Here is a 71,537-nt window from a genome sequence, read left to right on the forward strand (position 1 = left end):
ATTAACTGTTTTTTCCTTTTGGTGTTTTAATATTACTAATTACTAACGATCAAACAACTGACACTTACGTTTGTTAGTATTGTTTTTGAGATCTTTTAGACAACAAGTTACAAAAAACCAAGTAAATACCAAAAGTAATAACGTAATTTTATATTTTCATTGTTCCATATTATAATTACTGGTAAATATATATTGGGGATTACAAAAAATCCCATCATCTCTATTTTATCGTACCTATGAGTTTTGGAAAGAAAAAAGTATATTCTTTTTGAAGGTTTTTGGGAATCAAATAAAATGCTTTTTAAAATATGACAATTCTTTATTTAACAAAGATGCCTATTATTAATGACTAGACAGTTAAATATTAATTGATACAAAATAAATATTTACAGAACACTTTTAAGTACATTCTCTGACGTGATATTTTATTTATTTAATAAAACATCAATTTATTTTAAGTACGTATTTTTTAAAGTACCACAAGAACGTTTTCAACATTATATGGACATGAATGAAAACTATGGACACTTATTATAAAAAAAACACCTTCAGTTAATCGATGTAATTACCCTGTACAATGAAGCATTTTAATACATTTGTTTATTTACATGTTAATAATTACAAATACCAAATTTAACATAGCTTATTAAAGATAGTGGAGAGATAGAAACAATGTCAAGTGAATTCATTTTCTCTCACCTCTATTCAAATTATTCCACCCTCCAATATTTTTTTACCAGTATTTGAACCCATACGCGCATGTCCAGGAAAAAACATGGCCGCTAGAGAAGGCCATGAAAATCAGTGCTTTTGATGCAAAATGTTGGATAGCATAATAATCGATACTCTTCAATCAGAAATAATATTTTTTAAAAACTATTATTCCTCTTAGAGCCAGTTGCACCAAAAATACTGAATTTGAATATTTGTTGCATTTTCGTCAACATTTACAAAATAAGTTAGAAAGTATTTATATAATACACACTAATGTGATCGGTAAAAATGTTAAAAAAATATTGAATAAAAAATATACACATAATATGAGCTGTTGAATCTTTGGATTCAAGCACTTAAATTGAAATATTCTTTGGTTACAAATTTAATAATGACATTACAAATAATAACAATTTGAAATGGTGATAAAACAAATAATTCAGTATAGCGATTTCCGACTGTACAAATTTAAAAATTCTTACAATATTTTCATTACTTGTAACAAATTATCAACAATGAAATAATAATAATATTTAACACATATTTGTATCTATAAGCTAGCCGCCATCAGACTAAACTGTCATTTTTTATTTCTCTATTACACTGGCAACACATTAAAAAAAATACATTTTAAGTTGTTAAGTACATTGCATTCTTACAGAAAATTTCTTCATGGATATGATTATTTATGATAGTTGCAGGATGTTCATATTGCATGCTTTATTGGTATAATGTTACAATATAGCATTCTATATTTATACATATATGTAGAGTATGTGATGCATTTGTATGTACATATTTGTAAATGTGTATATGTATGTATACGTGCATGCATGTTGGTGGCATATCGTCGGTCTAATTTGTAAAACTCGTAAGTCTCAAACTTACTTTTGTTAAAGGGAGAGTAAAAAGAATTCTAGTCCCTGAACTGGTACCTGAAGCGTAAAACTGATCATCTTACCTTCATGTTACAACAATGATCAAGATACGCTGCGATTGGTGTACAAATGAAGTGCCCTACGCACCATTAGGCGCGGAAAAGGAATGATGATGATGAAACATAGTGTTACTTCTGTAGTGAATGGTAGCGAAGTTTTTATATATGTAAAAAAAAATTAAACACTTTACGAATGTATAAGTTTAATATACATAAATTTATATTAGGGTCAGTTCGTTCTAAATAATTAACTCCATAGAAATAGTAGATATATTTTTCTTCATTTGGAATTTTTGCCGCTTTTCATATTGACATTTTTTAATGTTATTTATTAATTTAATTTATTGTAAAAATCGTATGGCCATTGACAAAAAACAAGGTATAACAGATATCATAAAAAAGACTGATTACAGTTTTATCAGCTTACATTATGATGGATTTAGAAGGAAAAAATAAAGAATAAGGGAGAAATAGCCATAAAAATAATAATAAATACTTCTACACATAGGGATACTTTTATGAATCTTCTCGCGACGATAGAGTTCAATTTGTTGATTTCATTTTTTTACATGCGACTACCCTTTGCTTCATTTATGGCCTCACTGATCATTGAACGTGGAAAAAATACGAACACTTGAAATCAAACATGATGATTTACATTAACATTATTGCACTTAATTGGGTTGAACTGACCAAACCTTATTGGTTTTTTCCGTTTTTAAAACAGTTTCATAATTGACATAAATTTGACGTTTCATCATCGGTGTGGCCATATATGGTATACTTGCTGATTATTTGGAATTTAAAAAATTGAACTCCCTTCACCCCTCTTTCCTTTACCTGTATCGATGTACATTAGTTTGTGTTTATATTTTAGAAAATAAATCATTTAGGTAATTTATAAAAAAAATATTGGCCTTTTTCTTTTTGCAATGTTTTATTTTATTATGATAAAATATATTATTTAGTTTTAATTTTTAAAATACCAATTACCCATTAAATAATAATTTGGACTGCGTCCAAAGGAATTTAATTTTGGTATGCAATTATGATGTTTATTCAGTCAAGCCATTTTGTAATAATTGTAAAAAAAATCTCTAACTATTTTTGCATTGTTTTTTTCTCATATTTTTTTGTTGTTCTTTTTTTGTGTATTTTTCCTTAAGTAGTCATTATTATTACGGATAACTTATATAGCGCCATTTTCGTAATATAATACCTCAAGGACGCTTTACAAAGTGATTATATAAAGAAATAAATTGAATTTCAACTTTTTAATTTGTAATTTAAGAAAAACAATTAATGTACTTTGTCATCTCGTGCTACGGATTTATTCAAAAGATTTAGAGAACAAGTGGGTTTTAAGTTTTTTCTGAAACATCACTTCACTCTTTTAGTTACGCACCTCTGCTGGGAAAGCATTCCATGCCGTAGGCCCGACCGCAAATGCGCGTTTGCCGAATTTAGTACGCTGTTTGCGTAGAGGTATAATAATTTTTCCTCTCGATGTAGATGTAGCTGATCTAAGTGTAAGACGTCTGTCAGCTAGTTCATCTGGAATGCAGAGTTCCCTTAGATATTCCGGAACAGAGTTCTGCAGTGACTTATACATAAGCCAACAGAGATTGTATTCCACCCTCTGTGGAAAACGTAGCCAGTGTAATTCCCGAAGTAGTGGAGTGATATGACTGAACTTAGAGAGTCATGTTTTTAAAGGTCCTTTGGCGTATACATTTAAAAATAAAATGAATTTGTTTTCGAAATTAATTACCAAGCACATTGGTATTTGTGTCCCCACACTAGTCTTTATTAAATAATATTTTTATGTATTTTTTTCTGCACACTTGCAGTAAAAAAAAACGAAAGTTTATAGTGTCTTGTCGACACGGAACATCCTAGTTAGGACACATATTCATTTGCATTTAATTCCTAACACCAATACCAAATAAAATTTGCATTATAAACTATTTTATTATTGTGCCCATTAAGTTTGCTGATAATTATTTGGACTCCGGGTGAATTAAATATACTAAATTTATGTATTAGGTGTTAACACAAGTTGTGTTCGTTTTTTTTTCCAAATTTAAAAATGAGCACCAATAGTGAAACGAAATGGTAAAGACGTTCAATCGAAAGAATTTTTTTTTTTTAATACAATCCTTCAAAAAGGAATGTCAAGTAGACACAAGTGAGAATTTTCGACACCTCCTTTTGTTCGCGTTCAATTGAGTGAATAAAGCTGCTCGCGATATTAATATCGCGTTATTTAAATATGGTGTAGATGCTGTTGTATTTTTTGTCGTGTCTTGTTCTCTTCATTTGGAAAAAAGCGGACCTACTGATGTTAACACCCATTAACATATTAATACTCATAGACATGCCTTGAGCCCTCAAAAATGATAATACTGAACTCATGCACAAACGCTCAGTCATGCCCAACACGTATTTAGTCGTTCTTCAACTGCCAGCCAGGCGTGACGTTTAAAATCGAAGCAAAAATGCCCGAGTGTGTCGTGAAAAAGTGTAAAACCCTTTTGGAGAAACATTGTAAAAAGGGTTGAGTAACTTTTCATTGGTAAATATTTGTTCACAGAGCTTAAAACAATTCATATTCATATATAAATATTATTTTTTGTAAACGTCAAACTACGTCAGGCGGCGCAATTTCGAAGCTTTTCTTAGTTACAGGGCTGCACTGATACGTTTTAAAAATATAATTTTGCATTCCCTAATATCCAGTCAAAACAAAAAAATTAGTCAAAATTATAAGGAATTTAAGGAAATAATCTGATTGGGATCCACCTAAAACTAATGTTGATAAAAATACAAACTGAGTATTCTTCAATTTTTGGTAGCATATGCATTGTCGTTGAATGCAGCCCTGGCATAAATATACAAACTTAGAAAATATGTGTATGTTTTTGTGTCACTACTTTTTCAAATATATGTCGAATTAATTGTCAATGTAAACACCCAATCCAAATCGCGTTAATACATAACAATTTGTTCGATATTTAAACTTCACAGCCACCTTGACTTCTTTTTCTTTTCTTCAGAAACCTGGCGGTTTTGTTTTTCGATGGTGCCACCGAGTTCCAATTTTCAAAAATATACCGCTGCTAAATGTCCGTAAGGGTGGCCATACTGTCATCCAAGAAGCGCGGCATTGTTGCCATGCACGCGCATGTGTCGGTTGAGGTTGCCAGACTGCGAAAATCTGAGGAATAAAATCAAATGTAATTTTTAACTGCCAAAATTTTTTTCTATTTTCTCTAATAATATTGACAAATAAAAATATGTCATGGAACATTATTGAATAATCATAATTATTATTCCCCACTAAACCTAGAGGTGCATAGGGCACTACATTGGTAAATCAAATGCAGCATATCCCGATAATCTGTTTCGTGAAGGTATGGCGCCAGTCCAGAAAAAATGAAAAACTGCAGTTCAAAAAACATTTAAAATCAGTATTTCAAATCCACCCTGCCAGGAATCGAGCCCAGGATCTTAACCACTACACAAAGAGGCGAACTTAATTTCAATCGAGTTACTTCTTCAGGTTTTTACCGGAGAGCAGTCATCGAGTCGAAAGCACTTGTCCGGGATTTTGGTTCCATTTCACAGACAGAACGGTATTCTTTATCCGTCCGGACACAGACCAAACATTCAATGATTGGATAGTAAAATTGAAGCGTCAATAGCAAAATTAGATCATTGGAATGAAATGAAAAAATATTCGATAGATACTTTAAAAAACTAAGTACAACAGGTTTTCTTTCAAAATCGAGTTTGTGAATAAAAAAAACGAATGATTAGGAAAAACATTCTGTAAGTGAAAAATCCACTTCAAAAATCAAAAACAGAATGCTTTATATTTTCTTTCAAATATTTTTTTTATTTTTAAATATTGGTGAAAGATGTTGATTTCAAATTTTATGTTATGCCCAGAATAAAAATTACTCTTAAAAAGCTTTAAAAAAAATGTGGGAGATATAATGCTTTGAAAGAACAAAAAAGCTTTAATTCCGATTATCTCGGAACTTGTTTTATTGACTTTATACATTCTGTCAGGAAAGCCTCGAAATATTGAATTCATGATTTTCACCCATGCCAAAAAAGTAACGTAGAGGAGATGTACCGAATTTGGCATACGTCTATAATATGAGATGACGCTGTTTCTCAAAAAGTAAGCAAGTACGCCCTTATTACCCAGAGTACCCACTTTCTCACCGACCGACCTAAACATGTTAGTACAAGCCCGGATGCCAGATGATCCACAAGCGTCAGAGACAACGATTTTATGCGTTTTCTTATTTTTTAATATTTTTTTTCACTTTATTATTTTTTAATATTTTTTTCTCCACAAAACAGTCTAAATGTTGTGTTTTCATTATGTGTTGAAGATAAATTCAAGTAGATTTTCTTCAGTGAATACGTTTGTTTGTACTGATATTGTTCCTAATATGGGACATTGTCCGAAATTAGGAACATCGTTTCTAATATGGAATCTAGTAGAACTAAATTTATTTATATATTCCAGGTTGTATCCAGGCTTCCAGAATATAAAACAGAACTGGAAGGCTTAAAAAAGAAAAGGGACATTTTGAAAAAAAAACACAAAATTAAAGGCAGGAGTGAATCCAGTGCAAAGCATGCCCTCATATGTACCATATCGAGTGTTCGGAGGGTAATAATATTGATTTAATATGTGATTGTCGCATGCTAAATAATAATAAAAAAATTATATTAGTAGCAATTTTTTGAAAATTCACTATTTCTATTGTTTTACTTTTTGTTTAAAATTATGACATTTGTAAGTTTTTTGAAAATATTTCGACGACGTTTTATGGTACATAGCTGTGCCTAATTAAATAATTAGGTACAATGCATAATACCGTATAAATAATTTGATTATAATTAATAAGATTTTTTCCCTAAGCTATTCCGTATTCGGTACATCTCCTTTATGTAAAAATTACCCATCTCAAAAAACATTGTATGTAAGATTTGTCTATGCGCCTTAAAAAAAGTATTCAAGAATCACCCATTTCAAAAAATATTATGTGTATAAAAAACCATAAAAATAACAACACAAAAATAATTGCATGCAAAAATTTGCTACCTCAAAAAACATAATTTGCATTGGTACGGCTTTTCTCCGGAGTGGATCCTTAAATGTTTTGTCAATGTTGAACTGTCAGAAAATGCTTTTTTACATGCTCTGCACCTAAAACAAAAATAAGTATTAAATTATACAAATAATTATGATTTTGAACACGTTTAAAAAAAAAAATGTATTTATTACGATAATATAATTACATATCGTTGCTTTTATTTGAATACAAAGTACCTATGTAAATTTTATCTGTATTTGAGATTATGATTGAATATTTTTCACTGTTCAAAATAGCATCTTTCCAACGAAGAAATTGTTGGCAGAAAAGAGATGAAACACATTTTTTGAATAAGGCTTTTTCAAAATTCAGTAGTAAAGTAGTTTATATTTCAACAATGTTTGAGTATGTCCAAATGCTTGCAGACGGGCTGGATTTCCTCCCTAAAGAGTTATTCATATTTTAATTTATTTCAAAAGAGAGGGAAAAAATAATTGAGAAGGAATGTGGAAGTCTAGGCATTTACAGGACTTATGTCCTGTTATTGGCTGGTTTAAGTGGCCTGTTTAAGTAGATGTTAAAAAATGGGCAGAATGGTGAATGTTACACAGTGTGTAAAGTGGCCCATTTAAACCAGCCAATGACAGGTCATAAGGCCTGTAAATGCCTAGACTTCCGTATTTTCTTCTCAAAAATGTTTTCCCTCTCTGTTGAAATAAATTTTAAAAGTTTATATTGGTTTGAAAACACTTGAAAAACATTTATACGATAGCAACAGTTTCGAATTAAAATTAATTCATTGTTCCAAAATAATATTACGATTAACAAAACAATAAGGGCGTTATATTAGGACAACATATCAAACAAGGGGTGGTATTCTGGATCTTCTCTAGAGTGATTAAATGAAAGATTTTAATATTTTTTATGCGAAGACACTTTGCTTCATATCTGGCCACACTGATAATTAAATGTCAAAATATATGAACACTTGAAATCAAACATGATGCCGCCAAACAGTCAAATCAGCCACTCAACATAACGGCTAGGCTGTTCATTTAATGCCGGCATTTAACTGAATGGCTAGGCCATTCATTAAATGAATTGAGATAAATCATCGTTCAACGTGCTGGCTGGTTGAAAGCTAACCCTTTAGAAACGGCCTAACCAAAAACCACCGAGTTAGGTTAGGAGGTTGGGTTAAGTTAAATGATGTATGAATCGGGTTATGGTCCCGTGTCTAGTGTTGCAGACTCACGGATCAGAGGTCCGTGGTTCGTACCCCACTCTACCCCAACTTGATTTCCGTTTTATAATAGTGAGTTTTTTACAACTCGCTGAAAATGGCCACAAAAATTGAAATATTTGGGTAAATTATGAGAACGCCAATGTAACTTTTTTTTAAATAAAAAAAAAAGTTAACATAAAAAATGCTATTTAATTAATTTAGTAAGTTAAGTTGAGGATTACCTGAATGTAGTTATGCGGAAAGCAGCCAGTCCTGAATTTAGAATAAATGAGATATTGGTGTTATCGCTTTCATAAAAAAATCTGTAATAATCACCTTCTGAAAATAGTGTCTTTCACAAAAACGACATTTCTCAATTTGCAGAAAACACCCACAACACTAGGAAATATTAACGAATTAAAAAAATCATTAAAACTGGTCAAATACAAACTTTGATTTTTGTTTGTAATGTGAAAAAAAACTTATATATTCCTTGTTTATCATTTGTTAAAGTCAAAAACATTCCAACTGTTGTGTAAATTTGTTTCTTCACTCTTTTCACAAAGGTGCAATTATCTCTGTTTATTTTTTTTATGGCTGGCTGCTTTCTGCATTACTACGTTCAATTATAAGAATGAAGTTAAGCAAAAAAACGATTTTATGATTATTAAGCTTAACCCAATATATCCTAACCTATAACCAAAACTAACTTCATACAAAAAATAAATAAATAAATAAAAACAGTTATTGTTGTATTCAAATTAAAGGCGCGATCAACGTTCAACGTTCAATTGAATCGGGTTGTGGTCCTGTGGCTAGTGTCTTGGACTCACGGACCAAAGGTCCGTGGTTTGCTACCCCAACTCGATTCCCATTTTCTAATAGTGAGTTATTTACAACTCGTTGAAAATGGCCCTCAAAATGAAATATTTGGGTAAATCATAAGAACGCAAATATTTATTTAAAAAAAAATAAAACCCTTTCGTCAAACGTTCATTCAACGAACGGCGTAGCCATTTAGTTGAATGCCGGAGTTTAATAAACAGCCTAGCCACTCAGTGTAGTGACTGTGTCCGTATTCTAATGGGTAGTTAAAATATATCTTAAATTTTATCTACAAAGTAAAATGAAGTTTTCCATATGAAAAATATAATATGTTTTTTTTTTTCAAAACATGTTCCATGAAAATGTGCATATTTATATGAAACAAATATAAATTTATATTCATATATCGTTGTTAGTTTATGCCGTCTCGATATGTACCGATGAAGGCGTTTGTAATCGCGGCCCTGATTTGACTATTTGGCGGCGACATCGTCGCTTTAGTTCGTTTTTGTACAACATACCGTTTGTAACGAAATGGAGCTAAGTATACAGGAGTCCTGAGAAAGCCTTGATTTGTAATATTTAAATCAAAAAAATATTTTAAAATAATTGTTTACCGAGTTTTTTAACGAATTTTGCTGTGGTCATTATTTATGTCTATTTCTTTAAAAAATCTTTAAAGTTCTATTGCGGAAGATTTGTGTTTTGGCCTGTTGGACAAAACCGAACTGAAGCGACGACATGTATGTAATTTTAGTGATTGCCAAATAGTGCGCATAGAATCCGCCAAAGTTTAACTAGAACGATAGATTTGGGCGCCTGTAATCGAAATGAGCATTTGCTATTCATATTTATGAATATAAAAAAATGTTACTACAATCTACTAAAGGGAGAAATACTTACCTATAGGGACGTTCACCGGAGTGTGTTCTCATATGAGTGGTAACACTTGAACTTTGGCTAAATCTTCTGTGGCATATTTGACAACTGAAAAAAAAAAGAATTAATATTTTAAAAAGGATACCAAAAATAAGATTCATTCCTAAAAGTTATTTTTTACAAATTTAAAACTGATATGATTACTCTAAAAAAGATAAAACTGACATTGTAACTTCTGTCCAATCAGAAACCTCGGTGATTTTACCATCTAGTATTTTATTGGCCTGAAAATTAACATGGCTGTTGTCGTTATATAAAAAAAAACATGCCGTAAAATACGCTAAAGATGGTTTTGTACTAACAAATTACAACAGAGATGAAGAACATTTAAGAGAAGGTAATATGGAAGTCTAGGCATCTACAGGGCTTATGACCTGTTAATGGCTGGTTTAAGTGGCCACTTTACACACTGTAATATTCACCATTCTGCCCATATTTGAACATCTATATTCCTTCAATGAAGAAGTTCAGTGGTTTTTTTTTTAAAAGTATTTGTTAATAGACTGTTAAATTAAGTCAATTTTTTTTTTAAAATTTTTTTATATATCGTATTATCGGCGCTACGATTTTTCAAAGTTTTGTATTTCTGAAATAACACCGCGTGTAACGTCAGAGGTTCATTTCCGCTTATTCTCATTCAGTTCTTCCCATCGGTCCAGAAGCGACAAGTAGACCGGAAATCTTCCATAGCTCTCAGATCATAGGTTGATTCACATTAACCAGTGACGTCATTAAAAATAGTGCGTTTTTATCAAAATATTTTTTATTATTTTTTCTGTACATTTTCAAGAAACTTTGCAGTACAATTTAATGCTCTAATTTTTACCCCGCGTAAGAAAAAAAAATTTGTATCCAATTTCCCGTAGGGCTGAAGTTCCTCATTATTTTATCTGTTGAAGTTTGTGAAGTTAAAGATATGAAATTTTTATTTATGCCGGTGAGATTCATCTAATTTAATTATTTCACCTACATACTTAGGCAACGCCTGAAAATGTTATTTTTTCCATTTTTATACTTCTTCATGGACCAGGTGGATTTATCAACAATATTTTGATTTTATCTAAATTTTCGTAGACAAGGACTGGATTCAACTCCCAGGGCTGGTATTCCAAACGAAATTATAGCGCGGTATAGCGCGTTTTTAGGTACTAAATACGCATTATAGCGCGCTGGAATACCAGCCCTGGGGAGCTGTTTATATTAACATATTACAACAGTGCCAGGCTACTTAAATCAGCTATTGACAGGTCATAAGCCCTGTAGATGCCTAGTCTTCTTTTTTTTACATTTTCTCGTTACTAATGAGGAACTTAAGCCCTACGGGAAATTGGATACAAAAATGTTTTCTTGCGCGGGGTAAAAATTAGAGCATTAAATTGTACGGCAAAGTTTCTTGAAAATGTACGGAAAAAATAATAAAAAATATTTTGATAAAAACGCACTACTTTGAATGACGTCACTGGTTCACGTGAATCAGCCTATGATCTTTTGATTTAGTTTAATAGTTTTTTAATAAATAAAATAATATTAAAAAACCACAGAACTTCCTCATTGTTTTAATAGATGAAGTAGGTTATATATTTAATTGAAAAATACTCAAAATCCCTTTGTTCGAAAGTGGTATTAGTTTGTATTTGTTTAAGTTGTCTTTGTGTTGAGGATCTAGTGATTATATTATTTGTATGTGATGTTTTGTAGGGGTTATGTCTTTCATTTGAGTAGGAATAGTTTTGGAATCTGTAAGTGAGTATTGTTTTAGGGTATAATTGCTTTGGTGTCATAAGTTGTGATTTGTGGAATATTTTTTCAGTAGATGTCTGTATCGGGACTCTGACTATTATTTTAATTATGGATTTTTGTGCAACAAATACACTATTTAAAACTGTGTCACTCGCACCATCCCATCCGATTATACCGTACTCCCAAATCGCGTCTTATATGAATTAATTTTAATTTGAATAAATATGCTTTTTAGTTTTTTTGACATAATTATCTATTTTTTTTAATTATTTAAAATTTTCTTGAAGAGCTTTCAAATGGTAGAGATACGCTGCTTTAAGTGTAGGTATCATAGTAGAGATAATCGGATGATTGAGATTTGTATATTGTTCAGGCCAACTCTCAACCACATCTATATCCTATCCGCCCTTCTCATTTTCCTAGCGCACTGCACGTAACAATGATAATACGTGTGAGTTCCGGAAACAACATAAAATGTTGAGTACTAATCGAACATCAAACAAGTGAAGTGTTTCCAACTAATAATTAAACAAGCGAACTGTGCCATCTAGACCGATAGCTCCATACAAGCTGGCCAGCGTCTCACGACCGCCAGCTTCACCAGGGTTCCAGCACACGTCACGCTTCATCATCAGCAGGTTAGTGGAGTTGCGCAACCTTCTTTCCTCAACAACACAGCATAGTATCTAAATTTTCCTCCCCCCAAGACGAGGTATTCGTCACACGTCCAATACTCAACGTGTATATATAAATATATTTATTTCATACCTAAATGGTTTCTGGCCAGTATGTGTTCTCACATGGGCAGTCAGGTTAGCGGCTTGAGAAAAACTCTTATTGCAATCAGAACACCTGAAAAAAGTAATGAATAAATAAATATTCAGTTTTGAGAATAGGTCAAGAATTTTGGAGTTTAGTAAGGAATGCGTGAAGTTATTATGAAAAATACAGTTTCAATTTCCGCGCCGACAAATTTGGGGTTTAAAATAATTGAGTAGAGCTTTTTTTTTACAATAGGTTGTACGTTTGTTTTCAAGCACCCTTTTTCAATTTGAAGATCCTCCATATTAAAGGGTACAATCTTAGAGTAATATTTCTCTAGAGGAGCTCTTTAGCTCTATTGCATAGAACAGAAGCGTTCCAAAGTTTTGGTTTGGTTTTTAGTTTAACAACAAACGTGTAACGGACGGTTTCGACCCGAGTACCCACGGCCCGTTGTATTGCTATAATATGTAGCTAACTTCGCGGCAAATAATCATATAATATTCTTTCTTCATATGGGTGACTCTTTTAGCCATAGGCGTGTTATTACTCTGTGAGGATACTCTGTGGATTATTTTGCCTTTATACAACAAAGACTGATCGAGATACTTTGCGACTGGTCTTTTAATGCAGTGATCCATGCACAATGGAACGCAGGCAAAATAATGATGTTTAAATTAAAAAAATATATAGTTTACCTATACGGTCGTTCGCCGGAGTGCGTTCTCAAATGTGTTTTCAGCGTGCTCGGTCTAGCGTAGGTCTTGCCACAAATTCTGCACAAATTAGGTTTTTGCTCATCTTCAGACCCCGAGCACCCACTCAAGGAACCTATCTGAACCTTCCCTCCACCAACAGAATGACCATTTTGCAAACTGACTCCATTCCCCACATGGGGATAACCAATATGAGAGTTCAAATGACTCTGATTTTGGCTACCCAAAATCTGGTACGTTGGACCAACAGAAGAACAATTCAACTGGTGCTCGTTCGTCAGCTGTAACTTGGTCGAAGATCTTGTTTTGATTTGGCTATGATTAGGACTGCCAAAGCATGATTTATTCTGGACCATATTTGGATTCAGCGCTGCGAAGTTTGGCGGGGTTTGCTTCTGTGAGAATATGTTGTAATTCGACCCGTTTTGTTGGCATTTTTGGTTCGCTGATGTTATTTGTATGGGTTTGAACGAGGATGTTGCTGTGATCAGAGGATCTGATTGGTTTGGTGTCCTGAAGTCTGCTGTGAACGAGTATGTAGCGGAGCCTGGGTATGGTGCGGGACTTATGACCCCCTGGTTCTGGGCGTACATGACGTTCATCGGAGATGATGAAGGATTTTGACCCCATTGCATCTTAAACAAAACAAGTTGCGAAATTGCATTTTTCAAGGCAGTTATTCGAAAAACATTTAAGAGAATACAGAATATTATATGATAAAAGTGCTTATGAGATTTTTTTATGATGTTCCAACTTTTCTAATTTACGAGTACAATAAAAATTATGAAATGTGATGGACATAAATAAATTTATAGAAATAAACAAAAATTCACAATGAATCTTTTGAATGTATATCAATTTATACCTACTTATGCATTTTTTAACAAGCTATGATAACCGTTCTGAATAATGATTAATATTGATATAATCACCCACACAAAGTCAAACTTGGTAAACTTAGTAAAGATAACAGACAGCGGAGTTGCCAAGAAAAATAAGGCTAAGTTATGCTGCTTTCGGCAAGCTGAAATATATTTATGAAAATAATTAAGTCCCTGTATGTTTAAAAAGACAGGTTGAAAATATTTGTTTTTAATATTAATTATGTAAGACTGCATGTTTTCTGAATAAAATAAAATACATAAAAAAAAATAAAGAAACACAAAATCCCATTTTAAAAAAAAGTTCAATGCTCGGTAGTGACCCCTAAACATGTTTTTTTAATCTTAAATTTTGTAGTAGTGTTTTTTTATATCATAGAACAAAAAAAGAGGGTGTCCTGAGGTGCTGTTCTGAGCCGCTCTCGCGGCACAAAAAAGCAATTTTTCTCGTGTATTTTGTATGTAAATACTCGAGATAATACGGCCACGAGAGCGTTTGGAATACCACCCACGGGTAGATTTTAACTGTTAGTTTTTAAGCCCTACCCTAATACACTTGAACGCAATTGAATGTCGCATATTATCATACGATTATTATTTATTTTCAAATTAAAATAGGTTTTATTTAAAAATGTGATAATATGAAATAAAATGAAATAAAATAAAATAAAATGAAATGAAATAAAATAAAATAAAATAAAATAAAATAAAATAAAATAAAATAAAATAAAATAAAATAAAATAAAATAAAATAAAATAAAATAAAATAAAATAAAATAAAATAAAATAAAATAAAATAAAATAAAATAAAATAAAATAAAATAAAATAAAATAAAATGAAATAAAATAAAATACAATAAGAAAAAATAATATTATTAAATTACCTGCGGGCACATTTGGTCAGGTGGGTATCCATGCATGGTCATATTCATAGAGACATTAACACTCATAGTAGGAAATACTCCCCCTCCACACGAATCGTAGCACCCTGGCCCGCCCATCACCATCTACGGAAAACAATATTTTTAATTTTGTACTAAAATTATAAAAGATTTTTTTTAACAATAAGAAAAACTTGCGTTTTTACGAATTTCACAAATAGACATATTATGCCTATGCTCTGAGGCTGCACACATTTTGCAATATATCAGTCAATTAGATAGGTTCATATAAAATGTCTGCCTTAAAACAGGTTGTACCTAGTTAGGCAGACTAAACATAATCTAGAGAAATCTATTACCTTAGTATGTATGTAGTAGATAAAGAATATGTAATTTTTGTTAATAAACCATTATTATTATTATTACTACTATCTATCCTTTGTTTTTACGATTCATCGGTGTTAATAGGGAAATATCACATCTTACGAATATCGATAAAAATATATGAAATTGATTTGAAATAATTAAATGTATTTTCAAAATCAATATGGATATTGTGGAGAAATGTTTTCATTCATAAATGCAAAAAAGAAATTCAATACAAAAACGTTCGCAGAAAAACGCGACGTGATTGGCCTTGGTTGTTATGACGTAAATATTCGTGATATAATTCTACACGAATTTCAATGGCAAGGAACAAATAAAGATAGATCGCAACGTATTAGGGGCGTGGCCAATGGAATGACCGTTTTTGAGGGAATTCAAAATTACAAATTTAAAAGTAGGTATTTTTTGTGCTACGAATACGTTTTTGTGCAAGTTTTTTTTTTACTGGAGAGTGTTTCATAAACCTTTTTTACTCAAACCCTTTATAGGGCAAAGACCGGAATTGGTTGATACATTAACCATTATTTAATAGCTTTAAGGGTCATATTTCCAATATCTTCCATAGAAATTTCAACTTTATGACTTCAATACACAGAACAGAACGGTCGTCGTTATTCCAACCGCGTGAAGTTGGCGCGGTTACCTAGAAATCCATGTGTTTATGCCGTTGTCAAAACGGTTGTAAAAAAATGTAATTACTGATATTTACAGTTATATTTGTGTTTCTACTTATGTTTGAATAGGGTTGTGGACCCGTGGCTAGTGTTGCGGACTCACGGATCAGGGGTCCGAGGTCTAAACCCCACTCTACCCCAACTTGGTTTCCATTTTCTAATAGTGAGTTATTTACAACTCGTTGAAAATGGGCGACAAAAATGAAACGCTTATATTTAATTAAAAAAAAAAAAAACAAAAAAATACTTATATTTGTAATTGTTTATATTCTATAATAAAATTTTGTAAAGAATATCTGTGTATTTTTATTTTATAAATTTATTTTCTAACATAACTAATCATTGCAATACAACAATCAAAATTTTGTTTTTCGGAAAATATATATTTTTTTTTTTTTTATGAAATCTATTTTATGTGGGCAATAAGTATTTCAAAATATAACATTTAAATTTCAAATTCTAAAATGAATCATTTGCCCTATAAAAGGTTACAATTTTTAAAAAAACGTGATATTTCCCTATTGCACGATTGTGGTATACACTCGTCACTGGGTGTGGATAGAGAAATGGTTTATTATGATTTACCTGAGGATGTAGAGACAGGTCCTGTTGTCCGTAGGGAGTTCCAAGTTCGGCCCCCGGGTGCACCACGGCGTGCTTCAAGGAAAGGAGAACGTCTGCTACCTCGTGAGGTTGTTTTTCTTTTAGTTCACCCCTGAAAATATTCAATATCTTAGTGCTAGATGCATCATAGAAAGTTAAGTGGGAAAAAGTAAACAGTTGTTTTTAGAATTTTTTTTTTTTAGTAAAAACAACATTGAAATCCACCCACTTACCGGATCCGTTTTAGGGGTCTTATAGTTTTATACCCGTATGCAGAGACAAACCTTAAGGCGAGGAAAGTACATTCTATTGTCTTCACCTTCGGGTTATTCTTTGCATTTGAAATTAGAATATACTTTCCTCACCTTAAGTTTTGTGTCTGCATACGGGTATTAGAGGTTGTTTATTCAGTTTTTCTTTTCTTCTTAATATGAAACCCTTTTTTAAGATTTCCAGGTTATCTAATTTTAATATTTTATTATCAACAATCCGGTGTCTTTATTAAAATTGTGATCAGATAGATTGTTTGCGAATTCAGAAAAAAATAAATATTTAGGCACTTTAAGAGTTCTTTTACATTATATTAAAGTTTATCTTAGTTTTTTAAATATATATTGAATCACAATCATTACTGTTTGATTGGCATATGCCAGAATTATTATATTTAGGGGCTTTAACTTTGTGATTTTTTAACAATGTTTCTATATTATTTATATAGAATGCGGCTTTAATGGTTGATGGTAGGGAATTTGATAATTATTTGGAAAAGTGTCATTTAAAAAAAGAATCCGCCTGTAGAAACCGGCTTGTAGAAACTGGTCGGTAGAAAAAAAAGTGGTTAAAAACTTTTGAGTAATAATGCGTGAACCTATAGAGAAGTCCTATCACTATGTTTCATAGAACGCAAACGATGTTGGTTAGCAACCAGTTGGTGGCCATTTTGTTTTAATTGACAACATAAACATAACGGTGCGATCGGATGCTTTTATAGCTGTGCTTGGCTTTGTTTGTAAATAACTTTGATATTTACGTTATAATAAATAAAAATCGACTATGGTGAATTGCAGTATGTTTGGTTGCAGCAGTAGGAGCGTCAAAGGTGTTAAAGGAGACAGTTTTCACATGTAATTGATTTCGAATATTTTACATATCAGGGTGAAATTTATGTACAAATAGAAGGAGTAGCCATGGGTTCTCCACTTTCGCCAGTGATAGCGAATTTCTTTATTGAAAGATTTGAAGATACAGCATTGGATACGGTAATTTAGTACCTAAAGTGTGGCTGAGGTATGTAGACGATATCTTTGCAGTCTGGCCACATGGGATAATTGAACTGAATATTTTTATAGAACATAAATTCATTACATCCCCCGATAAAGTTCACAATGGAACTACAAACTAACGACTCTCTTCCATTCTTAGATGTTTAAGTAAAAAGAAAATAAAACGGCAGTCTTGGGCATACGATACAAAGGAAATCAAGTGGATATTGGTCTGCCTCATGATGTACTGGTTAGTGTGTTTGCCTGCTATTATTTCAACAATAATAATAAAAATACAGTGAAACTCAAATATCCGGATTCATCTGTTTTACGTTATTTCTGAGTGTACGTATCGAGAATCGGCCTTGTAATCGCTCAGTAGATAAATACAGATGATCGTTGCATACTCTATAGGCAATTGTCAAAAGTCATATAAAAATCATATTCGAGCAACGATTTTTTACTTGAATTGGGATTTATTGAAGTTTATATATTTTATTTTAAAAAATAAAAATATTTGCGTTCTTATGATTTACCCAAATATTTAATTTTGAGGGCCATTTTCAACGAGTTGTAAATAACTCACCATTAGAAAATGGGAATCAAGTTGGGGTGGAGTGGGATTCGAACCACATACCTATGGTTCGTGAGTCCGAGACACTAGCCACAGGACCACAACCCGATAATCGTTTTGAAGTGGGCACTTTTTATCCCAGAAACCTATTTAAAATATAAATGAGAACTATTTTAAATGTTAATGAAGTAAGAAACGTGAATTAAACCTTTGGGGTTATTCATTGGTTGATTTCGATCACATCATGTCGAGATGACCAGTAGGTAGAACATACCGAGGTAGATACAGATAGTAAAGAAGTTAAGTATACCGTCTCGATATGTACAGATGAAGATAGCGTTCATAATCGAAGCACCGATGGGTCTCGGTTTTGTGGCGTCAAATTCGCCATACGTCCTCTCCCTGTCTGCCATGACCCTGATGGTAAGGTCAGAGATCATGTTGCCCGGGAGGACCGCTCTAGGACGCCAGGGAGCAGGACTTACTGAAAGTCTTGCTGTTGTCATGCAGGGTGACGTTTTACGGCATTTTATAGGTAGGGTATAGTTTACCTTCAAGCAGAGTTTAACTCGCCGCGCGCCGTGGCGAACTGCAGTCATTCGAGTCGAGAATTTATACTATTTAAATAAATGATATTTGAACAAAAAAAAAATTCAAGAAATTTTGTTATATTTATATATGCATCATTTTGAGATATTTATATTTTGCAGAAAATTTATATTTGCACTGTTTTTAGATATTTATATTTGGACTGTTTTTAGATGTTTATATTAGGTCTGTTTTTATAAATTTATGATCTCTTATTACATGTTATATATTTGCATTGTTTTGAGATATTTATATTTGAACCGTTTTTGAGATATTTATGATCTTTTGTTACGTGTAATTATATTTGGGATATTTAGAGATATTTATATTTGCACTGTTTTGAGATATTTAAATTTGCACTGTTTTTAGATATTTTTTTCTTTTATTTATTTACAATTTTAAAAACCCGTTAGGGTTACATTAGAAATTTAATATTGTCTAGTCATTTTATGTCTCGTCTAGTCTAGTTAGTTCAGTCATCATGTGCTTTTATATTTGGACTGTTTTTAGATATTTATGATCTCTAATTGCATGTAATTATATTTGCATTGTTTTGAGATATTTATATTTGGACTGTTTTTAGATATTTATATTTAGACGGTCTTTAGATATTTATATTTGAACTGTTTTTAGATATTTATGATCTTTTGTGCACTGTTTGGAACATATATTTGAAATATTTATGATCTTTTACCTACATTTGCACTGTTTTTAGATATTTATGATCTTTGGTTAAATTTATATTTGCACTGTTTTGTTATTTTTATATTTGCAAGGTTTTGAGATATTCATATTGTGTACCCACATTTTGTTTCTATTATTATTTTTTTCTTTGCAAAAGGCATCATCCCAATTTCCGTATATGCACCCAGTGGTGCAAAGGGCACTTCACTGGTGCTTCAATTGCAACGCATCTCGATAAAAAATATGAATAAATGAATAAAATAGACTGTTTTATCATGCTTATTTCATACAACATTGTAAATTTACCAGAACTATCAGTGGCAGATGTTTACAGAGCAGCAGAAGACCGTTCCAGTAGAAGGGAGGCTGTCCAGACGAGCCTTGCCTGATGTCGGGCGTGATTACCATCCTCAGACACGAGGCATGGATTCAAGAGAGTTGTTTTAATATTATAAAAAAATGATATCTTTCGTATTATTCTAACAGCCTTTAATAAAATCCCTAAAATTTTATGTGGGTTATCATTTGATAACCCACGTACAGGCCATGCCTTTGAGTAATAGTACGTGAAAAAAAAACCAATTCTGTATGGACCAAGGTGTACATTGTAAAAAATAAGTATTTCTTGATTTTGTGTAAAAAATTGTTAATCGTGTTATGGAAATAAAAGACGAGTGATACTTTAATCAATAAAAGAGAAATAATCAGTGAAGGGTTTTATCGCTTTCGCGACATCTTCGAGACATGTATCTTTATTTATACAAAAATGGTAAAGACAGAGAATTCAATTTACATCAAAGTAATTTAATTGATCCTTGGTTACAAAGGTTTACGAAGTGTGCAAGGAGAGTGATTTGCTAATGAATGTGCAAAAGTCGAACGTCATGGTCTTTGAAAGAAATGTAACTATGACTGAATGTAAGATTGTAGTAAATGGAGATAGTTTGAAACAGGTCGAAGAATTTGTATATCTGGGTAGTATGTTTACTAGAGATGGAAATATGGACAAGGATATTGAAAGGAGGGTTAGTGCCGGTAACAGAGTTAATGGTGCCTTAAAGTCTGTCGTAGCAAATAAGTGTCTATCGCAAGAGGCTAAATTAGCAGTTCATAATGGAGTTCTGGTACCAACCCTAATGTATGGAAGCGAAGCATGGAGTTGGAAAAAAAGGGACGAAAGTAGACTGAATGCTGTTGAAATGCGATCCCTCAGGCGAATGTGCGGAAAAACAATGTATGATAGGTGCCCTAATGTCGAAATTAGAGCAGAATGCAAGGCTGAGTTAAGCATTATTGACAAAATTAAGAAAGGTCTTTTGCGATGGTTCGGTCATGTGGAGCGAATGAATGATGAAAGAACGGCTAAAAAGATTTATGATGCGAATGTGTCTGGTTGTAGAAGTCGAGGAAGGCCGAGAAAGACATGGCATGATCAAGTACAACAAATTCTTGAAAGTGGTCATGTGAAAAGTCGGAATAATCGACGTGCGTGCATGAGAAGATGTATGAATGTGAAGGAAGCAAAGGAAGTGTGCCAGGACAGAGTGGTGTGGCGTTCTATCCTCTCTGCCTACCCCTCTGGGGAAATGGCGTGATGGTTAGTTAGTTAGTTAGTTAATTTAATTGAATTATTTTACGCCTGAGATCTAAAAAAAAAACATGACAAATAAGAATAAAAGAAATCACATTAAAAAAAATAATAAAGATGTATATTAAATGCTATATAAATAAAAAAATTAAAAATATAAAAAAATAGGCTTTAGAACAAAAAGACTCATTGACATGAACGCTCTAAAACCAAAGCTTTGGTTTCCAGCAAACGGAGAGCCATTAAAATTAGTCTCACTACTCACTACAGACGGTAATGGGATATAAATACCAACTTTGAAATGCATTCACCTATATCCAGAATACATAGGTATGAAAATAAGTTCGAAAAAATATTTGATATTTTTAATACAAACTCTGTTAATGCATTAAAATGTAATCTCACTCGTTATTTTTTAGAAAAATAATGAATTTATTTAAAAATATATTATTAAATTTAACTTTGTTTTTTTGGATCCGTATTTTTGTTTATTTCTTTATATATAACTCTACATTTGTGGATTTATTGCCAAATTCCAACTTCTTCCAACCAACTGATAAAATAAAGGTGTTATTAAGATTATTTAAGCTTTCAAAAAACGTATTATTTATAAAATCTTATTGTAGCATTATTTTTCTTTTTCATTATAACCTAGCTAAATACTAGTCACTTTATGTTTATGTTAAATTATTCTCAAGTTTAATTTGCTATATTTATATTTAGAACATCACTTCAATTTGTTTTCTTTTATTTGTGTTTCTTTTTTACTTTATTGCAGTTTAAAAAAAAAAAAGAATACTTATTTGTTTAGTTTTAATTATTTAGTTGAATTTTCTAGTTATATTTCAAATTATATATTACATAATGAATTGTTCACTGCTGTGATTATTTCTGTAAAACTTTTTATTGTAAAAGGTTCTTTGAACCGTTGATATATAATTAAATAAATAAACGAACTGATGGAATCCGGATTCAGAAATAAATACCAGAATTAAGATTGCGAGATCCACCTTCTATAAAATGCAGAAACTCCTGAGCAACCAAATCTGAGACTAAGCGCAAGATGAAGAGCAATAAAAGCTTATGTATTATTAGTGTCAGCGCCCTTGAAGTGATTATTCACGAAAACGGCGCTGTAAAAATTGTCAAAATTTATTATTATTATTTAGTGTCGCTGAATGGAGTAGAGGGTTGGACTGTCAAAGTCTTGACGATGAACAAAATTGACGTCTTCAAACTTTGGTTGTAGGCTTCGAATCTCATAGACTGATCGTGTCTCTAATGAAGCAGTTTTAAGCGTCATAAACAAAGAGATACTGACCACTGTCAAAAGAAGAAAAGCCTCATACTTTGGTCACATATTCCGCAATGAGAAGTATGCCCTTCTCCAACTTATTATGGAAGGAAAAATAGAGGACAGGCGGGATATGCGACGGAAAAGAGCATCATGGCTCAGAAATCTCAGACAGTGGTTCGGTGTGCCGGATGTAGCAGCGCTGATAATACTGGCCCAGGATCGTGATGAATTTAGGACGATGGTCGCCGAACTCCAGTAGGAGCGGCAAAAGAAGAAGAAGAAAAAGAATAATAATTTGTATTTAACAATTTTTCATCATTGCATACCAAATTACCATTTCTTCGAATGTGGTCCAAAGTATAATAAAATACCTAATACGTCTTCAAAATTCGGACTATAGTGCTGTGGTTCCAGTGCACTTTCTTTCTTGTATTTTAAACTTCCGTCGTTGATATAATTAGGACAGATTGTAAAATAATAAACTGTTCACTTTAATAAACTTTCGTATTCCACATAGACCAACAAGACTTAATTTTTTGTTTTACATTCATCATCATGGTAATAATTATTCATAGAATTCACCAATTATTTGCATGCAGCGACTTGAAAATCAATACAGTGATGATTTAGATTTATTTTATATCACGCCGCTGATGATCAAATCCTGTGTTTCAAAAAAGTATTAACAATTAAAAAATCAAATTATGATTAGTTCTTCACTCTTGTGTGTATAATTATTTTTTAAATTTATTATGGTTTAGTATTAATATTTATAGAAACCATGAAAAACAAATTTTTACTTTCTTTTTAAAGCACTTTCTTTTTCTATTGTTTTTTCTTCTCTTCCTCTTTTTTAAAACTGCTGTTTTCTTTAATTTACATTTCTTTCATAAAGGTAAATATTTGTATTTGTTACAGATGTAATATTTCTTTTTTTACATATAAATAGGTACTGTTTACCATTGTATACTTTTCTCGATGTTTTAAAATAAATTATAATGCTATTTTTTTTTCACTGGTTTTATTGTTATTATGTATATAAAAGTTTCATGGATCCGTAAATAAACGGTTCATAGGTAAAAAAATAAAAATTGCAATATTAAAATTACTTTTTGAAATAATAAAAAAAAATACTATGGTTGTGGCATTTGCAAGGCTTATTTAAAAAAATATCTCTATGAAACAAGGTACAGAGTAAATGCAGTTAACATCAGTAAATATGATATTTGTTACCAAATATAATAAAAAAACATCTTACTTGTAATTTCCTGAGCAAGGCGAAAAGGGAAAAAGGCTCGGTAGAGGGTCCAGATCCAACGGGGGTAGTGAGAAGGAACAAGATGCCATTTCGTCGGGTATCCAATACCCGGGACCCGCTTGTCCCGGACCTAGAACCCCCCGACACTCCTCGAACCCGAGCCGGTCATCGCACTCTCCCAGTCTGTCGTCACAGTTCCTCAAATGATCGTCACAATTCCTCAAATGATCGTCACAATCCCCGAGACGATCATCACAATCTACGAGACGGTCGTCACAGTTCCTCAAATGATCGTCACAATCGCCCAGGCGGTCATCACAATTCCTCAAATGATCGTCGCAATCGCCGAGATGATCGCCGCAATTTCTCAACCGATCGTCACAACTATCTAGCTGTTCGTTACAATTTCCTAAATGGTCGCCACAGTCGCCCAGTCGATCGTCACAATGAATTAACTGATCGTTACAGTCACCTAAATCGTCACATTCACCTAAACGATCGCTGCAGTCATCTAAACTTCCGTCACAGTTCGCCAAACCGTTATCACAATCGTCCAATTGTTCCCGACAACTTGTTAAACTATTTCCTAACCGAACGTCACAATTGGGTAACAGCTGTCTGTCGCAATGTTCTAATCGATTGTCACAGGTTCTAAATTGAGCGTCACTTTCTAAATTATCACACCGACGTAATCTTTCGTCGTTGTCGTCTAAAGTTCGTTCGCAGTTAATGATTCCACCATTTTCGACAAGCCGCCCGTCGCAGTCCACTAAATTATCGTCGCAATCGACCAATCTGCCACCGGAGTCCTCTAGCTGCTGGCATTCATCCAAGCTCCCGGCGCACTCGTCTAGATCCCCGTTGATGGTGTTCAGAGTGCCTCTGCACTCATTGAGATGGCAATGGTTGACACAGTCTCTGAGAGAGTTCAGAGGTTCACAGTCTTGCAAAGTTCCGCTGCAGCAGAGAACGCCGTCTGAAGCGGGATCGCATTCGGAAGGAAATCCTGCGAGAGCGCCATTGTAACCGGCAGAACTGTTGTAAGGAGAGTACTCCAGAGCCAGCCCGTACTGCGGGTTGTTAGGAATATAACACGACTCCATTTTGAAAATCTTCTTTTATACGGCCCCCGTGGAAAATCCTCCTCCCCTACCCGGGAACCGGCGTATCACCGCCGTTCAATTTTTCCTCTCTGCGAAAATGATCGTGGAAAATACTACCCCGTAGAGAGTTGGCAAACGTCAATCGTCCTTTTTCTCCCCGCGTTCAAGCAGTATTTCCATCTCACTCTCTGGCGTTCCAGGAGATGTGATGGCGGCATCCTCGCTACTGCGATTTATCAGCATCGGGGATGAAATACTGTCGGTCTCCTCTTCCCGAGACACCTGCAATGCAAAGGAAAGAGACGAGGTAATTAATATATCTGGAATGAGTACATATGCCCCGAAAATTAATATTTGATTTAGTTCGTGGTAGTAGTTATGGTACAAAGAAGAGGGCGCCCCTACAATTTAGTTGTTAGGTATTGAAATGAGATATTTTCATTGCTGAAATATGGCTTCCAGGGAGAAGTTCCTTTAGCAAGTTTAACGGTAAACGTAATTGAAATAGTTCGATTCAATTTGTATATGATAATATTAATCCTTATTAATAACTCCACGTGAAAATATAAAATTTATTATTATTTTATTTAGAGAAAACATGATGCAAGAAAAACGATGCATGCAAGAAAACCGATTTGCTTATGAATGTTGATAAACCGAAAATGATGGTTTTTGAAAGGGATGAAAATATAACTAAATGTTAGATCAGAGTGAGCGGAGATATTCTGAATCAGGTAGAAGAATTTGTGTATCTGGAAAGTATGTTTACTAGGAATGGAAAGACCGAGAAAGATATTGAAAGGAGGGTGAGTGCCGAGAACAGGGTGAACGGTGCACTGAAATATACATTGGCAAACAAATGTTTATCGCAGGAGGCTAAACTAGCAGTTCACAGTGGAGTTCTAGTGCCAACTCTAATGATGATGAAAGTAGATTAAATGCTGTCGAAATGCGATCCCTCAGGCAGATGTGTGGTAAAACGATGTATGATAGGTGCACAAATGTCGAGATCCGTGAACTGTGTAAGGCTGAGACATGCATTATCGACAGAATCAAGAAAGGTGTACTGCGTTGGTTAGGACATGTAGAGCGAATAGACAGCGAAAGAACGGCTAAAAAGATCTACGATGAGAATGTTGATGGATGCAGAAAACGAGGTAGGCCGAGAAAGACATGGCACGATCAAGTCCATCAAATACTTGATGATGGACATGTCAAAAGTAGGAATAATCGGAGCGCGTACATGAGAAGATGTATGAATGTAGAGGCAGCAAGGTCTGTATGCAAAGATTGAGAGATATGGCATTATATCCTCTTTGCCTACCCCTACGGTGAAACGGCGTGATGGTTTGTTTGTTTGAGAAAACAACAGCATTAAAGATATATTACATAACCATTTTATAAGCCATTTATAGTTTTCTAACAATATATATATTTTTATTATTTTTGGTATGTGTATATATATTTACATATTTATACACACACAATTCTGGGTTTTATCCCAAGGGGGAGTAGGTATATTATTATTTATATCACTACAGAGATGGGTAGAATTTTTGTTTCAAGATTATGGATATTCGAGCGTTTACAGGGCTTATGACCTGTCATAGGTTGGGTTCAAGTGGCCACTTTTATGTAGAATTCTACAACATTCCCCATTCCGCTTATTAGCGAATATCCATATCGGTGACATTTTTGGTTTTAGTATATATGTCATGAAACAGGGAAAGCTTTCACTAGCGCGTTTGGAGCGCCATCTAACCTCAATATCAAATATATATTTTTATACTATATTATAATTTATTTCAGTTTTATAATGTACGGTGGTTTATTGTTTTAGGTCACGACTAGCTAGGAAATTCTAGTATTAGGCAGGATCTTTATTGTTACATGTATTTTTTTCATTTAAAGATGCTTAACAATTCAAATCAATAATAATATTTATTTTTTTAAAATCCATCTTTAGAAAACATACCAATAATAATTAAAATTGAAGCATAAACACAAAATATACTATTAATAATAAACTAACTTTTTTCATTTATGTTTTTAATATTATTAAATGGGTTTTTTTTAAAGCTTTATCTATCTACTTGTGGAGTTTTGTGCAAACCATCGTCACCAAAACGCAAAATTTCAAAAGGGCTATTGTGCGATATTGGTCATTTATAATGCAAAATTCGTGGGAGTTTTTCTTTTAGAAATATATGACCGATTTATATCTCATTTTTGCAATAAAACAAAATTTCGGGGTTTCCAATTTGTGGCCCCTTTGAATTTAAGCTGAGATATGTTTTAGATAAGTGAAGTATGTATCTATATGGTGTAAAAAAATTATAATAATCTTCCCAGTGAACTAATCAATAAATAAATTTAAAGTTAATCTAAAGAAATTTTTGAATTTTAATTAGTTTGAATGCATTATTGTTTCATGTTTTTTCTTTATTTATCCTATGTTTTTATTTTTCTTTCTCATGTACTCGTATTTAAAATTATATAAACTCCTATAAATAAACAACTAAAACAGTGTAAGTCACCTTCCAAGCACAAGAGTTAGTCTCTTTTTTTCGAGAGTTACAGTGATAACATTTACTACACGTGTAGATATGTTTACTACACGTGTAGATATGTTTACTACACGTGTAGATATGTTTAGAATTTTACAAAAACATGTACTTTTTATGAAATTTATTAAAAAAATAATTGAAAAACATGTTGGTGATTAAGTTATATTATAATATAATGGAAATAAAATATAATGCAAGGTATTACGATTTTCAATGGAGGTTCTAGCGGTGCGTTGGTACAGGTTTATGCTATAAAATAAATCAATATCGACTAAGAATTGGTGTGTGTTTGACTATTTCTCTTACTAGTTGTCTCAACGTAAAATAGTTGGTGAAATCTTGTTGGGCAAAGTGAATCTTTTCAAGGAGCTAGGGGAAACACATGAGGCTATTTCCTATTTTGTAAAGTAAGAGGGTGTCAGTTGTGGTTAATTTTATTTATTGTTTGAATAATTTGTCTTTCATTCACTTTTGAATTCACGTAAAAGTAAAGTGTTAACCTATATAAGTAAGAGAATAAGTGCCGGATAATAAATAACATATTTAGGGCCTTATTCATAAACTCGGCGTAAAGTTACGCCTAAGTTTGGTGGTATAATTCGGATGGGAATATATCATCCTTATTCTACCATTATAATAAGAATGGTATTCCTATCCGAATATTATTTATATATTTTATTTATTTATTTAACTTTTTGTACAAAATGTTATTTGTACATTAGCGGGCTTATTGCCAAATGGCAATTTCTTCCAACCAACCAATAAAATAAAAGTTTTATTTTTATAATTCAAGTTACAGAACATATTCAATAGAAAAAAAGATTAAAAAGCTAAAATTATATATATAAATAGAAATAAACGTATTTGTTTATAAATTACCTTAAATCAAAACTATTTCTCAACGGGAAAAAGGAAAAAAAAAGGAAAGAGGAAAAAGGAAAGGAGGAGAGATTAAGGAAGAGAAAGGAGATGTTTCTTCAGACGTGATTTAAACAGAGATAATGTAGTAACATCTTTGATGGTGGATGGGAGATGATTCCACAGTCGAGCCGCATGGAGACTATATGAGTTAGAGAAGAAAGATGAATTGTGGATGGGTATTAAGAGAGTGCCTTGAGAATTAGAACGAAAGGGTAAACCATGAACTGATAAGCGTTGAAATTTTTCACGCAGGTATATAGGAGCGTTAGGTTAGGTTATTACCACTATACTTAAGTGTAACTTTATGCCAAGTTTATGCGTAAGGCTCTTATAGTTGTAAGATAATGCTAGTGTTGTACAAAAATATGAAAAAAATATTTTTGTATTATCTTATCAAATAAAAATTAACACAGAACGCCTTTAAATACGAATTAGGCAATCAGCGTAACCCATGTGTCCAGAAATACTCTGTTTTTATTTTAATCATTTAAGCTAGGGTTTCCTAGTACAGCGGTGCCCGTAGTTTAACGGCCGTAGTGAACGGTGATGCAGTGGACAGCCGTCGTAACGTCGACTAGAGAGTGTGTAAATGGTGTTGATAATACCGTTTTCCTAGGAAACCACACTCTAGTCACTACGGCCGTTAAAATACGGGCACCGCTGTCCTAGGAAACCCTAGCTTTAGTATGAAATAAATGTACATTAACGGGCTTATTGCTATAAGTAATATATTAAAACCAATCAAATACTGATTGGCGTATTTTTTCTAAATATCTGGACGTTTCCACTTCATTAACAAACAAACAAGGCCCGTAAGCGTATTGTGTTCTTCATCCAAACGTATTCCCGAATTTCTCCCTGAATTATAGCTCTTTTGCAGTGATTTTACCCGATATAGATATTTACCATTGGCGCGTCTCTATAGTTTTTCTTTATATAATATACGAGCTGCACCCGGCAATGCTTTGCTATTGCTAGATTTGAGTTCATACCCGTATTTAGATTAAATCAACAAAATCAAATGCTGTCGAAATACGATCTCTCATGTGAATGTGTCGTAAAAATATATACTTTAGATGCACAAATGTTGAGATCCGTACATTACGTAAGGCTGAGATAAGCATTAACAACAAAATCAAGAAAGAAGCTCTGCGTTGGTTTTTTTATTTTTTTAAATATATATTTGGATCCCTGTATTTAGTAGCCTTACGTGTCATATTCAAGGCTTAGGTACTCGGAAAAAATCGTTTCGAAGACAAATCTTGGAAATGGGATGTTCGATCACTGATTTTGGTTTATTACCTTTATGAGTCCAATCACCATTGTTGCAAAGTTCAAGAACAATGGCGCGTGATAACTACTTTTAACTACAGTGTGGATATCTGTTAAGGATATTCCATCTTTCCTGCATTCTGCTTCAAGATTATGGGCGTTGCAAACTGAAAAATGGGCACTAAAATAACAGATGTTCGATACTCTGTGAAGAAATATCATCGCATGGACAATAGTCATCATTCCTTAATTTAAACCTATATAGATAACTTCTCATAGCTCCGTGTCCGGTAAAAATTTGGGTCGTTTCGAAAGTACTTTGGTGATGATGACGGAAGTTTGCTGCATCAGCCAGCGTTGGGAAAAACATTTTAGTGATTTTACCTGCAGAAGAAGCGCGGTAATGATCCTCCCAACGCTGCTACGTATTTTGTTTTATACAGCGTTTGGCAAAGCTAAGGGGAAATTCTGAGAAGAAAGGTGCGTTGGTTTGAACATGTACAGCGAATGGACAACGAAGGAACGGCTAAAAATATTTACAATGCGAATGTTCATGGATGCAGAAATAGAGGAAGACATGGCATGACCAAATCCTACAAATACTTGATGATGGATATGCCAAAACTCGGAATAATTGGCGCGCGTGCATGTGAAGATCTATGAATGTAAAGGAAGCGAGATCTGAATGCAAAGATAGAGTGATGTGGCGTTTTATTCTCGGGGAAACGGCGCGATAGTTTGTTGTTGTTATTGAAAAAAAAACATATCTCTAATGCCATAATTCAGAGAGAAAATAAGTTAATCCGTTTGTATGAAGAAAAGTCGGACCGCGTTTCCTCTTAAGGTTAAACATAATTAAGTATACTTACAAAACTTTACTAAAAAATCTTCAGTAAAAACCGTTTGGATAAACGTAAAAAAGATGTTGTCACATTTCATTGGTAAGTAGGCACCTAGGTACATGTTTATGATTGAATTTCAAATCTAAAAATAATAGGATATCCAATTATTGAATTTGAGTAGGTACCTAAGTACTTGTTTATGTTTGAATTCCAAAACATAAAGTAATCGATTATTTTTAAATAAAGAATTCTTTTAGCAAATGTCAAACTCTGCTCAGGGATGCACTTGAGTCAGGAATGCGATTTTCAAAAATGTATAGAATGTCAGTGGATATTATTTTAGTACAACCAAAAATCCAGTATTTAAAAATAAATGCGTGGAAATTTTAAGGAATTCAATGAAATAATCTGATTGGAATCCATAAAAAAACGAATGCTGTCTGTAAACAATCAAAAACAAACTTTTTTATATAAACAAAAAATAACATCCGTCAATTTTTTGTATGCGCATTCTCGGCGAATGCAATCCTGGTGATGAATAAAAAAACATTTACGCTCCTAACTTTTTTGTACATAATAGATTGAAGATTTTATGAGCTTTAAACCTTCTCGCGGCAAAGATGTACATTTATCTGAAAACCGCACGTAAATCGGTCCGGTAGTTATTCAGTCCACCGAGGACAACCATAAAAACATTGGCTTTTATATATATAGAAGAAGATATAAATGGTTTCTTATGGGAGCTAGGGCCATCCCAAAAACCCAAAAAATCGTTCAGACTTATCTCCCGTCTTCGGACGTACTGTATCCAGGTACGATTAATGTTTCTAGAAAACGGAAAAAGTACCGATACAGAAAATTTTATTCTGATACTCTTTCTAAAAAAAACAAACACAATCGGTTCAGATTAGGGTGCTATACCGATTTTGTTGTTTTCAGTTAGGCATAATCAGTCCGATGTGCAGTTGTCTTTTTCGCACAATATTGGGGAGGCATTTGCAAGAGAGTAACAGAAAACTATTCATCGAAATTCTGTCACTGCATTTACTCTTAAAATGAGTATAATTTTATTTTATTTTATTAACATAAACGGCAAATCTGCCTTTTACAAAAAAATATAATACTAACATATTTGCTAACCTAATAATTATACAAGATTTATATTTAAAAAATAACCTAAAAATTAAACAGCACATTCAGTAGAAAGTTTAAATAATTCAAGAATAAATAAAAGTAAAAAACAAAATTAAATAATAAAACATTCTACAGTAATACAACAAAAAAATCATAAGTACTGTTTCATACAGCTGGGCAAAGTGAACAAAAATTTGTATATATTATGAAATGCATAAATTAATAAATATAATTACCATTCACCATCTTTGAAAAAGTTCAAAAGGTTCGTTCTATAGGAATAATACCCTACACTTAATATATCGGATACGCGGGGATAACTATTGCCGAGTTCATGAAGTCTGTTTAATACGGCATTACAAGTATACACTGTCCGTGAATTGTTGCTACAAAACGGTGGCACCTGTCTAGTCATGTAATAATATATGTATATAAAATGTTTTTTTAACTCTTGTGTGCCTGTGATATCACGATGAAGTTGTATTTTTTGTAATCTTCAAATGGACATTTTGACGTCGGATTTGGAAAGTAAAAATAGTATAAATATGCTGGATTTTAATACAAAAAATATTTTTCATTTCCATACGAATAATAATTTAATTATACGAACGAAAGCGATGACTCCAATACCACAGTAAATCTGTTTTATTGTATAAGAAAGAGCACGAAAATAGAAATTATAACGCTTATGAACGCCGTTCTATGGCCGGTGTTTGTGTGAAAGGGACAAAACAAAAGAAGAGATTCGTTGAATCATTCGGTTATTGACAGTTAGCAGGAGTGCACGCCAGTTTTATAAATTATGGAAAAAAAAAAAAAATTAACAGAATGTTTCCATGCTTTTTAAAAAATGTCTTAACTTCAGAATATTCTGTCTTTTGTTTAAGGTGACACTATGTAACATCACAGTATGTAAAGGAATTTTGTAGCACAGCCTTCAGATAAGTTAAATTTTGATTATGATAACTATTTTTTATATTTTTAATGTATGTATAATGTTAATGTTAATGCAATGTGTAATGTTAGGCTCGTATTTTTACAATACATTTTTACATAATTATGTTTCATTTTTATACATGTCAATACGAATGAAATGGAATAAATAAAATATATTTCTATCGAAAACTCTCGAGAAACCGTTAAAAAGAGAAACCTTTTAAAGTAGGTACTATTTATTTGGAAAATAAAACCTTATAATGTAAAACATCACAACAAATAACCCTAAGCTTTGTTGAAAATTACAAAGCAATTATATCGTTCCTGTATTCTAATATTTGTAACATTTTTTTGTTTTTTTTTATTTGAATTTTTTTATTAACCCTTACTGATTGTTACATTCATTTTGCAAAAGAATTATATATCATTTTTCATTCATACTCTTTTGTTGATAATAATATTTTTTACGCCCTTTGAAAAGTTTGTCTGAGTCTTTTGTTTAGTTTTGTCTGGTAGTTTATTGTATAATTTAAATCCCTGATTTATTAGTCTCTAGTTAGATATTCTTGTACAATGTCCATGGTCATTACATTTTTTTTTCAACTTTTAGTTATTTGTCCACAATGATATCAGTGGCTAACTTATAATTACATTTCAAAGATTATAGTTGAAAAACTTAATTAACATTTTTTAAATTTATATTTTTTATTTATTTTGTATTTTTTTTTATTATATATATTTCATAAAAGGTATATGTTTTTAAAAAAATCTATACATATCTACTTTTACACATCTAGTAAATGTTATCACTGTAACTCTCCAAAAAAGACTTAACTCTTGTGCTTGGAGAGTGACTTAAACTGTTGTAGTTGTTTATTTACAAGAGTTTATATAATTTTAAATACGAGTTCATGAGAAAAAAAAAGCATAGGATATATAAAGAAAAATCATAGAACAATAATATATTCATACTAATTAAAATTTAATGTAGTTTTTACACGTGCTCAAAAAAATTCTTTAGATTTAATTTAAATTTATTTATTGATATATTATTTTTAATAGTTTTTAGTTCATTGGGAAAATTATTATTATTATTTACACCTTTGAAGACAAAGCTATTTTGATCATGACTTTTGTGGAATTTAGGAATTTTAATATTATGTTGGTATCTGAGAGACTTATTCATCTCAAATTCTTTTATTTTTTCTTTTTTATAAATTTGTATAATATAATTTATTTTTTAAACAGTGTCTACTGTATGAACCTTAAATATTTTAAATAGACTTTCCGTATTAAATGTTAAGGATTTCTTTAAAATTACTTTAGTAATTAATCTTTGTACTATTTTAAGAGGGTTTTAACACACACATATATATATATATATATATATTTTTTTTTAAAATAGTTTTTAAGTTGGTGTTAGATAAGGGAGGTCATATAATAGCTTCAATATTTTAATTATCGTCGTTGTAGTCAGTTTATGTCATTTTGGTTTCCTGTTCCCCATAGTTGTTGCATAAACTTGTTTTTTTTTAAAAATTGTACGTGAGTTTATGTTTGATTTATTTATGTTTTATTAAGTAGAACTATTATTAACTTTTAATAACATAACAATATTTTATCAAAATTTCTCAAGAGCGTAGATAGTTTTCCAAATTAATTTATTTTCAATATTTGTTAATTAATTTGTTCAGAGCATTTTATTTCTTTTATCTATTCAGGTAACTCATTGTACAGTTTTAAACCCTTGTATATTTTTTATCTCTAGTTTCCCATGCATGAAATTGTGGGTTAAATTTGACTATCAATATATTACAGTGGAGATGAAGAACATTAAAAAAAAAGTATGTAAAAGTCTAGCAGCGGCGTGCGTGAGATTTTTGATGAGGGAAGCTGTCACTTGATGATAGGCAAATAGGTAATTATACCTATGATTAAAAATAAACAAGAATTTGGCAAAAAAAAAATTTTTCAATTTTTCATTTTCAATAAATTTGTTTATTATGCCCTTTGACACACTCGTCATTTGCGACGACACATTGATGCCATTGCTTAATCCAATTGTCCATGCACTTATCATATGCCTGTAAAGCCATGATCTTTAGGACGAGAGTTTTTCATGCCCAAAACATCTCAATTATGAGATGCTCAATAATACAACAAGCTCTCGAATTGGTACACATCGATTGTTCAACATGATTTGCTTTGCCGATTCGATGTTTTCTTGGATACTTGACGTTGCTAGACGTCCAGTATGTTTTTATCATCTAAGCATTCATGAACGTCTTTAAACCTCTTAGACATATTTGTATGTCCGTGTTTTTGACATATACGATTCTCCAAAGGTTTTATTCAACATTTTCAATGATGCGGCACACAAAATTTGTGTTGTGCCAATTTTTTATCCATTGTAAAAATCGCCACACAGCAATTATTCGATTCACTCAAACAGACGCTGACAGAATACTGAGCATCCAATCGCCGTCAAAAATACCGATTGGTGAAGCTCGGTCTTTTTATATTAGACAGGCGCCGTGGCGCATTTGGTAAGACGGCCGAGTGTGAAACTGGAGTCGCGGGTTCGATTCGACAGTTTTAAGAAAAAAATCGAAGAAAGATTTTTCTCAATTGGTCTGGTTGTTGTGGTGTATTTTTCATAACCTCTTTCCATATCCCCTCTATCCCACCTGCTGACAAGCCTTAAATCAGAAGATTAGCGGGATATTAAAAAAAAAAAAAAAACCTTCTACCAACACAACAATTAGAGTTAAGTACGTCATAATTTCAACATAAGATAGTTATATTTCAAAATCAAATATTAAAACCCCATCGTCTCAAATGATTTAAAAGCGAAATTTGTTATAATAATCTCGCGTATTAAAAATTTCGTGTTCCGAAAAATAAATATATTTTTCAAGAAACTTTTGTCCGCACCCGATGGTGCATAGGACACTGCATTGGTACACCAAACTTAGTGAAACTTGAGCATCTGTTGTTGGTAAGGTGATCAGTCTTACGCTTCAGAATATCGTGGTTTTTAATCAATATTTCATGTCGATCTTCCCGGAACCTCAAGAAAATCGATTTGAACATTGTTTTTGGAATCCCTCACATCGGTTTTTAACTTAGAGTAATAATACGCCACAGCCGCCCATACGGACAAAAACCATTCTATGATTATCAATCACGAAGTTAGCTACATTTTACAGCAATACGTAGGTAGTAGGTACGTTTGTTGTTAAACTAAAAATTAGATAAGCTTTTATTCTATGTAATAGAGCTAAAGGGCTTCTCTAGCGAATTATTACTCTGAGATCTGAAGATCATGTTTTTACTCCATTTTTTACTTTGTTTTTCACTTTGTCTTCTATCTTTATAACTGTTTCTATGTATTGATTGCTATTATTTATATTTTTTTTACTGTCTTTGAAGGGGTAAATAACCCTAGTTAGGCAGTCAAAGCAACATTTTATAAATTATAATTTTGTGTATGTAATATAAAATGATAATAAATAAATAAATTGACGACCATTTTTTTTATGTATGGTGATTTGGGTTTTTTTAAAACATCAAAGTTAGATTATATTTATCGAGACGCGTCGATTATCTAAAATAAGAACTTAACAAAACACGCTGAAAACCGCTTTAAAAATATATCAATGTAAAATCACTTATTTTAATAATGTATATTGGGTGGTAATAAAATATACATATATATATATATATAAGATTACCTTCAGGCGTAGTTGTAAGGTGTAAGAACAAAGATTGTTCATGCGATTTGACGCGAATCACTAAAAACCCTCTCCTGGAATTTAGGTTTCAAGCGAATATCGAGTTTTGAAAAAACGCTTCTCAATTAACATGCTACATTAGCTCGACATTCTAAATACGATAGTCGAAAATGAATAAATGTAATGCGTTCATTTTAAGCAAAAACACAAAAATAGTGTCTATTTTATGATGGAGATAAATTCTTACGTTTATATTAACAAATTACAACAGAGATAAAGAACATTTAGGAGAAGGTAATATAGAAGTCTAGGCATCTACAAAAAGACCTAATAACGAACTCAGAAGTCTTAAGTCGAGCTAGAACGAACAACGAGATCTGGGGCATATAATGCATGGAGAAAAGTACCACTTGCTTCATTTAATTCTGAAAGGCAAGATTGAGGGTCACAGAGGGGCTGGAAGAAGACAGATGTCCTGGCTGCGAAATATACGAGACTGGACTGGCTTCAGGACTGTGGAGCAGATTTTCCGGGCAGCACACGACAGGGAGACTTTTGCCAGAGTGATTGCCAACGTTGGGGATACCTAACAGGGCACTAAGAGAAGAAGAAGAAGGCATCTACAGGGCTTATGACCTGTCAATGGCTGGTTTAAGTGGCCACTTTATACACTGTGTAACATTCACCATTCTACCCATATTTGAACATCTTTATTCCTTCAATTCTTTCATCTTTTGATGTTTGTGAAGTTAAAAAGCTAAAACCTTTATTTATGCGGGTGAGATTCATCTAATTGAATTATTTCACCTACATACTAGGCAACGCCTGAAAAAGTTATTTTTTCAATTTCTATACTTCTTCATGGACCAGGTGGATTTATCAACAATATTTTGAGTTTGTCCAAATTTTTGTAGATAAGGACTGTTAACTTATTTTCAAAAATATTAAAGTCAACCATTAAATTTAAAGTGTCCAATTACTATAGCATCCACCCTTTAATATAATATTATGAACGTGATAGTGAATAATTTATGTTACGATTTGACACAATCTAAGAAAGCATTTTGATGTCCTGCAATATTTAAAAATAAAATTGAGGTTAAATAAATAGTTAGCGATATATATTTTTTAAATTCCGTTTTTTTTTTCACAAAGAGACCTAACTGCCATTTTTATTTTTTAGTGTACTTTTTTTACACGCTACTTTTTGAAACGCACCCCCGTTTAAAAACGTGTTTTAAGACTTCGTATTATTTTAAAACGGCACGCGAAATCTAATTTATTTACTTCAAGAATATGAAAATCATTTCACACAGAATACGCGTTACCGAATTACCAAATTATTGTTAAAAATGCCGTATTATAATAATTTTTCGTAGAAATTCATCTGTTTTGTGATTAATTACTCGCCCACATCCACGACTAGGTAGCCATAAAATAAATGTGTTGATTTTTCCATAACTTTAATAAGTAGGTAATAAGTTTTTTTTTGGAATTCTATAAACAAACAAAAATAAACTTGTATTCCCAAAATCATCGAACACTTATATAATTTTTCCAGACATAAATATTTACATTAAAATGTCATTTTTTTACCTTAATTAAATTAACAACAACGACACTTTGGTATCACTGAACATTTTCTTAACAAGACACAGCCATTATTTTGAATTTAGTCTGATCACATAATTATTTTAAGCATGACAAGTAAATATGATTTCATATTTTTGAGCACTGCGGTATGATTGATTTAAAATTAAAATAACATTATTTCATGATGCTTAACATAAACCACGTTTAAAATCACAATAATCAACACGCTCGATGAATCTGTACATTGCCATACACAATGAATATTAATGCAATGGTATTAGGAAAATTTTGAGAAAAGAAGTTAAAATTATCGCCATTTTGAAACTTCGATTTTGACAGTTCGTTTTCCCGCCGAACGCAGCGCGTAGGTCCGCCAATTTTCATGCTAGCGGCCTGTACACAATATGAGATCGACTGTCGATTGACATAATTGGCCATTGACTAAAGGGGGTTTGAAAACATTAATACGGCGAGGCATCACTGTCGGTAGAGGGGGATGGTATCACACCTACCCCACAAATGATACAAAAAACAACATGCATGACACACTGTAGTATAGAATTACAGCAATACACACACGTCTATAGAGGACACGGATTTGTAGAAGCAAGTACCTACCTAACTATGCATCGGTTCTTACTTAACTTTAATTTTTAAGGGTAGTGCTATCCTATTGATAAGAATTTTCGCAATAGATGTGAAATACAAAACTTTTAAATACATTGATTGTTAAATGTTTTGACCGAAAAAAACATTTTCCTCGAATGTAGAAAATTCAATTTGGTGACTTCGTCTTCTTTCTGAATGGAATCTGATCTTTACATTTTCTTAGGCATTTTGAAGATGTTCAAGTCAAAAAATTATTTATTATTTTTTTATTCTGTGTTTTTTTTTAGAATGAGCAGCTTTGTATTATTTATGTTCAAAGCATTCACTTACCAACTTTTTATGTATACCGGTTTCAAGACATACCCGTCTCTTCGTCAGGTAACTCACTACACGAACATGCAAATGCTTAAATACACTTTCACCTTGCAGCATGTTAGTGTAGTGAGTGTTCTGACGAAGAGACGGATGCGTTTCGAAACCGGTAGACATAAAAATGCGATAAGTGGTTAAATACCAATATTTAATAACATTAATTAGTAGTTTTGTGCTCAAACATCAAGATATTATTTAATATTTTCGTTGTTAATAGATTAATTATTTTATTTTATTTATTTATTTCAAGAAAATAAAAGTTATTACAACAAAAATACAACGTTTACAAATAAACAAACATTTAAAGTCTATTATAGTATTATATGTATAACTAAATATAAACAAAAAAAAAACTTGTGTAAAGTCATTTCGTATCACTCCAATTGAAAAAGAAGAAAAAAAATACAATTGTAATGATGTTTTTTTCTTTATATATCCTATGTTTTTATTATTTTCTCATGTACTCGTATTTAAAATTATATAAACTCTTATAAATAAACAACTACAAAAGTGTAAGTTACTCTCCAAGCACAAGAGTTAGTCTCTTTTTTTGGAGAGTTACAGTGATAACATTTACTACATGTGTAAAAGTAGATATGTATTGAATTTAAAAATAACATTTTATGAAATTTATCAATAAAAAACAAAAAAAATAAATAACACATAACATAAATGTGAAAAGGAAAAGTTTTTTGTGAACTAGGTCTTAAGAAAACCGTTTCGTCAAGGGATCCATACAGATGACCTTAAATCAGCCTATTTTCTCTTTAAAACAAAGAAAATAAATATAACATAGAAGTATACAAAAAAGAAAATATGTTAAGTTTGTTAAATACGGTTATATTAAATTATAATTATTATTTGTAATTAAGGCGCTAGCATTTATTTCATTATGTTTGTAATTGTAACTCATTTGATCGATGATTCAATCAATATAATTCTGAAATCTTCGTTTTGTAATATCTTTAATTTGTTTATAATATTTAGATTTTTTATTGTGTTTGTGGATATCGTGACTGATATCATAGTTAAAATTTGCGTGCGCTGAGAAATTTAGAATATTTAAAATCTTTTTATTGACATTATGTATTGGTATGACTTAGTATTTTACTATGCCTCAGGTCCCGGGTAGGACACGAGTTTAAGAACGAGACCCCGGGTTCAATTCCTTGAAAAATTCGTGAAATTCCTAGGGAAATTTCAGTTCTAAATCTGGTGTTGTGATTTTTAGAAACTCTTATTTCATATTTACTTTGCTTTTTGCCAGAGCAAACTATCGTATTGCAATTTTGCTTGGGGAGGTTGCTCTCGTTTAATCCTTGAACCAGTGAAAATAGCACAAAAATGGATCATGAAGATCATTCTTAAAAAAAAATTGGGTATCCAACGGAAGATCTATTCGCTTAGTTAAAGATATTGGATGCAAGACAATTGTTTGTGAGGTGCCTACTACTTAAATTTTATGATAAATTAAGTTAGGTCAAAAGAGCCCAACAAAATATAAACACTCGTTCAGCAACACAAATGAACAGTAATGTCCCATTTGTATCAACCGCCTTTGGTAAAAAGCAATATAATGTAATTGCTCCAAAAATATTTAATGATTCATTGCCAAATATAAAAGACTCAAAATGTAAAACAAATTTTAAAATAAAAATAACTGCACATATAAATAGTGTAGCGAGAGATTTTTTGAAAAATATATGTAAATCAAAACACGTAGTACACATATTATTTATATTTTTATGTACATATTTCATTGCTTTATATTGTTTTTTATTATATATCATACTATATTATTTATGTTTAAGTAACATGTATTCTTGGCACATATATATACTTTATATTTGTATAATAACGATTTTTAATTTCTTACATTTGATTAGCTAGGCATTTATAATTAAATAGTTTTAGTTTTTCATTTTTATGTTATTGTTTTATTAGTATCGGACTACTTATGCTCTAAAGATAAAAAATCTCCATCTTGAACAGGCTGAGCCATGTTAGATGGGGACTATCATAAACAGAGAATACTCCGTTTTCATTTTACATTTTTAGTTTTATATAGATTCCCTGTTATTAAGTATGTATATGAATTTTTCGCAATAAATTTATAAAATAAATAAATAAAAATATTCTGGATCACAAAAGTGACATTCAATTAGTTTATTTCAAGGGTTTTTTCTTGAAAGACAATAGTCCTCGTTCTATAGCTCGGATGAATTCAAACGACAGGAATAGATCCCTTGTCCATCGTATGTCAAATGATCAAACTATATCATCTTAACAAAATGCGTATTGACGGGACCCTAGCAACATTTGATATGCCCGGAGCAGGGTAGGATTGGGAATCATCATTCATCAAAAATCAAAAGCATGTTTTTTTTTTACATAATTCTATTTTTGTACATTTTAACGTGATATGTTTCTTGTACATAACTAGCTTTCTTAACCGGTTTCGTTCGGAATAAATTCAAACTATTTTTATCTGGCAAAAAAAATACATCGGGTTATACATTTTTTTCTAAATATGTAATTTAATCCCAGAATACAGAAAAAATCTTGAAATTTCACGTAGCCATGACTTACCGTTTCAAAGTAGTTCTTGTTCTCACCAATATGTACCTTTTTTGGGTGATCCGTGTAAGTTAGATTCGTTCCGACGTTTCGGCTACCATTGCTAAAACCACTTTTAAATTGTGAGTTTTGTAGATAAAAAAAAGTGACCACATATTTTTTCATTTCATTTTTCATAACATAATTTAAATTAGTGTCACAAACAGTAAACAAGTTTTTTGGTGCGTGCGTACATGTCCTACACTAATATACAATGAAATAGGTAAATATAACTTTTTTTATTTTATTTACATTTTTTAAGCTATAAAGGTCTATGAAATACTGTCCAGAAAAAAAAAATGTAATTTCTAATTCCCGCAAAAACGGTCATTCCATTGGCCATTCCCCTAATACTTCACGATTCATGTTTATTTGTTCCTGGCCATTGAAATTTGTTTAGAATATTATCACAAATCTTGATGTCACTAAGGCCAAACACGTCGCATTTTTCTAGCAACGTATGTTTATTAAATTTCTTTTTTACATATGTGCATGAAAACATTTCTCCACAATATCCATATTGATTTTGAAAATACAAATCATTAATCTAAATCCATTTCATATATTTTTATCGGTATTCGTAGTATGTAATATTTCCCTTTTGTCAATATTTCTGAACATACTGTTTTTTTACCCAATAAAATAAATAAATCAAAAAACCTTCTCAAAAATGTTTTTCCCATCTGTTGCAATAAATTTTGGTTCTTATATTCACTTAAATGTAATTATCAGTTGACTTTATATAAATTAACAATATCGCTACACTATACACGATACACTTTTTAAGAACAAACATATTTATTTATTGTGTATGCAGACAATTGGTAAAATACCATATTAAATTTGGTAATGTATCCAAAATGAAACAAGTTCATAGGATTATAATTCATTTAAACAAATTTATTTACCCCAAAAATCCTCAAAAACCCCCAAAAACCCCAAAAATCCCGATTCGCTAACTACATTATCAATAATAAACGCTGAAACCTTTATTGTTGGTAAATCCACCTAGTCCATGAAAAATTATAAAAATTGAAAAAATAAAATTTTCAGGCGTTGCCTAGTATGCAGGTGAAATAATTCAATTTAATGAATCTCACCCGCATAAATAAAGGTTTCAGTTCTTTAACTTCACAAACATTAACGGATGAAAGAATTGAAGGAATATAGATGTTCAAATATGGGCAGAATGGTGAATGTTACACAGTGTGTAAAGTGGCCACTTAAACCAGCCATTGACAGGTTTTAAACCCTGTAGATGCCTAGACTTCTATATTACCTTCTTTTAAATGTTCTTCATCTGTGTTGTAATATGTTAATATAAATAGCTCCCCAGGGAGTTGAATCCAGTCCTTGTCCACAAAAATTTGGACAAACTCAAAATATTGTTGATAAATCTTAGTTATGTAATGAAACCTGTATAAAACACCAATGTAGAAATTCAACATTATTTTTCAAAATAAACCTGTATAAATTAAATCAATATTTACATATATATATATTAATTTGATAATTTAAAATAGCGCCATTTTTGCAAAAAACCACCTCAAGGGCTTAATTTTAAAGCTATTCTCTTACAAATATTTTTTAAATAATGGAAGGTTTTCCCCAATATAACCAAAATATTCCTCTAAAATATACTCAGTATACCCAGATTGATTTATAATTACTCTACTTGTTTTAGCTTGTATAGAAATCCACAAACATGAAACAGCAATTATTTTTAGTATATAAGGAAACTTTGTTAATATTTAAGTAAGTTTGTTTGAAAATGTCCTAACAAGACGATACGCGTCACAATATACCCTTTGTATATTTAAAAAAATAAAGTAGAATTACAATCCAAAAAACTAGTTTTGGATACATTACCAAACAAAAAAAATCAATCTAACATATTTGTTACACACTTATATAATAATTATATATATATATATAATATATATATATAATATATATATATATTTATATGTTTGGATAGCGCCATTTATAGCGCCATTTTTGTGAAAATCACTTCAAGGGCGCTGTACAATAATAAATATCACAGCACATCTTGCAGCTACAGAGCGCATAATGTGTATGTTGTACAATAAGATGAATACATACATAAGTTCGCTCCTGTTACAATGCCTGCTCTCATCTGTCTGTTGCAAGTTCACATTGACAGCAACGGAAGAGTTAACTGCCGGCCGCCGGTTTCGCACATCAGTGATCATCGGATTTCCTGTTCACTCGATACGGCAGTAATCTAGGTGTACCACATATTACCTCTTGTACTATAACAAAGACAATATGGTTATTAATATTGTTATAATGCTTACATACATAAGTAGTAAGTCGAGGCTGTCAAAAACAAGAATAATTTATATATTTATTTTATTTTATTTGGGATTTTTACAGCTATTACATAAGCAAAATGAGTAGAAAAATATTAACAATACTAGAGCCAATTAAAAAAATCCACTCTTAATCTAATGACACATAATATATAAGAAAAGAGTTTACGTAATTGTATGTGTGTGACGTTTGTATTCATGTGAATGTGTGTATGCGTGAATGAATGAGGGAGAGGGTGCGTGTGTGTGGGTGCGCAAGTATAAAGTAAATGCCTCGACTTCCATATTCCCTTATTTAAGGTATTCTCCATCCCTGTTGTAATTTGTTCATCTTAATGACTCCCGAGGGGGTGAAATCCAGTCTTTTAGAAACCAACTGGTCCAAGTAGTTTAAAAATTGAAAAATTGTTTTCAGGCGTTGCCTAGTATGTGAAATAATTCAGTCAGATGAATCTCTTCGCAACAATAAAGGTTTCAGCTCTTTAACTTCACTAAAATCAACAAATAGAAGCATTAAAGAAATATGGATGTTTAAACTCAGGCAAAATGGTGAATGTTACACAGTGTGTAAAGTGGCCACTTAAACCAGCCAATGACAGGTCATAAGCCCTGTAAATGACTAGACTTCCATATTCCCTTATTTAAGGTATTCTCCATCCCTGTTGTAATTTGTTAAAAAATAATTGTTTATAACTTGTAATTATATTAAAAATGGTACAAGAAAGGGCTTGGTAAAAAGTTTGAAACCTTTTTGTTAAAATTCAAATAAAAAAATGTTGTAAATTGTATTATTTAAAAGTATGTTACATTTCAAAACCGTATTCTGAAAACAAGCATTTTATTTTGAAATTGAACTGATACACACTGAATGAATAATGTGCGACATTGTTGGTAAATTTTACTATTTACCACTTACTTACTTTTTATGCCTACCGGTTTCGTCAGGACCCTCACAACACCAACATGCAAATAAAGTAAAATTGGTTTTGAAAATCTTTTTCTTAAATTGTAAGTTTAGTGTGTAAAAAAAGGGGGAAACCAAACAATTTAAAACAGTGCCAAAAAAGTGTTTGTTTATTATTTTTTTAAATAGTTGAAGGAGCTCAGTTATATTTAATTGTTTTTTTTATATAGAAAAAATAAATATTTGAGTTCATAAGAACTTTTAAGCCAACTTTTAATAACCAATAAGATTTACTCAAATATTTCATTTTGAGGGCCATTTTCAAATGAGTTGTAAATAACTCACTATTAGAAAATGGAAACCAAGTTGGGGTAGAGTGGGATTCAAACTACGTACCTTTGATCCGTGAGTCCGAGACACTAGCCACAGAACCACAACCCATTATAGTTTGTTTAAAGAGTTCTTTAGTTGCTGTTAGATAAGGGAGGTCATATACCAACTTTTGTATTTTTATTTGCTGTCTTTGTAGTTTTTTTATGTCATTTTGGTTTCCCATTCTCCATAGTATTTGTATTTTTTAAATATTCCTTATTTTACTAACAAATTACAATTAAGAATGGATAATAGTTTTTTAAATTTTTTTTAATGTGTCTTTATATCGCGAAGCGTTGATTGAATTAATTACGTTTGCACTAACATCAACCTGTTTAAAATATTTGTATAAATTTATTCACTCGAAAATAGCAAAAATATTTACATACTTTCCTTGTTTGGCTGCTTGATGTTTGGCTAATATATGGTGCTTTTAAAGCATGCTTAAGTGATTCTTTTATCTGTATGTAGGAGTTGGTACCACCCAATTACAAATCCAACGCACCCTCATATTAATTTATTTGTAGCTATTCAAAGGGTGAATATACAGAGGCATGTAACTATAAATATTGTCCAATTTTTTTCGTTAAAAATAAATATTTTCATTTATCTAATGAGGAACTGCAGCCCTACGGGAAATTGGATACAAAAAAAGTTTCTTGAAAACGTACGAAAAAGATAATAAAAAATATTTTTATTAAAACGTACTAATTTGAACGATGTCACTGGTTCATATGCACCAACCAATGTTATGAGAGCTGCGAAGGAATAAAAAAAGGTTTTAAATAAAGTGTTTAGGTAAAAAGAAAATTTAAGTATTCCCGAAGGAATACTTTTAAGTATAAATAAAGAAAAATGTCACAAAAATGTATGTGATTTAAAATGATTGTATTTCTTTTCGAAATCAAAAAAAATAAATTCGGCTTCTGCCACTTTCATGTTAAATTTATTATCTTTAAATAATTGTAAAAAAATTCAGTTCAGTCTTTATTGAGATCCCAGATAAGTTAAGTCTAAATTTGAAATGGCGTAATTTGCCGGTTTTAAAGTAATTATATTTTAGTTACATAAAAAGTATATTTTTTAACAGAAATACCTTTAAAAAACATTATTTCTACGTAATTTATATTTTTTTATTATTGCGCGATTAAAAAAAAACATTCGTTTTAAAATGGCAAAATCGTATTATTTCCTAATTTTGCGTTCGTTTTACCAGACTACAGCCTTAAGAGAAAACGCGATTCGAAATTCTTTATACAAACGTATCAGCGTATTCTCTCCATGGATAATGGGTGCTAGAGCAGTGTTTTTAAACACAATATTTACCATAGGCATGTCCCTGCTTTTTGTTTGTTGATAAATTGTTTATTATGGGAGCTAAGACCATAAAAAAGGCCTAGTTTTATCTGTCGTCTTCGGACGTACGGTATGCAAATATCACAAATAAATTTAAAAAACTTTTCCCAAAAAAAAACAAAAACGGTTCAGATTTAGAATGCGGAAAACGAATCCTCGATTTGAGTTACGCATAATCAGTCCGACGTACAGTTGTTTTTTTCGCACCATATCGGAGAGACATCCGCGAGAAAGTGACAAACTATGTTCAAATACCTATCAATAAAATATCTCTGACACCGCATGTCCTCAACATAATTTTATTTTGTTTATTAAGAAAAAACTAAAAATATGATAATATAATGACTAAAAAATATACACAACATTATAAGAAAAACGCAAAATAAAGCCAATTAAGTTTTCCACATAAATACAATGATTAAAATCCAGTTCAGACAGACATAAATAAAGATGTGCATGAGGATGAGTTTTTGTGTGAAGGATGCGTGGGTGGGAGTGAAGTGTGGTCTTGGTAGGAACGTGAATATTTAAGAGTAGGTATGTGGGTGGCAGGGTGGGTTTGTAGAAAGAGCGAGTGTGAGTTTGATACAAGTGAATTTTAAATTTATAATGTAAAAACAAATTATTATAAAGAAACAGCATTTTGTAAAAATAAGTGTTTGTGAATTCTTATTTTTATTATCCAATAAGATCTAAGCTTTGACTGAACAAAGTCCTTACGGCTGACTCGTTGATCCCGTGACCCGCGAGTATGACGCAGTTAAAAAATAATAACTTTTGGTTGGAGAGGCGAACCATTTTTTTCGAGTTCGTTAGGAATGCAGGTGTGTAAAAATGCAAAAAATTTCCCTGCCGAACATTTTGCAAGTCCGTTCATCTGTAGACACATTGGTGGTGATGTATTTTGTTAAGGGATAAAAAAATGGGCTGTTACTCTACTGAGGATGTTCACCCAGTGTACAGGGTGTGAAAATTTAACATGCAACATCCAATATGGCCACCCAAGCTTTTCTGATAGGGTTGACAAACTTATATTTTGTTCTTAAATCTTATAATATCTATAATATTAATTGTCTTGAAATGATTGATTAAGTCTGTCATGCACGGGCCCGTTCACACGTATCGCGCAAATTCATTTGGTCCGGTAAAATTAGGGTGTGTGACACATATTTATTATTTTTCTTATTGGTTTTATTTAATTAGTTTCTACTCGCGGGTGAAAATTTTGCTAAAAGAAATCAAACGGAGATTATTTGACCTCATGGTGTACTGATTCGTGTTTTTACTTGCCTATAGATATAAAAAATAGTGTTTAATGAATCCATCCAATGTTCAGTACTTTTAATCTATAATATTCAGCATATCAGCGGTAGCAGAAGATATGTCGTTTGAAAAAAAATACACATAAGTCCTTAATTGTTTTGTAAGGCGCTGTCTCTCTTTGCGTCCGATTGCTGTTCTCTCGCTGTCATATTAAACGTTTTCAAACGTTTTTAGATTAGTTACCGGTAAAGATACTTTAATTTTTGGATATAAATATTAATTTTATTTTATACCGTATCGATATAATATATTGAAGTTTATATTACTCTGTGTTAGTTTGTTTATGACGCAAAAAATGCTGAAATTAAGGTATGTTTGCTGTATAAAATGAGCTGATTTCTGTTCAAACATGTTGAGAATTTTGTTCAGGAGAGCGGTTTGAAGTTGTACAATAGTTTCAAATGTATCTCTTGAAGTAAAAACACAATTAATAGCAGTTTTTAGGAAATATAGGCTTTTGATAAGGATATTTAAGAAAACAACATTTAAAATATGGACTGCTAAAATATCTATGGACTTCAATGTTTCTAGGAAAATATACGCCTTCCTTTCTGTGCGTTACATATTTCACCGACTGTTACATGCTAGTCATAAATTGATAGCATATTCTTCATTTAGGCTTAGTTGTCATAAACACATTTATTTTAAACTAACAAAATACATATTTTAAACTGGAAACTCTCGGTCTCACAACGCTGCGCTATAGGAGCGTCGATAGCAGGGTGACTTGATAGTTGATAGAGACATATAAAATATTTAACTATCACTATAGATGACCAAATTTGGATTCCATGCTCAAATTAAAACAAGATGCCCGACTACGATGCCCGACTACAGTCTCAAGCGGGAGAAAAACAAATTCAACCTAAACACACGGAAGCATTTCCTAATGACAGTTGGAATTAGGTGCCCGTTGCTGCCAAAATACAGCAATAAATTGGGCAGATCACAGAGGATTGATAATTAATATCCATTTCAAATGACAATTATTTCAGAAGAAATTAGTCTAGCTATTCGAAGGCATTTTAGAAAAACGTGCATTTGTGCAAACGTCTTTCACGTGCTATGGGTCGGTGTCCGGGACATTGTTTGGAGACCATAAATCTTCTTTACCATGCTCTCCGGTAGCTAGGATTGAAACGGTCTCAAGTCAGGATGGACTGGGAAGATATAGCTGGCTTTTTGTGGAAGTATTCTTTTACGCAAGCAGACAAAGCCTACGGTCTCAGATGTGATCTTTGCCGGGAATTAGGTTAAACGTGATTAGACAAAGAGGACCAATCACATAACAGTATTCCTATTTCGGGCACGATGTTCTGTTTTAAAAGGATTTTTTTGTTGCCGATACGAAGAAAGATGTCATAATATTTCAAAAAACACTAATAGACTAATTTGACCGAATATATTTTTACATGACAATGTCTTCCCTGGATGCTTTTGAGTATTTGTAATTATGTTCTGATGTAACATTTTCCCATAATTTATATTATAAGTACTGGAGTCCGGTGGACTTGTGAATTTTAGTGTCCTTTTTAATGTGTAGTTCATTATATGTGTTTGTAGAGAATAAAAATATACGGTAGACTTATCAATAATGATTTTAGGTATTGCATAATTGTATTAGAATTAGGATGAATTAATATGTAATATTGCTATTTGATAAAACGGTAGTACGTTTAGAAACTGCGGCGTCCAGATGCAATAACCGTAAGGGTCATTATTTGTATTATAAGGGAGACTTTCTTACCGAGCGGCCGCTAGAGAGAGGAGTGCGAGAGAGGAGACCGCCCGCTGGGACGCTGCACAGTTCTGGACGATTTTGTTCATTTACCGCTTTATTTTTTAACGATGTCTGTTATAATAAAGTTCTTAAATGAAAGTCCGCTAGTCGTTTGATTGGAGGAGTAAAGGCCACCCTGTCCGTGCTGGCTGCTTCTCGCGTACCACTGCTGGTTTGAGCGGGAACAGTGCCTCTAGAGCTAGTTTCAACGTGTAGTCTCAATAACTTTAAAAATGGACTAGATTTGTTCTGGAAAAGTTAAAGTACGCCAACAACTACCCTTGTTAAATATATTAAAGCATATTACATTTAATTTGCTCGCTTGAAATAATATTAATAGTAATACTCCTACGTCAAATTAAAAATGTATTTTAACATCCTTAAAGGGCGTCTCATTGTCTCCTACTCCCTGTTACCTTCCGAGTTAGCGCGAATACTTGACGTGTCTTACCACCCAAGTTGCCTTTTCTGCTACCTTTTCCAACATCGACCCTTTCTTACCTTATCCTTCCCGCTTCATTACACTGGTGCTCAACTTGCGCACGGGTAAAAAAATGAAAAAAAAACTGTTTAAAATACACTTCATTTGCCACGAATTATTCCCACGGAAGAAAATACGCGTAATAATTTAGTAAGAAATATGTTTAAAAAAAAAATTGAATTATTTATTTATTTTTGAAACCAACACAGTCATTGTAATAAAAAAATACACAAAGAACAAATAACAAAACCAATTATGGGTTTCATATACGAACAAAAATATAAAGAAACAAAAACGTACAGTTCGCTAGGGGTGAAAGGAAGTGGGATGGGAAAATAGGGGAGGAAGAGAAGAAAAAGAAATAATTAGTAAATATAAAACAATGAAAAAAGAAATAAAAATTCATATAAATGTACATATACAACATACATACATACATATCCATACACACATACATCCATATATATACATACATACAAACATATATATATATATATATACATACACACACATACACATACACACATCAACATGCATATATATATATATATATATTTATATATACACACACACATGTTTGTCCGCTTTACGATAATTTTTACAAATATAGATCTCGTGGACGTGAAAAAAACTATAAGCCAGCAGACTTATTCTGTCACAATTCCGTTTCGTAAGTTCGTCCGTTCATCATATATCCATCTTGTTCTAACGCAATCAAAACCATATTTCGCTCTCGTTCCCTCTCATACGATACGAATGAATTTACGAAACGAATTAGTAACAGCATAAGGCCGGCCACTGATGTGTATCATTTCCTGGCATGTATCTGACTTTTACTACGTATTCTAACATTTAAAAAAATAAATATTTGTGTTCTTATGATTTTCCCAAATATTTCAATTTTGGTGCCATTTGTAATGAGTTGGAAATAATTCACTATTAGAAAATGGGAATCAAGTAGAGTTGAGTGGGGTTCGAGCCTCGGACCTCTGATCCGTGAATCCGCAATACTACTTGCCACGAGACCATAACCCGATGTTTGAAATTTTCAAGTTTCGTAATTTTCATAAAAATATTTTATGGAAAAAAAACGATTTAAAAGCATGTGTCAAAAGATAAAATATGTGAAAACAGTGCTTTACTTATTTAGTTCTTTATTGTTTACTTTTTATTATGAACACTCGACTAACTTACTACTCTGCTAAGCATGTTTTTTTATTCGAATCATTGTCATAAACTATCAAAACTTGAAATTCATTAATAGGGTTTAAAATTCCAACCTTAGAATTCTGTAGCTACAGGATGTGTCGTAATTTAGCTCTTATTAATTTGTAAACGATTTTAAAAAAAATAATCAGAAAAACCAACATTTAATTTTAGAATAATGTAAATGGTGGCTAGGCTTCATACCGTCCACGCGCTCTGTAGCTGCAAGACATGGTGTAATCTAGCTCCTATCTGTTATCTGTTATTAAATTAAATTATAACAGGAAACGAGTAACTTGAATCCCAACCGTCAATGCGCCATGTAGCTATATATATATATATTTGGATAATTTATATAGCGCCGTTTTTGTGAAAATCGCCTCAAGGGCACTGTACAATAAATAAATATCTCACCACGTCTTGCAGCTACAGTGCGCATGGATGGTCTGAATTCTTGTTCCTCGTCTCCAATTATGATATACAGGAGCTAGATTACAGCACGTCTTGTAGCTACAGAGCGCATAGACAATAAGAAATCTAGCCACTATTTACATTTTTTATTTTTTATTTTATTTTATTTATTTTTAAAAAATAAAATAAAAAACGAATTTATAAAAATAGAAGTTAGATTACAACAAGTCTTGCAGCTACTGAGCGCATGGACGAGTGAAATTCTGGCCACTTAAAATTATCAATAAATATACAAAAACAAACATTGAGCATAATAGTAAATTTGTAAAGTGTTCGTGCTAAAAAGTAAACAATAAAAAACTAAACAGATAAAGCACTTCAACACTATGGATAACATAACAAATAAAATATTCGAAGTGTAGCTTTCGTAGATTTTGGGTAGTCACTAGTCACTGTCGTACAAGTGCAAACACATACTTAGCTGCAAGACGTGTTGGGATATTTATTGGACAGCGCCCTTGAGGTGATTTTAACAAACATGGCGCTATATAAATTATCCACAATAATAATATTAATAATAATAAATATTACACAAAGTTTGTAACTGTGTCAATTTTATACTTCCGTTTAAATTTACTCTTTCTAATGTATCTTTGTCTCTGTTGAGATATAAATCTATCTTGATGGAATCTGTTGAAGGTTCTGATTATCTACAAATATAAATACCTCGTCAAAGCTGTCAATGTTTTTAATTAACGTTTTTTGTTTATATTTACGTATCCATTAAGTAGGAGTGTGGAACTTTCCCAATTAGCTTACAGATGAGCCGAGAAGCTTGAAGTATCGAATTACATTTGTACAGAGGCGTAGAAAATATTCGGAAAACTTATAATAATAACAATAATAATAATAATGTTTGTATAATTTATATAGCGTCATTTTTGTGAAAATCACCTCAAGGGCGCTGTACAATAAATAAATATTCCAGCACGTTTTGCAGCTACAGAGCGCATGGACGGTTGGGATTCTAGTTCCTCGTCTCCAATTATGATATATATAGGAGCTAGATAACAGCACGTCTTGCAGCTACAGAGCGCACGGACAATAAGAAATCTAGCCCCTATTTACATTTTTATTTTCTAAATTATGCTCTCTAAAACAAAATGTCTTCTTACCATATTGTAATTAAGATGTTTTACAACACGATACATTATTGATCACCACCAAATTATGGTTATTTGAAAAAAGTTTTTTGTATTAGTGATAGTTTTTAATTTTTCATAATGTAATATGTAATGTTTTTCAAGTAAAATTATTGTTAATGTAGGTTAAGTGTAAATAATCGATGTAATTTATAAGAACCTGCTGACGAGTTGTATGTATGCAACTATGCAGGACTTTAATTTAAGACTATTTTTGTAAATATTTTTGAAAAATAAATTTTAAAAATAAATAAAAATGCAACATCGGTGCAACTCGATTCATTAGAAAGAACAATAAGCACTTTTTCAAAAGATGAGAAGATGTATAATTTGGACTGTTCGACAACTCAGCTCTCCGCTACAAACAGAAGCTGAGTCTCATTGATGTTAATAATTTTTATGCTAGTTTTTCACATAACACAAACAATAACAAATATAATTAATATATAATGCAATATATAAAATTTATAATAAAATATATGCATGATAAAATTTATAATAAAGAATATGTTTCAAAAATAAGAATATAATTTTAGTTTCTTTCCTTTTTCGTTTTATTGATGTAGGTATGTTTCAATTTTTTTTATTTCTTTTGAATTTTTACACAATTGATGTGAAAGTATGTACAATTGTGTATAAAATAAAAAATACACTGACACTCCGGAACGTGCCTGTAGGCCAGTGGATTGGCTACATCCATAAATAAAAATATATTGAATGTATTGTACCTATTGTATAAACATTTTTGTTAACTATGTATTTGTATTTTATATTGGATTAAATAAATAAATAAATAAAATTTATAATACAAAGTATAATACATGTAGATTACATTCTCAGGAGTTACTACAAGTAATTCGAACTTAATTTTGTTATGTTATATAGAAACTCGAATTGAATAGTATGTTGTGAACGAAATTGGTGCTGCGTTAGGTTTGTGTTTTTTGTATGTAATATTTTTTATTTAGTTATATCAACATATCACTGTATGAGCTATATCAACATATCAACATATCAATACATGAGAAGATGTATGAATGTAGAGGAAGCGAGATCTGTATGCAAAGATAGAGTGTTGTGGCGTTCTATCCTCTCTTCCTATCCTTACGGGGAAACGGCGTGATGGTTTGTTTTTTGTTTTGTTTTAAATGTAAAGTTTTCAAAATGTTAAATACTGACCTGTTACACCCATGCAAACATGTAAATAAACGAAAAAACAAAGAATTAGTAAAAGAAATACGATAAAATTACAAGTCTACGCCATTGCCGAATACCAAACGAAACATTATTCATTCTTCTCGTCATAGTATGTAACTAAATACAAGCGTAATATTGTTTTCAGGTGTTTGCAATGCATAACTTATCTGCACCTAATGGCACATAGGGCACTGCATTGAAAAAGTTGATACAGGAAGGCAAAGTGAGTAGTCTCACGCCCAGGAAGATTGAAATATTGCATTGAGGGTATCCAAAAGCCCACTATCCACTCGCAAATGTTAAAAGAGTCCTCGCAGTTTACAAAATTACTCCTAAGAATACAAGCTCTTGGCAGATCTACGAAGAGATGTATGGACAGAAGCCAACGCGTCGTTTCCACTCCTCGGATCTTTGTGCGGTTTGTTGGTGGAGATTTATATTAATACTAACTTGAATAATATAAACTAAATTTTTAGAACAATGAATTTGTATATACGAGTATAATTAACAGACGAAAAGATCTGCAATATACATATAAGTAAACATTTATTTAAAATACAAGAAAGAAAATATATTTAAAATAAAAAATACCTATAAGATAGTTTAATAACTATTTATATATGAACATAGCCCTGAGAAACATGATATATACTAAAGATGTATTATATGATTTAATAGCATAATTATACATTTTTACAATTTAAAAAAATTTCACTTGTTATATTTTTACTAAAACTAAAATCCCACCAAGCCACTTTTTGTAGCTTATTGGTGAAGATTATATTTATACTGACTTAATAATATTATTTACATTTATAAAAACAATGAATTACATATAAAAATTAACAGCCGGAAAGATCAGAATAAACATGTTTATTAATCATAAAAAAAAAATAGATATAAAACTTTTGATCGAGCACCCACTCTCCTATTTTTATCTTGTTACATGATATGTTTATTATTTATTAACAGCCGGAAAGACCAGTAATATACCAACAAATAAACATTTATATTAAATACAAGAAAGAAAATATATATAACATAAAAATATTTACACACAAGCTAGTTTAATACCTGCTTATATTTAAATTTTTGATCGGGAACCATCTCTCCTATTTTGATCTTGTTACATGATCTGTTCATTATTTATAACTGCCGGAAAGATCAGGAATATACATCCAAATAAATATTTATTTTAAATACAAAAAAGAAAATATATATCAAATAAAAATATTTACAGATAAGCTAGTTTAATAACGATTTAAATATAAATTTTTGATCGAGTAGCCAGTCTCCTATTTTGCTCTTGTTAGGTGAAATGTTAAATTTAAGTTTTTTTGGCAGGAAATTAAAACTGCTAGGTGTCAAATAATTAAGAGTTCAACTACCATACTTGTTACATATTTTTGCTAGTACTAAACCTTACTTCAATTTTTTTTGCTTTACCTTGATTACTTTTACGTGAAGTGTGTATTATGGTTATTTTTGAGAGGAATTTCGAAAATATTTCAATTAACAATGTTTTGAGTATGTCAAACTGTTTGCAGACAGGCTGGATTTCCTCTCTAGGGAGTTATTTAAAACTAACTTAGTTGCAACAGAAAAGGAAAACATTTTGAGAAGGGAAATATGGAAATCTAAATCTGTTGCAATAAATTTAGTTATTACTAATAAATTGTTCTAAAATTATCCAAAACCACTGTAATCCTTGAACTGGCAGAGTTTTAAGTGTTTTGTACAGGAGAATTTTATCACTTTTTTGTCTGTAAATCTCTGCTGGTACAATACTCTTAACCGGTACTGTAGACCCTGGTGGGAGAGTTAACGTGAATAATTGGTTTTAAAGGTGGTTGAAATATTTCATTGTTCCTGGACTGGCACTTGAAACGTAAGACTGATCACCTTACCTTCCACGTAACAAAAACTATCTAGATACGCTGCAAATGCCAATGCAGTGCTTTCGAATATATTTTTTATCATACGAATCATTTCTATCAAACTTATAATATGTTATTCTTATTTATATAATTTATATCAAACATATATTTTATTCTGTTTTACATATTATGTTGGTGCATATAATATGTATTTGTATGTTCGTTTTGAACCAACGGGCAGGTATTGTCATACCTACCTTGTTTTATTGTTTATAATAAATCGTATTCACTGCATTTTGTGGTTACCTACCGTATTATGCCGTAGGCGGCCTTCGTGGTGTAGTAATCAAGACGCTTGACTCACGCACGGAAGGTTCCGGGTTCGATTCCCGGTGAGTACGCAAAAATTAAAATGTGATTTTTCTCAAGCCTGGGTGTTCTGTGATGTAATTCACCAATGTAATTGGGCCTCCTGGCCTGTTGTGGTGCAAAAATAAATAAATAAATAATAAATAAATATAAATATTATATGGGACTCGTTGCACAGTATTCATTCCGTGTGTATCAATCAAATTTTAAAATAAAATGATTTTTTTCAGATTATTTTGAAATTTAACATACTTTTTAAAAATACAATTATAACATTACTTGACTAAAATGTATTCAAAAAGGTTTCGAGAGTGGGTATAACTATTTTTTAATTTTTAAATAATCAAACTTCTTACTAAGCTCTTTCCTGTACCCTTTTCAATATTAACACAAGTTTTAAATTATTATTTTTCATACTTACGCACCCACACAAACGCTCCCTCCCTCATTCATTCACACACACACACACACATGAATACAAACGTCACACACATACAATTACGTAAACCCTTTTCTTATAAATTATATATTATTAAATTTACAAGGGATTTTTTAATTAGCTCTAGTATTGTTAGTATATTTCTTCTTATTTTTAATGTAATAGCTGTAAAAATCCCAAATAAAATAAAATTTACGTATAGGTAAATGATAAGGATGTTTTAACTATTGTTTTTTGTTAAATATCGCAAGGGATTAGCCGAAAAACAGGATGGCATGACGTCAGTTGATTTTCAGTACCTGCTTACGGAAAGCGGATTTCCGTCGTCGGCCGGAAGAGAATTTTATACTTAAATCGTTGGACCGGAACTGGCGGGAAACAGTTGAAACCTAATACGGATTGCGCGGGAAATCGATACCTTGCGCAGGAGCTAAAAACTTGTGAAAAATGAAGCATGTATCCCCTTTGGAGAATTAAAATACCCCATTCAACCGTTATTAATTAAATGCTGAATTTAAAAAAAAATATTCGTTGCTGTTTAACAGATATTTTAAGGCTATGGTCTGATAAAAAGTAAGGAAATCATTCGATTTCGCCATTTTATAACGCCGGCAACCCACTGCAGGGCTCAGGGTCTATCGGGATTGTCTCAGCTCCCGGCCTTGCTAATTCATCATCTTCCTCGTAACCGTCGATGTTTGAGTGTCCTGGGCCACGATTACAATGGGAAGTTAACATTTATCTTTAATTTTATCTACAGAGTAAAATTAAGTTTTCTGTGTAAAAAATAAAAAGCACAATATGCATACAATTTTTTCATCCAGACATGTTAAATTATAGGTTATTGACAAAATACTTTAAATGCGCTTGCAAATATTCTCATTTTCTTACACAAATGTCGGTTTTTCTTTATAAACATTCGAAGATAACTCTGTTAACTTCCCATTGTAATCGGGGCCCAGGTACCCAAATCAATGTTATTCGGTTACACTCACCCACACAATAGTGAAGTACCACTTTTTTGACACTTTTAAACTAATAAAGGTCTATGAAATACTGTCCCATAAAAAAAATTTTTTCGCCTATTATTCGTAGCATAAAAAATACTTTTAAATTTGTAATTTTGAATTCCGCAGAAACTGTCATTCCATTGGCCATGCCCCTGATACGTCAAGATTCATGTTTATTTGTCCCTTGCCACTGAAATTTGTTAAGAGCATTATCACAAATCTTGAGGTCACAACAACCAAGGCCAAACACGTCGCGTTTTTCTAGCAACGTATTTTTATTAAATTTATTTTTTACATTTATGTATGAAAACATTTCTCCACAATATCCATATTGATTTTGAAAATACAATTAATTATTCAAATTCCATTTCAAATATTTTTATCGGTTTTCGTAGTAAGTGATATTTCCCTATTTAGCAAATTCAGCAAAACGAGAACTACCTTCTTCCACGCACTAGCCAGGCTCTTTAAAGACCTGTGGTTGAAGGGCGAGAATTATTTACATGAACCCATCACAATAGGTCTTCACAGGAGCTTGTATAGCACTAACCTCCACCATAAATAATAAAAATAAGGTGATGTTTAATAAGTTTATAATAATGTACTATGTACTCATTCCAGAAAAGTCTCAGGTTAATGAAGGGTACCATCAGGCATCCAAAAGGATGCGTAAGGATTGAAGGATATCCTGATTAATCGCATGATTGCTTTATAGCATTTGTCTTTTTACTTCAAATAACAGCAAATAAAGCATGTAATTCCGACTTGACGTGAACTTGAATTTACTTCACACGCTTGCAATATGGCTTCCTTTTTAATGTTCTAAAAAATAAGCGTAGTGCCTATATACCTAAGTGTCATTTTTTCTTAACCCTACAATGCCCAATGAAGACGATCTGCTACATACCAATAATCGGTGTATAAAAGTGATTTCAAACATGTTTTTTTAATTAATAAGTAACTAGTTTATTATATTGAACACATGCTAGCGGACCCGGCAGACGTTGTCCTATATTTAATTTAAGTAGGTATTTAGGTACTTGTTTATGGTTGAATTCCAAAACATAAAATAAATATTTTTTCAAATATGCCATTCTTTTTGCAAACGTCAAACGTCAAACTCCGTTCGTCTCACCAACAAAGGGGTGTACTTATGTAGGAATACAATTTTTAAAAATGTATCGAATGTACTATTATTTAAGTGTTACCAAAAATCCAATAAAAAGAAATAAATGGGTGGAAATTATAAGGAATTTAAGGAAAGAATCAGATCGAGATCCACAAAAAACAAATGCTATTTGTAAACATTAAAAAACAAACTTTTTGTACACAAAAAAACAACATCTTTCCATTTTTTTGCAAATGCATTCTCCTCGAATGCAACCCTGGTAGATCAATGAATAAAACATTTATGCTCCTAACTTATTTTTTACATATTCGATTGAAGATTTTAATATTTACGAACATGCACAGCGCAAAGATCTATATTTCTCTGAAAACCGCACCTAAATCGGTTAAGCCGTTTAGAAGGAGTACCGTGAAATCACACGTACAGAGGAATTATAGATATAAATACTGGCCATTTTAATTTATTTCAAAAGCTTGCCACCAGGGTAAAATTTTTCGATATTTTTTTTAACAATAAGTCAGTTGTACGTATTCTATCAAAAGTGTAATTGAGCTAAAGTTCAAAGGGTAATTTCTTTTTTTTTGTTTTTAAGATTTGAAGTTATAATTGTTTCTGCAACTTTCATTATTATATAAAAAGATGTTCATAAGAATCGTTATTTCTTGTTTTCCTTATATTCTTGTATTTTTTAACCTTTCAATGCCCGATGTAGCATATTAGCCACATAAACTTAAATATTAAATTAAAACTGAAAAAAAAACCTTATTTTGTTTTTTCATTATTTTCCCAGTATTTGATTAAAAAAACATACATTAAAATGTTTTTAGTTAAACTAGAAAAATTGGACATTAAAGGGTTAACTAAAGAAAAATTGCAATTCTCGACCTAAGTACCCTCCGGCACGTTGTGTTGCGGCCTCCGTGGTGTAGTGGTCAAGACGCTTGACTCACGCACGGAAGGTTCCGGGTTCGATTCCCGGTGAGAACACAAAAATAAAAATGTGATTTTTCTCAAGCCTGGGTGCTCTGTGATGTAATTCACCACTGTAATTAGGCCACCTGGCCTGTTATGGTGCAAAAAAAAAATGTAAAAAAATGTAAAAATGTAAACTGTTGCTTATTTCGTGTTAGATAATCATTAAATGGTTTTTGTCTGCATGGGTGAGTCTATTAGGCAGTGGCTGATAGAGTCGTTCAGAAGATGCTCTGAATGAAAGGACAGCTCGTCGACGATTTTTGCGTTTCAAAGACGGTACGCCGAAAAGATGGCAGTATACATATAATTATATTGATTTTGACTCCACTTATGTTAATATCAGTCAGAATTTTTTTATTTATACATATATATTCTTCAAAAATGAAAAAAAATATGAGACTTATACGACGCAATTAAGGTAGGAAATATATGGAAAATCTCTTTTCAAGTTCCACGAATACAATATAACATACAAAGTTGTACACAGTTAAGCAGAAAGCAGCCGGCCATATAAAGGTAAAACTGAGATAATAGTACTTTTTTTAAAACATTGAATAATCAAATCTACGCAACTATTGAAATGTTTTTTACTTTGAGAAATGAAAATAATAAATAATGTTTGTGTACCTTGGAAGTACGATCACCTGTAGCTCAAACACAAATAACTATCGACGTGCTAATAAGCGACGAGATAGCAAATTCTCACCATGATTTTTTATAGTATTTGCGATCACATTGGAACATCCGTGAACACCTAATATTAAATGTCAAAATATTTACGTTCCGCGACGAATAATCCTGCTGCGCAATCACATGTTTGAATTTCACCGGTGTAAATATGGAAAATATTTCAAACATCCTATTTTTATTTATTCATTATTTATCATGCTATTTATTGCATTTAGCCGGCGGTTGGCAAGCCAAATGACAAGAAAAGCAGTCGCCATAGTAATTGTAATTAATTTTCACTTTTTTGTATTAAATACTTCTTACTATTTTGCAAATGCAATATATTGTATTATTTTTTATGGTAAATGGCAATTTTTCGCCAGTGAACCGTATTTATTTAGGAGGAAAACAAAAAACAAACCGACACGAGCGTTGACTTAGAGATTACACACGCGTTGACTTATGACTGCGATAACTTAAACATGTTCATTATTGTTAATTGTGATCGCTCAAATGCTTAGCATGTTTTTATACACGTCGATAGTTATTTGTGATTAAGCTACTGGGATGGGAGGACAAAAAGAAAAGTCGACTGCCGTATACATCTAGCGAAGCTTGCGTTCAACAAAAAATCCAAAATTTTCGAGTCAAATAATATAAACCTAAAACTCCGCAAGCAACTTGCAAAGACATATGTATTGGCTGTTTTTAAAAGAACATTGAATGAGGAAGTTCATTAGTTTTTGTTAATTTTATTTGTTAATACTATTACACTAAGCCAATTTAAAAAAATAAACTTTTTGGTGTGTCGAAATTTCTTTGCGTGTGACGTCTCAAGTTTTATTTCCCTTTTTCTAGATGAGTTCTGCTGATTCGTGAGTTGACTTATCGTAAACCGGAAACCTATCACAAATCTCCTATCGGTGGTTGATTCTGAAGAACAAGTGACGTCACGCAAAGTAGCTTGTTTTTATGAAAATCATTTTTATTAAATTTTTCATACATTTTCAATAAACTATGCAGTACAATTTAAAACTCAAGAATACATTTTTTAAATCCAATGTCCTGTAGAGCTGATAACACCAATATCTATTTTTTGCAGAACTGTGGATTGGTTGCTTTCTGCTTTCTACATTCAATTATTATATCGATCTGTGTTACTATGGAAACCCGGGTTAGTGGTTGTATTGAAAGCCCCGCCTCCCACCCTTCAGACTGGGCTACGATTGGTTGAAATCAACCCTTGTTTAGCGCCCATTGGGCAACGTATTCACCCCTATTTCGCGGTAGAGTCGCGGTAGATGTAAATTTTAACATTTGGCGGTGAAAATATAATTATTGTTGAAATGTTTTCACGTCTGAAGAGGTGAAAACGCATTGTACAACGCGATAATTGAGAACACTGTTTTAAAAACAGAAAATGTCAAAATTTTATATTTTATTTTATTTTAAACAAATAAATCATCACGTCGTTTCCCCGTAAGGATAGGCAGAGAGGATAGAACGCCATATCACCAGGTTGCACCAGGGTATGCTTTGTTACAGCAGTTTGAAGACCAGAAGGAATGTGTATTTTCTTTCGATTGTTGCCCGGTATTATTGAAAACCCTGAAATTATGCGGGACATTAGTTTAGATTTATTTTTGCACCACAACAGGCCAGGAGGCCCAATTACAGCGGTGAATTACATCACAGAACAGCCAGGCTTGAGAAAAATCACAGTTTTAATTTTTGTGTTCTCACCGGGAATCGAACCCGGAACCTTTCGTGTGTGAGTCAAGCGTCTTGACCACTACACCACGGAGGCCGCCTAATATGTTTCAGCCTTACCTTAGACAGCGTCACCATAGACCTTTTCACAATCCAATATACAGGACCAACCTGCCAATGGTTATGCCTGTTGGAAGGGCTATCTCTATGTTGAACAATATTACTTTAGACATTGACATGTTTTTCGTTACAAGGTTTTCTTACTTTTTTAACATATTCTTCTCTGGATATTCTGTATACTTATGTGTTATTTTTATAATTTTACCTTATTATTTTAATTATGTCTTATTAAGATATTTCATTTTGTAATGTACATATATATGAACAAATAAAATCGAATCACTCGGTTTTTGCATACATATCTCGTTTCCTTTAAATTCATAGATCTTCCCATGCACGTCCGCCGATTATTCACAAATACACTTTTTAGAGTCACACGAGTGACGTTTTAAAAAGTGTATTTGTTGCACAAAACTCCATAATTAAAATAATACCTAAGAGTCCCGATACAGACATCTACTGAAGAAATATTCCACAAATCACAACCTATGACCCCAACGCAAATATACGCTGAAACAATACTTACTTACAGATTCAAAAACTACTCTTACTTAAATGAAAGACATAACCCCTACAATACATCACATACAAATAATATAATCACTAGATCCTCAACACAAAGACAACTTAATCAAATACAAACTAATACCACTTTCGGACAAAGGGATTTTGAGTATTATTCAATAAAAATGTAAAACCTACTTCCACTACCTATTAAAACAATTAGTAAGGAGAAAATGTTTAAAAAGGCTATAAAAAATGGATAGTGGAGCTAGGTAGAATTAAAATGGATTGTCTCATTCGCCCAAACTAACATTGAATCACCAGCGCCACAAACGTATGGTTCATGTATTTCTTTTGATCTTAAATTGGGCGTTTTATAAAATAAATAATATCATCATCATCATTCCATTTTCGCACCAAATGATGCATAAGGCACTGCATTGGCACACCAACCGCAGCGTATCTTGATCATTTTTGTAACATGAAGGTATGATGTTCAGTCGTGATGTCGGATCAGAGGGGATTTATAAATCAGCCAAATATTATTATTATTACAATTAAATTCAATTAATTTATTTTGAATTAAGCATTCATTCCAAACTAAAATTTAATGCGTAGGCACATATTATAAAAATACAAAAAATATAAAAAGAGACTCTTGTCAAAATAGTAGGAGAATCCTGGTCCGGAAAACCCCTTCAGATACATGGAACAGATCAACATCCAGAGCGATGTTGTTCAGCATAGTGGTAGCCCTTCCACAGGCATAACCATCGGCAGGTTGGTCCTGTAAATCAGAATATGACCTCATTAAGTAGTTGAAACATTTTCCTTTAAATTTATTAGTTTGTGACATTTCAGAAGAGTTTGGAAATGACGGATAAATACGAAATATGTTTTTGAAAAATCACTTTAATTACCTATAAATAAGCCAAATATTATTATTATTTATTTACGGACATAGTCCATTTATACAATTCATAGGAATAAATATTACAATATAAGAACAGTTAAAAAAATTGAAAAAGAAGAACAGAAGCATTGACAAACGTAAAGTACATCAGGTCAAGATCTGGAGTATTTATTTAGTGCTCGTTTAAATCATCGTAAATATGAACAAAAAAATCCAGATCTTGTCTTTAGTTAACAATACGACAAAGACGGGTCATTGCAGAATTAAGGCTAAAGTTTGTTCTATGCTGATCGATGAACAGTACTTCATTGTTTCTCAACCTACGAGTCGGAATATGGAATTTTACGTGTCCCAGTAATGATGGCACATCGATTATACCATATATTATTAAAATAAACTCATTAAAACTGCGGTAATCAGTTAAAACATTTTCCTAAAAATTAATTGGTTGGTGACATTTTAAGTTTTTCAAACAAGGTCTTCAATTAAGAGTTTAGAAATTATGGAAAAAAAGCCTGCGGGAATATTAATTAATTGTAAATACCTACTAGTACTGTTCACAATTATTTTTTTTACACAAATTATCAGTGACACAGAGAACCGAGGAAAAGAGAATGCTGGGTATTTCGTTGAGAGACAAAAAAACCGATACATGGATTAGAGCGAGAACAAAGGTCACCGATGTAGTCCACAGGGCTACCAACCAGAAATGGAGACGGGCTGGTCATATAGCCAGAACCACAGACTCAAGGTGGACCAAAAAAGTCTTGGAATGGCGACCCAGAACGGGTAGAAGAAGTCTCGGCAGGCCTCAGACAAGGTGGTCTGATGACATATGACGAGTTGCAGGAAGTGGTTTTTATATATATAAATACATATTTTTTTATATGGGAGTTGCATTATTTTTTACCTTGCTTGTAATATAGAAGGTTTATATTCAAAAAGAGGATTTTTCTGCAGTTAAATTACTTTAAATTTTAGCTAAGTTTTAGGATCAGGAGGGATATTCTAGAGTGGGCCAATCAGGAACTATTTAGCATTTGCTCAAATGGAGAGGAAACCACTTAAAACTCTTCAGGAGAAGCCAGCCTGTTGACAGAAGTCAACCGGCCTTCCGTTCCACTAGAAGAATGCTCGGCATTTCGATCCCTACTTTGGTTTATTTTACCAATTGCCTGCACTATATTGACCATGTATGATACTACCTCCCCGTGTGGGTTCTTTATTATCTATCACCGATGGGATATCGCATAGATCTTCACCCAGGCTTCTGCATTGCGCCTCCAGCAGTTATGCAGGAAGTGGTTGGATGCGGTTGGCAAAGGATAGGGAGATATGGAGACTAAAGGGGGAGGCCTATGTTCACCATTGGACAAGAGACAACTGACGATAATGATGATGATGATTCTCCATCCGCTTGGACAAATACTTAGCTTTAAATAGTACCATCTTAATCATTATCAACATTAAATAAAATCTTTGTAATAGGTGGATGCTGAAGACAGGCGTCAAATGGTGTAAATATTGCACCTGAATTAAATTTGACCCCTTCATTTCAAGCAGAAGAATGCTAACACGCGCAAAACCACTAAACAAACACAGGTGTCATAAAATAGATAGCGGCTTCCCTTATCTACATTCATGGATGTATCTATTCAAATCATCCCCTAAATTTGACAAACATCAAGAAGGGTAGGTTTATGAATTTCGTACTCAATGAAAACAGGTAAGCTTAATTTAATATTGACCTGCAGTTTTAATGTTTACTTTGGTTGCGGAGTGAAAAATATTTGTCAAACAATACATTTAAGTTAAACTAAAACCGGGTTGTGGTGGTTGGCGCATTTGCCTGGTTGGTAACATTTACACACTGAAGCAAGATTACCAATCATTCTTGCAACTACAAAGCGCATAGACAAGTGGAATTCTAGCAACTTACAATTATATCAATAAATTCACAAAAAAATAACATTGAGCATAGTAAGTGTTCATACTAAAAAGTAAACAATAAAACAAGAAAAATAAAAAACCAAGGTACATATTTATTATCCTGTTAAACGGAATACATTCTACACTTCAATAATAAGGAAGTTCAGTTATACGGGAAATTGGATTTTAAAATATATATATATTACGCGCGTAAAAATTTGAGCATTAAATTGGACGGCAAAGTTTCTTGAAAATGTATAAAATAAAAAAATTTAAAAAAACGAACTACTTCGAACAACGTACTAGTTCATATGAATCAACCAATGATAATATAGGTGTGAAAGACTTCCGGTTTACGGTAAGTCAACGGACCAATCGGCAGAACTGACTGAGAAGAATCGGAAGACTTGAGACGTCACGCGCGGAGTAATTTCAGAAATTCAAAACATAAAAATTCGATGATTAGGAAGTACAATATACAAAATGTTTATTCAACGTGATCAAATTCAGACTATTAGGTAACAGGCGCATAGTAACGGAATTCTCGGCTCAATTTGACAAGCCCGTCAAAACTGAATGTGATGAAATAAATCGAATGTGATGGTTTTTGAAAGAAATGAAAGTATGACTAAATGTGAACTCACTGTGAATGGAGTTATACTAAAACGAGTAGAGGAATTTGTATCTTAAATTACGTAGTTAATTGTGTATCTGGGAAGTATGTTTACTAGGGATGGAATGACTGAGAAAATACTGAAAGGAGGGTGTCGGGAACAGAGTGAACAGTGCACTTAAATCAACCTTAGCAAATAAATGTTTGTCGCAAGAGGCAAAATTAGCAGTTCACAATGGAGTCCTGGTCCCGAGCCTGATGTATGGGAGCGAAGTATGGACTTGGAAAAACAGGGATAAAGCAGGCTAAATGCTGTCGAAATGCGATCTCTCAGGCGAATATGTGGTAAAACTTTGTACGATAGATGCACAAATGTCGAGATCCGTACATTATGTAAGGCTGAGATAGGCATTATCGACAAAATCAAGAAAGGAGCTCTGCGCTGGGTTTGGACATGTAGAGCAAATGGACAGCGAAAAAACGGCTAAGAATATTTACAATATGAATGTTGATGGATGCAGAAATAGAGGAAGACCGAGAAAGACGTGGCATGAACAAATCCAACAAATACTTGAAGTTGGACATGTCAAAAGTCGGATTAATCGGCGCGTGTGCCATGAGAAGATTGTATGAATGTAGAGGAAGCGAGATCTGTATGCAAATATAGAGTGTTGTGGCGTTTTATCCTTTTTGCCTAACCTTTATTTTGTTGCCCTTTAATAATAATGAATATTTTACGTTTTTTATAAAATATTTTTTATTCCTTTTTTATACTCTGTTTTTTATTACTATAAAAAAATACCATATTATCTTTTACAGAATATTTTAGTTTTTCTTTCTTATGTTACACAAAAGAATTATAACTTGTCTATTATTTATTATGGGAGCAAAAATTCAGTAACATTTTCTTGTATACCCACGCACAGGCCATGCCTTAGTGAGATATTTTTGTTTATTTTTTTTTTAATATGTATTGAATTGCTATATAATGATGTTTTTTTTTTTTAATACTCTGTTTTATTATTATGTTTATTGTAAAAAAATAAATGGTTAGTTCGTTTTTGTCAAAATTGAAAATCAGTTCCCGCGTGCGGCGGCTGACATTTTGTGTCAATACTCAATACCTACATGGATTTGTAGATCACCGATTAAATCTCTTAATATTTGCACTTAGATTTATTAATACAATATTATCTTCTTGTCAGTGGCCCATCCGCTATTGTGGGATTTGGTTAATTCAGCTGAAAATGGCCGAAGACGCGTGCGGTCACGTGCGTGGTACATTTTTCGGTCTACCGCATGGCGTTCAATGGCAGAGCCTGGCGCGTGTAGTGGGCATAATTTGGCCTAATCCCTAAATGTACACGCATAAAGAAGTGCTTCAGCTGTGATTACAATGATTAAAATGCTAAATGATTCTCACGAGAGAATTATTCAATGGAACGCATTTCATGACAGGTTAACCTTTCCCTCACTGTCCTAAAAACACCTGCCCGTTACGGTGCTGTGTATGTTATGTTTGGATAATTTATATAGCGCCATTTTTTGCGAAAATCACCTCAAAGGCGCTGTACAATAAATAAATATCCCAGCACGTCCTTGCAGCTACAGAGCGCACGGACGGTTGGGATTCTAGTTCTCGTCTCCAATTATTTATTTATTTATTTATTTATTTCATTTTATTTGGGATTTTTACAGCTATTATATAAACAAAATAACTAGAAAAATCTTAACAATACTAAAGCCAATTAAAAAAATCCACTGTAAATATAATGACACATAATATATAAGAAAAGAAGTTTATTAATTGTATTTGTGTGACGTTTGTATTCATGTGTATGTGAATGTGTGTGTGCGTGAATGAATGAGGGAGAGGATACATGTGCGTGTGGGGAATGAAAGAGGGAGAGGGTGCGTGTGTATGGGGCGTAAGTATGAAAATAATATATTTGCTTAAAAATTGTAAATTGTATTAAAAATGGTACAATAAAGAGCTTAGTAAAAAGTTAGAAACCCATTATAATATGTAACAATTATGATATATAGAAGCTAGATAACAGCACGTCTTGCAGCTACAGAGCGCACGGACAGTAAGAAATCTAGCCCCTATTTTACACTTTTTTATTTAACAGTGAAGTTTAAAGTTTAAGTGATATTTTAAAAACAAAATAAAAAGCTAATTATAATAATAGAAGTAAGATAACAAGTCTTGCAGCTACTGAGCGCATGAACGGTTGAAATTCTAGACCCCATTTACTAAATTTTAGATATTTGATAGTTAATAACATTTACAAAATATGATAGCTAACATCACAAAAAGTCTTGTAGCTTTAAAACACATTGACAAGTGGAATTTCAACAACATAAGAAGGATTTTAAAAAGTTAACTAATAAAAATAATTTTTAAAAACACAATAATAATACATCGAGCAAATGTAGTCACTAATTAAGAGATTTAAAAAGGGAAAAACGGAATGTTTATAGGGAATGGCTTAATTAACTATAATTTAATTCAAAGATGATACAATTTCAAATCTAACTGTTGAAAACATGAAAAAACCATTGGGTATTGCTACGACTCGGCGAAACGTGCACCCGCGTCAACTTCCCGAGAACTACTAAGTAGCTATACAGTACTGGACTACGTGACTGACTGAGAGTATACTTTTGATGATATTTGTAATTTATCCCGATTTCCGATAAAATGCATTTTTGTGCCTTATAAGTACTTATTATTTTAATACCAAATTATTTCAGTTGATACGTAAATGTGTAAGGAAGAATACTAAAAATCTAAAACCTAATATTTATTATATTTTTGAAGATATTATAGTTATTAGACGCAATGTGTACTAGCTACACATCACCGGGAGGGAGGGTTAAGAATAGGTGACTAAAAAATCCAAGTAACTGACAAAGGCACTTTTTTATTGAGATATAATATATAGATAACACTCCATACAAATCCGAGCTAAAAAGTCATCCCCAGAGGACAGGGATTGACCAGCGGAGATAGCAAATATCGTCACGTCATGTATTTCTTCTTCTTCTTCAGTCCTTATTCTCTCCACTGCTGGATAAAGGCCTCTTCCAAATGTCTCTATTTCTTCCTATCTATCACCCGCTTTCACCATCCATGTTTTAAGGGCAATATAAATATACATTAATATTTATTTTTTTGTTTTTTTACAATATACATAAGAGGTAAAACAGAGGATACAAAAAAACCCACAAAGGCATTGGCCTGTTCGTGGGTATACAAGAAATGTTTATAAATTTTTGCTCCCATAATAAATAGGCAGGTATAATATTTTTTATTATTAAGAAAGAGAAAATAAAATATTCTGTGAAAGATTAAAGGGTACCTCTTTATTTTATAGTAATTAAAAAGAAATAGAAAATAAAAAAATATAAAAAACATTAAAATATTCCTTATTATTAAAGGACAACAAAATATATCATAGAAAAAAAGAATTCATATCTTTAGTTTGAATCTAGGATAGTGCGTGTATTTTAAAAAAAGGAAAATTTCGGAAGTTTGGGATCAATGAAATATTAGCAGTAAAAAAAATATTTAGGCCTATAAAAATATGCATGTCTCTGTGCTAGCCTCGTTTTACAATGTGGTATTTCTAATACACGATTCCTTCTTTGACTTGATCTATTTGAATAACATGTAAATACATTTTTCTCTTAAATACATATTTAAATAGAGGCGATGCCATGACCCATCTTTTCTGTGGCCTTCCAAACACTTCTTTTGTTTGCCCGTGGTCTCCAGTTTATTATTCTGGGTGTCCGCCTGCCATCATTTTGCCTCGCCAAGTATCCTGCCCACTTCCATTTCGATTTCGCTGCACGATCCATGATATTCGCGACTCCGGTTCGGCGCCCTATTTTCTTCATTTCTTTCTCAGTCTCTTAGACTTACTACGAGCATCTGTCTTTCCATGGATCGTTGCGTGCATTTTCATTTCATTCAGTAAAGAAATGTTATTACCATTGTTATTCTTCACATGGATAAACTATATATATAAAGAAAGAACATATGTTACATATAAAAGAATGTACCAAAGAAAGTTTAATCATTTACAGGCAATAATAACTTTTACTTCAGTAACAATACAGAATCACAAACAAGCCACTTATAATTTGATCTTGCGAGCATTTTTTTTCTATTTTCTGCTTTTTTGGACAGACTCTAAACCACTCTTTAACTTGGTAAAAGTAAATCTGTATGAAGAAAAGCCTCTATTTTCTCAATAAAAGAAATCAAATTTCTACTAGATATTTCTCATTTCTTTATAAAAAGATACAATTACAATGTATATGTACCATTGTACTTAGTACAAGATCCACATTATTATATTATTTAACAAATATAACAAAGCGATTTTAAACAAAGTGAAATAAAAATAATATTTTCACTAAATATTTGCTAGTTAGAAATACAGCGCTTATCGACTGAGTCGTAGAATTCATATGCTATTATTGGTAAAATATGTTCAGAAATTAAAAATAGAATCGGACTCTCGAAAGCCACTATTATAAATAATTTAAATTGAAATACGATTTACGTAGATACGAATAATTGGCTTTTAGTTCCTAGTTAAAATGTACAATGTGTTAAATGCAGTAAAGAAGGATGCATATGATTGACTATTAAATAAAATATAAAAATGATAACATTTGCTTTCCTACAGCCCTGCGTTATGTTCTAGTGTTACCATACGTTCAATAATATTGTCCACGCGCCAACTTTTATTTTTATAATTCCTTTTCTGTTTGTAATTGATATCTGCATCTGTGGTGATTGCTATCTTCCATCTTGTTACTCTTTACCGAGCTTTACCATACTACACTCGTATACGTACGCACTTCTCCACGTTTACCCCTCCGAGGATATCAGTTTACATTTTAATTTGTAACTTTCATTGCTTACTTACTCATCTATGTGCAGTACGTATCTACTTAAACCTTAGAGTAATAACACGCCTATGACTAATAGAGCCACCCATACGGACAAAAAACATTTTTTAATGAAAAAAAATATTCACAAATTTCATAAAAAGTACATGTTTTTGTAAAATTCTAAACATATCTACTTTTACACATCCTAGCAGAGGCGGTTCCTTAGTATGTGCATAAGTGCAGTGCAATGGCAAGTAAAAATATGTGTAAATAAATTAGTAATTTTTATTGAGAGTAAAAATATGTTGAATGTACAATAAAACCGGGATTTGTGTCGATATTATACTCGTAAACATCATAATATTCATAACTAGCGCCAAAAGATCTAGCGAGATCGACTCTAGCGGACGATTTTCTCATCTTGTCTGCACATGCGTAATCGGTCCCCGTGCA

At 32.0% G+C, this 71,537-nt stretch overlaps 1 protein-coding gene across 1 annotated transcript; it reads right to left on the reverse strand.

Moving 5' to 3' along the window:
- Nucleotides 1–4,798: 4,798 nt before the first annotated feature.
- Nucleotides 4,799–24,834, reverse strand: LOC148280381 (uncharacterized). The gene is made up of 8 exons (XM_088228488.1): nt 23,653–24,834; nt 16,384–16,513; nt 14,741–14,863; nt 12,958–13,610; nt 12,266–12,349; nt 9,722–9,805; nt 6,777–6,881; nt 4,799–4,868 (listed from the first exon to the last, which is right to left on the reverse strand). The coding sequence occupies exons 1-8, from the start codon at nt 24,753–24,755 to the stop codon at nt 4,799–4,801; spliced, it is 2,352 nt and encodes a 783-aa protein (XP_088084614.1). The 5' UTR covers nt 24,756–24,834.
- Between the last annotated feature and the right edge of the window lie 46,703 nt (nt 24,835–71,537).

Source organism: Micrasema longulum, unplaced genomic scaffold (genome assembly GCF_059751315.1).
Source record: "Micrasema longulum isolate JH-2025_06_02 unplaced genomic scaffold, ASM5975131v1 h1tg000586l, whole genome shotgun sequence".
NCBI classification, from domain to species: domain Eukaryota; kingdom Metazoa; phylum Arthropoda; class Insecta; order Trichoptera; family Brachycentridae; genus Micrasema; species Micrasema longulum.

What these genes read in the sequence shown, in the direction of transcription:
- LOC148280381 (XM_088228488.1), bottom strand. Translation starts at nt 24,755, where the DNA reads ATGGAGTCGTGTTATATTCCTAACAACCCGCAGTACGGGCTGGCTCTG. An exon ending in ACCTGTCTCTACATCCTCAG is followed by an intron (nt 14,864 to 16,383) that starts GTAAATCATAAT and finishes TGTTTTCCGTAG; the next exon opens with ATGGTGATGGGCGGGCCAGG. An exon ending in ACTGGCCAGAAACCATTTAG is followed by an intron (nt 9,806 to 12,265) that starts GTATGAAATAAA and finishes TTTTTTTTTCAG; the next exon opens with TTGTCAAATATGCCACAGAA.